The 72,089-nt window shown below is 45.0% G+C and overlaps 1 non-coding gene across 1 annotated transcript; it reads right to left on the reverse strand.

Annotated features, from left to right (window-relative positions):
* Positions 1-21,996: 21,996 nt before the first annotated feature.
* On the reverse strand, positions 21,997-22,068 carry TRNAA-UGC (transfer RNA alanine (anticodon UGC)). The gene has a single exon. It is a non-coding gene; the product is annotated as a tRNA-Ala (tRNA).
* Between the last annotated feature and the right edge of the window lie 50,021 nt (positions 22,069-72,089).

Below are 72,089 nucleotides of genomic sequence, written 5' to 3' on the forward strand. Positions count from 1 at the left end.
GGAGCTAGTATGAGCCACTGTCGGTGGTCCGCCGCGAGAAGGGAAATATGCCGCCGTGGGGGAAGTGGTGGTGCCCCATGGGATACGCTGATGCAGAGGACAAAGTCGGGCACTCTCCAAAGCAAGGGCAATCCACAGTGGCGCTATCTTCAGTAGGCTGAGGGTCCTGAAAGCGGGAGTGCGCTGAGTGGGGTGAGACGCTGCTTCAGAAGCCGGTAGGAGGGCCAAATTGCCTAGGAAAATAGCTTCACATTATTATGGCATCAGGCAGGAGAAGCGCGGGTTCGTGGGCTGCACGGTTGCGCAGTCCCCATCTAACCACAGTAGTGGAGCAAGTGGTGTTGAGGGTCGCAGAGTCACTCACCAGGTTTTGAATGCGCCGCCATTATCTCTACCAGGAGGAATCAGCCGCCATATTGGAGTCAGGCAGACGTGGCTGGCCGCTGCAGTGCAAGGCAGAGATCGCTCGGGATAGCACCACCTCCGGGTGTCCAGCGTCTGGTCCAGTCTCATAAGGGGTCTCAATGGTGCCTGTGAGGCCGCCGAGACTCGGGGGGAGAGTTGCCGCTATCACCGCCCGTCCGCCATTTCAGGATCCGCCGCCGGCAGGCTCAGCAAGGCAGAGACCTGTTCCGGACAGGAACCACCAGGTGAGTGCCCACGGAATGCACCTACTTTATCAGCGCGTCATCCGGTATGTCAGAGCCCAACTCCAAAGGGCCGCGGGCCGCTGAAGCTGCCAAAAATTGTCGCAGGAGCCACGCGTGGACTGGGAGCCGATACAGATCACGTCTGTTCGGCCATCTTGCCCGGCCACGCCCCTCCGGCCTCAATATTTTTACAGCATTGTTCTTTGTTCTCTGGTGGCAGAGAGTTCCTGTGCTTAGTCCAAGCCAGTTTTGTCCTCTTTGGTCCAGCTTCCCGGCAGGACGTGGAGACAGCAGTGTGCAAGGCAGACCAGGCCCATTCAGGTGCAAGGAAATATACTCCCTCTACTCTAAAGGCAGTCCAGGTCTATTGAGCCCAGCCTTGACCCATCCAGGAAAGGCAGGAGACAGCTCAATCCCCCCAGTGGCTGTCTACAGTGAATGCACATCTCCAGCCCCTGTCCCTCCAGAGCCAGTTAATCCACAAACCAGCAGAGGCGCACAGGATGGCTAAGCAAGAAAATACACACTTTCTAAAGGTGGTATTTTCAAACATACAATATAAAAACCATCTTTAAGGCATACTAAACTCTGGTTTCTATCTTGTCCCAATGGAAAGTTATACTTATAAGATGTTATAAATAAACTATCATTATATCCTATGGGACAGACAGCCCTTCAATAGTGAAAAACGAAATACACTGTATTTGACTATTAGGACATGTCCTACCTTTCACATACACTACACCCTGCCCACAGGGCTACATTGGGCCTACCTTAGGGGTGACTCACATGTAATAAAAGGGGAGTTTAGGGCCTGGCAAGAGGGTGCACTTGCCAGGTCGACATGGCAGTAGAGACTGTGCTCAGACACTGAAGTGGCAGGTTTGAGACCCTTTCAAAAGGCTGCTTGCGTGGGTGGCACAATCAGTGCTGCAGGGCCCACTAGCAGCATTTGACTTACAGGCCCTTGGCACACACAGTGGACTGTACTAGAAGCTTAGTAGTAAGTCAAAAAAACAATCATGGAAACACCATTCCATAAACACAACCTACATGGAGAACATATGCGCTTTAGCTGTGATCAGCAATGATAAAGTGCCCAGAGTCATAAAACCAACAAAAACAGGTGAGAAACAGGAGGCCAATAAGTAAAAGGTCTGGGGATAAAGCCCGCTGAAAAAGCCATGTCTAACAAGAACATGTTGTCCATCCTGCCCACTGAGGGCTTGGTAGGAATAGAGAGGGAGTTGGACTCAAGTAAGTTGCATATCAAGAACTGCCAAAATATCACAATGGCATGTATATTTGGACCTCTACATTAGAATACCCTGCATGCTGCACAGAGAAGGGAATTAAACATCTTTCAGCAATAGAATGAAAATGCCACTCTGCCAGGGTTTTCTCACCTCACTGCCAAACAAACTATGTCCATGGGATTCCCTTTCTTTTACGACTCCAAGCACAAACATTTTTTTGTAGTGACTCTGTCCAATCATGTTGATTTACCTTAGGCACTCCAGCTCAGCCATTCCAGTGGCAAGACGATCATTAACCCCTAAAGTAGTCTGCTTGCTTCCTAAAAGCACCACACATGCAGTGGTCCAAGTGAGCTGGATCGGCAGGGTATGGCGTGCCCCTATTTCTTTAATTTAATAGATTCTGTTCCCCTGCTTTTTTATTTTAAACATGCATCCCAGGACGGCAGAACTAGCCAAGGTTCACAGATAATCTCAGCGTTCATGGCAATTCGAGGCTGGGCAGATAGAGAAGGAAAAGGACTCTGTCTCTTCCTTCTTGCCCTGAAAAGACAAGGACAGTGTCAACTTCTGATTTGCCGTTGGCAAAAGCACTCACTGATTTCTGAATAATGATCTTTACAGTGTTAAGGTAACAATGTTGTTCCTGCTTACATTTCACATGCTTTACTTAAACTTGCATTCCCTATGAGTGTTTGCTTTTTCCAGGATGTGGTTACTTTTTTTTTTTAGGTGGCATATTATTCTCGTGGCCGTTTGTTTTAAGTATTCATGTTAATTGAAGCTTGTGACGGGTGCTGCAATTAACATGCATACTTAAACAAAAGCCGCAGCCACACTCTAGAAAAAAAATGAAGTGCTCCTTCCTTGAGCCCAAAAATTGCCTCTTCCTCTGAAACCAGAAAATGCAATGCAGGTTTTTCACGCCGCTCGCCTTTTAAAAGCGGCTGCACATCGCTCTCAGGAATGTGTGTGCGCGCCACACACATGGCACTGCGCGCTTGGGGGCACAGAGGTGCGTGAGCGCGCAAGCGCGCAGCTTAAATGGAACAGTGTCGCCAACACATAGTGTACTCCCAATATCTATCATAGTTCTGTAATACCCCATAATCTGCATCTAATTCAATACACTTCATGGTTGTCACCCCTTACTGAGAGGACATGGCTTCACCGGTTACACAAATCCCACAGGCAGCTGATGCCTCACTTCCGTCTCTCCGACTTCTCTCATGGAATGTCAATGGCCTGGGACACAAGCTAAAGACGGCAATTGTCCTTCAATTTATCAAAGACATGCACCAGACATAGGGTTACTACAAGAGACCTACCTCATAGTCAACAAATTCAAAGCACTTGGTAGATGGGGATATACACTTGCAATGCATGCAGGCTTCACAACTGGGTCCAGAGGGGCAGGAATATTTACACATAAAATTCTCCCTTTATAATAGAACACACATAATCAGATCCCCTGGGCAGAATCGCGGCCATCTCTGGAATATGGGAGGGTAAGCCACTAAACGTTCTTTCCGTCTACATCCCACCAGGGCTACAGAAGTCTACCCTACCTGAACTAAGTAAATTTATCCTAGAACTCCCAGACGGCGACTTGATACTGGGTGGCAATCTAAATATAGTACTTTGTGGACAAAAAGATTGTAACCCACCACGACGCACTCCAGGCAATAAATCCACCCTAGCAGGCTACCTAGCATGAATGTGCCTCACAGACATATGAGGGCACATAATCCAGGAACCTCCCAATACACCTTCCACTCCGGCGCTCATAATGGCCAGTCATGCATAGACCATTTCCTAACAGCTACTGACCGCGTACCCGACTTTACAGAGGTCCACCGCCTAGCACGGGGCATATCGGAACACTCTCCATTATTAGCCACTTACACAAGTGGCACAAGCCCGATCCATAAAACGATAACCCTACAGTCCAGATGCCTTAAAATTCCCCTCATACACGATGATTTAATCCATACTACAGAACATTACTTCAATTACAATCTGTACAATCTCCACAGATTTTAGGGGAAGAGTATTAGACCATTATCAAAGGACAGGCAGTGTTCTTAACAGCCAGGCATAAAAAAGACACACAGGCCAACCTCATGAAATTAGAAAGAGAGATCCTGGAGTTGGAAAAAGGGCAAAATGGGGAAGAGATGGAGGTATCAAATCATACTCTTAGTCTCAAGTACCAAGAAAACAAAAACTTCAGTACTGAAGAAGCCAAGAGCAACCGCCTTGCTCCACTTTATGACACCAGAGACAAAGCTGGGAAACTGCTAGAATGGCTCGATAGACATGAAAAAGCAAATAGGTGGGGGGCCCAGCTCAGGTCCGAAAATGGAGAGACAGCCTGTTAAAGATTGCAGGAATCGCTGTTAGCATGAGCTAAAAGCCATTTTGTTCTTGGCTGCCATTTTAGTTAGCCATGTGCTCACCATGTGCTTTCTCCCTCTTCCAGAGCCTTGCACATGCTCAGAAAGGCCTAGCTGGTAGAATGTGCCTGCTCCTAGTGTAGAACTCTTAGGCTATTCTTGCTAATGTAAGGAGAAATTACGCTCCTCCCACTTTGTTGAGCAAGCAAATTTTGCATACCCGTATTAGTCAATAACCATGCTTGTATATGCCAGGACCTCCCCTTGGTTTTATGCTGACTATGTAACAAATGCATATATGAGGCCCCTGTTCTCTGTACTCCTTAGACTGTCTCCTACAGTGACCTGAGGGTACTGTATGACGCAGTCTCCCTCATGTGAGGTGATTAAATATGATTTATTTGATATTGAAGCTTCCGTGCTAATCTATTCTTTGTTGGTTTAAGGACCGGATGTATCAGTGAACCCCTTAAAAGGTTTTTATTTCTACTAGCCACAGACCCGCAAACCATAGCGAGACATTTGCCCATTACTATAAGCAGCTGTACTCTCCCTCGACCAGAGCGATGGCTAACGACTCAAAAGACTTACTGAAAGATATACCTATCCCATCACTAACTAGCCCAGAAGTATCCACGCTTGATAGTGAAATCACAAAGGACGAAATCATTATTGCCATGAATAGTATCAATCAGGGAAAAGGATGGGACACTCTGGTCTACCAATAGAGTTATTTACACTGACTGCTTCCAAGGTAGCATCCTGAGACAAATGTTTGAGAATAGTAGACAATGCAGGAGGCTTCTTCTAGACCACAGACTGACTACTATTGTAGTGATCCATAAGCAAGGGAAGCCGGAAGATCTCTGCAACTCATATCGTTCCATCTCACTCCTCAGCCCAGAGGTTAAGATATTGGCCAAACTATTATCAAACAAACTCCTATAGATTATAACGAAATTAGTTCATCCTGACCAATCAGCTTTATGCCAGGGAGGAATACGGCCTCTAATCCATGACGCATCCATGGGGTACTGGGTAGAAGGGATACTATCAAAGAAGATGCAGCGATCCAATCCCTGGAAGCAAGCATGGCTTTCGATACTATTGAGTGGCCATATCTATATGCTGTATTGGAACGGCTTGGCTTTAGCCCAAAATACACCAAATGGGTCAAATTGCTTTATAAATACCCATTAGCACATCTCACACACTTTCTCTCCTATAAGAGGTATGCGGCAAGGATGTCTCCTGTCTCCCTTAATCTTTGCACTCGTGTTGGAACCACTGACCACGTGGATAAAAGGGGACCACATGGTCCGAGGACTCCGCTGCACACGGGAGTGGTAAGACAGGATCTCAATGTGTGTGGATGGCATCCTACTGTACTTTGTATCACCAACCGCAACCCTTAACAGAATCATGCAGATATTTACTAACTTCAGGAAATATGCAGGCTGCACCATCAACTGATCTAAATCAATCCTGTTCATACTTCAAGGACCGACACCCAAACTACCACCTGGATGCACACTAGCAACAACCTCAGATGGCTTTTGCTACCTGGACATATATGTCAGATGTAACCCCACCCTTTTTAAAACACACAATTTACTTGGTCCCCTAGAAATACTATGGAAATACATCCAATACTGGAAGAACCTGCCACTAACTCTACTAGGGAGGGTCGCTCTCTTTACGCAAACAAATGATGGACGGAATTCTGAATGAATCATACATACATCCCCCAGTCAAGAGATCTGGGTTAAATCCATTGTTATTTTACTCACCATGCCACCCCAGTTTAGACCCAGTCATATGCAAATCAGTCTTGACCCTGTGCCTCATGGGAACAGTTCAGACCGAACTGCCAAGCCAGGTCGTCCCTGGACCAGAAACAAGAATCCTAGGACCGGTTTCAGGGTATGTCACCATTCTACAGCCAGGCTAGCTTGAACCTAGTGGCACAGTGAGCAACGGACCCACGTCTGGGCATACCCATCCCACATAGGGCAAAAAGTGCTAAGCAAACAAATGATGGATGGAATGCTGAATGATCATACATTCATCCCCAGTCAAGAGATCTGGATTAAATGCATTGTTCTTTTGCTCACCATGCCACCACAGTTTAGACCCAGTCATATGCAAATCAGTCTTGACCCTGTGCCTCATGGGAACAGTTCAGACCGAACAGCCAAGCCAGGTCCTCCCTGGACCGGAAACAAGCATCCTAGGACCGGTTTCAGGGTATGTCACACTTCTTCAGCCAGGCTAGCCCTTTTGTACCACAGCGTAAAACGAGTGGCACAGTGAGCAAGCAAGGTACCCACGTCTGGGCACTCCCAAGATTTTTATACATCTTACAAAACACCCTCCACCCGATCACTGACACATATTTCACAGAGGTCAACAATGAGATACGGTTTCTACTGTGGGTGGTAGGAACCTCCACGAATTGCCACACCCAAACTGGAATGACAGGGTTTGCCCTCCCAAACATAAACTGGGCCAGCCAATTGGCAGTCATTAACCAATGTGTTTATGGCTCGCAGACTGACCCCACCATAAAGACGGACAAGATATTCATGGGAGCGAGAGGTTATAAGCATGCATTGTACACAAATCCAACAAAACAGCCTCTAACTGACCCAACACAACTAACAGTTAAACTATGGCACACAGTAACAAATAAGCTAGGATGGCGAAACAAGGTGACACAAGCCACGCCATTATGGGACACTGAACAACTCGGTAACCTGATTAAATGCCCAGGATTTGACAAATGGGATAGGATTGGCATTTCTAAAGTCGGAGACCTTTGGTCAAAGGGCACTGTGCTTCCGTTTACTGACTTGCATAAATAATACGACATGAAATACCACAAAAAATATAGGTACTTACAAATCAGACACACCCTGGGGGCAGCTATTCCCCAGAGTACAGACCTCCCAGAGTCAACACCCCTGGAGGACAGGTTACTAATTGAACGCCTAGGCAGTAAGGTGATCTCCCTGACTTACAGGAAGCTATTTAACAATACGCCAGACCCCCTACAGAAACTGCGCAAGTAATGACAGAACAATATAGGTCAACTTGAGGAAAAGGATTGGCAAGAAGCATTAGGCTCACCCCATAAAGGTAGCTATCTCTTCCAAGTTAAGATTAATTTGACTAAAAATTCTTCATATAGCATACCTCTCCTGCACCACATTAGAGAAAATTAAAAGAAAGGAAGATTCCAGGTGTCACAGACACTGCAAACAGCAAAGAACCTTCTTTTATATAATATGGGAATGGCCGTACATCCAGAAATACTGAGGGGAGGTGGCAACACAAATACATAAAGTCACAGAGAAAAAACTTCAGCACACACCCCAACTTTGTCTTCTAAACATATGGGGGCAAACAGACCTAACCAGGAAAGGACAAATATGGGTAACACTGTGTTTTGTCAGAGCTAAACAAAATATAGCCCGGAAATTGGGCACAGAAGATCCACCCACAGTGTTGGAATAGGAAAAAGACTTAGATTGGTTGATGCTCACAGAAAAAAAGATCTATGAGAATAGAGGCTGCCCTAAAAAATGGGAACAAATCTGGAATGGATGGAATACACACAGGTGAAAAATTTGAACTCATCAGTACAGGTGAACAGATCATTTTGTGGGAGACGGGTTGGAGGGAGAGAGGGGGTGAAATAAGGGGCGCAAGCCTGGGACACGCGTATGTAAAGCACAAATTGAAGATACATTGTAAATTAAATGCTAACTTGTGGAACTTGAACTGTGTAAGGCGATTGTGTATAGATGTAACCAATAAAAAGAGTTATAAAAAAAGGAACTCAAACTATATTATCTGCCATTTGTAGGGGACCTTGTCCAATTAGTGTTGTGTTCTCCTGCGATGTTGATATATTTGATATGTTATATTACATTGCATTTATGCAGTTGCCTTTCAAAAATTTGCATTGTCTTTTCAGCATCGAACAAGGCAAGCAGAGGAGACGTTGCTGGCGAAGTGGGGCTTGCAGCTGGCCAGAGTGGCTCCAGTCATGATGATGATGACAGCGATGGAGTCACTACCACCGAAGATGAGGAGCATGCCCTGGAGGATCCAGATTTTTTTTCATCATCTTTGTCAACGTCCAGTGGCAGCTTTGGACACCACACGACCTGTGACTACACCATCTTTGTCCTCCACTGCACCTCCCATCCCCACCCTCCCTGCTACTCCCCACCAAGTTGTCTGACTCCGCTCCCATAGAATGCAGATTGTCTCCTTTGGTACAGGCAGCTCACCCCCTGTCCATGTGCCTTTAGATGCCCTGAGTGAGGAGGTTATTGGCTTCCCGAGACCTATCTTGTTGGGCAGGATGCACTGTTGAGTGTCCTCTAAGGGCAGTTCAGCATGATGGTCCAGACAGCGTAGTTCCGGAAGGGTATTTACAGTTGTATGTCTGCCTCACAGAGATCGTTTTAGGCTCTGGCCTCATTACTGATGGTGGCCTTTCGCCATCCCAGTATTCTACCACACCTCCTGTGTCTTCCCAAAGCCAAATCCCTTTACCGATACCTGTCCCAGAGCTACACAGACGCAAGCATGAACACGCCAAATCCACCAGCACCACACACCACTGCAAACGCAGGAAGGCATTCATGCAAGCACTCACTGAACAGACCCTACCAACTAGCACCAGCAGCACACACATACCCACAGAGCATGCAGCAAGAGGCACAGCCCAGACACAACCAACACGAGACCCACAAACACTTGCACCAACAACATGCACAACCATGACACAGCCAGACACTCCCTCCACCTTCAATACCCCCCTTGTCATTCCACCTGCCCTGACTTCCATGGATATCCCTCTGGTTCCCCTTGACGTAGCCTCTAACCCAACCACTGCCCTCTCTTCCATAGTCGACCCACGCCCTCCCAATACCAGCCCCACCACTCGCTAGCTTATTATTTGCTGAGGTACCTGGCCTGCCCACTAGATGTCCCTTCCTGTAGAGGTATACCTGGCAGTGTCATGTTGGCAAGTGTCATGGTACAACAATCTGCTGTGCCACATCTGGACTTTGGACTGGCCATTGGCCTTCTTGATTTTCTTTCTTTAATAAATCTAACATTTGAGGATCATTTGTTCCATTAATTTCATTTCATGGTACAAGTGAAACAGGGTTGCTTCAGTACATGCTGCTACATTTGAACAAATTTGAATTAACTTGGAGTTCCTTTCAAACTCTTTATTGTCATGTTCATTGATATGAGATGTTGGAAGTGTACCTAATGTATGTGATCTGGTATTGTGCTGGTTTACAAGACCTAAGTATTTTGGCTTAACCACTGTCTCTCATCATTCGTACCTTGCCCTTCTCCGACTGATGTATTTTTGATTTTTGTTTAGTGAGTAGCTAGGTCATATTTATGTTGCATCAGCTTGTCATTCCTTTGTGTGTTTCTGCACGGAGATGTATCCATTGAGCAGTGTGTATATTGCAAGTTCCTGTAGCTGTTGTCAGGATGGTGTGTGTGCAGTTTGCTTTCCTAAATGGAACATGACCATTGCATACTCATGTGTAATACTTTGTAATTCTATTGGTTGTCCCTGAGTACTAATAACACAAAAAGGCCACCCTGGGGCAAGACAACAGAAGAAAAGGTGAAAGGAGTCTAAGGGGGTTTCCCTTTTATAGGACGAATTCACTCACTCACCCATGGGTGATATGCTTCATCATCGGGAACCTCCTCACACTGCGAGCCTAGTCGAAGTGCGGGCTACAACCCCCTCACAGAGAGCCAGGAGCTCAGGGATGTTTTGGTAGTATGTAACAAGAGGTATACGAAAACCTGTGGTTAGCCGGGTGTGGAGGGAGAGTGTGAAAAAGAAAGTGTTAGTGAAAGTGTTAGTGAGGATAAATCTAACTACCTGTTGTGTTGATAAACAATTTTTCTGCTATACTCAGGGGTCAGGGTTAAAACTAATTAAAATACCATGCACAGAGAATTCAACCTAGCATAGTTGTTTTTGATCATAGGGTCTAGATATGAGAAAAAGTGACACTGGACCAAACTCAGGTTGGTGTTCGAAGGATGCAACGACTGCGGAAGTCAGTCATGGTTAGCTGGTGTTCAGCGGTGTTCCTGTCATTTGAGGGGAGCTAGTGGCAACTTATCCTCAGCGCACTCGAAGAGCGTTCCATCAAACCTCAGCTCAGGTAGCAGCTGTGCTCAATAGCGCGTCTGGGGAGAGCTGGTCCCTGAGTACTGTCAATTCACGTGACCAGTGTAATTGTAGTTTTTCATGCAGGAGCTAGTTAATGTGTGGTCCACTGTCCCAGAGTGTAATGATTCCTACGATGGTGTAATGGGTATTGTGAAGGATGTGTTTAGATTTTGTTCTCTATCCATTTTGACACTACTTCCATGTGATCTCATGGAGTGCGATTTTCTTTTGATGTGGGATATGTGTGAGTCTCCTACAACTGTGAATCGGAATATTTGGCTGGTCAATACTGACATATTTTTTGTCTACCAACAGGTGAAGGATGTGTACATGGTGTGATATCTAGTGAGGCATCTTGTTCAGAGTTTGGATGGCAAGGCATCATGGAAGTTGTAGTATTTTCAATAGGGCTTTGCCTATATTTGGACGATGATGAGCTGCACACCTGGTGACATACTGTTGTGTCGTTGCTGAGACATGAGATGTTATGTGTGTGTTAGATTAAACAGTGTGCTGTGGTGGTGGTGTTGGTATATCCAAATTGAATGAGACGTCACTTTCAGTTTCATTTTGATACTGTAAAATGTCCATTGGTGTACGCTATTGGTTGTGTTGTACAGACGTATGGCACAATGAGGGGACCTGCATATTTAATTGGTCACCTCATGTTGTTACATTGACATGGCAGCCCCTGTATGCCAGTTTTGTACTTACATACCCCACCTCCTTTGCCTGAGCTACAGCGTTACTTCGTTGAAATGTGTGTACAATGATAATTTGCATTTGTGTGACTCACCGACGATGTCGTCTGCGACTTGGTCTATTTTTGAGGTGGTCAATATGGTAGAGGAGCGGCACGACAGGTAGGAAGGGCTCCACGGCGACAGAGGACTTAGGGGCATAATAACAAGCCCAATTTTGCCGCTTTATTAGCCGTTTTTGGCCGAATAGCAGCAAATTCAACATCGCCCTATCGCGTGTTTCCGTGTGACATTCGACTTTTTTAATACGCTTCGCATCGCATATCTAATGAGATGCAAAGTAGGCGTTCCTCAACTAAATACATGTGAATTCCTCCCCTAATCGGTTTCTCCATATTTACAAGAAAGCCACAGACCCGCATTGCGATAATGGGAATCGCGGTAAACTCCCATTATCACCTAATCTAAAGTCTGCTGAAATCCGGAATTAGCAGTATTCCCTATGGGAGGTGGAGTGTATGTTTACACCCACACTCCCATAGCAGCGAGCTGAACAGTTAACGCTGCCCTCTTATGTGGTGATAAGGGGCTTTTCCGCCGCTATCGCTGAATTATCTATCGCCCTTGAGTTATGCCTTGATGATAACGCGCTAACTTAGCGATTTAATTTAGCGATAGCCGGCGTTAAGGAAATCAGCGCTAGGCACGCTGGGCGATAATTATCGCCACTCGTTGTTGATATGCCCCTAGTTGAGGTAGTGAAGGGGAGTTTTGTCCTTATATACCTACCTTTCTGCTGCATCTTTTGTGAGGTTGGCCCACCTCAATTTTGCCATCTGAAATTTAACAGGAGGTTTGAGTGGTGGTCCGTCGCTCGCAGAGCCAACTGCTGTGTTGTGTGGGTGGTGGCAGTGCAGATGGTGCAGCGACGGTGCTCAAGTTGCCAGACATTACAGCTCATAATAGGGCAGGCGAAACCACCGCTAGCACCTCCATTGCACCACCACTGCGGCACAGCAGAATACGGACCACCAAACTCGTAACCGGGCCCTTAGTACATTGGTTTTAGCAACAGATGCTACCTGAACTGAATGAATGACTAATGTAGTCGTTTATTTAAGACCTTTCCCAGCTCTTTACACTACTGATTAAACCATGCCTTCTGAATGTCTCTGGTCCTAATACCTCTTCTAGAGTTTAATTTATAATTCACTTTCAGTTGAGACAATACTCTCCTAATCAACTGTTTATACCACTCAATAACAGTCAATCTTATTGAACAAATTCTTATCAATTTTGTCATGATCCTTCCACCATGTCATGTTTACTGTGCATGTTGCCGCATGTCCGGCGAGCAAGGTGGCTTTTCTCCAGCAGGAAGCAAGCTTTCCTCTGACAGCTGTTCTCTCTACACGCTGCTTTTTAATGTAAATTTGTACAATTGTAAAGCGTGGGCAAGAGGGTGATTAAGTGATTTGCCCAGATTCACAAGATATCGAGGGACGCTATGGCTCGAACACTGATCCAGAGGTCTGGAGTCGGCAGCTCTGATATAGCCGTTCATTGGAGGAGGGGGCGGTGTAGAGCCGAGGCCACTCTGTGTGCTTGTTTTCTTTCCTGTCCGTTCTTCCATTTTTCCCTTGCACTTTAACCCTTTCCTTTTTTCTTTCCTCTGTCTTTTCTTTTCTTACATGCAGTGCCAACCTTTTCCTATGACTTTGGTTCTGTTCTTTCCTCCGCGCCTCTTTGTTTCTTCTCTCCCATGCCTTGGTTTCCCGTTGGTTTCTTTATACAATTTCTTCATTTTATTTGTCCATGCTCTCCCTTCCCTTGTCATACACCATATGTTCTATTATCTCCCATGTGTTTCTTGCTTTCATTCACGTGCATATTTGTATTGGTTTATATCTCTTGCAGTTTTCTGTTCTTCCATGCAGTCTCTTTTATTTGTTGCCCTTGGTTTGATTTTTTTCTCCTTCTCTGTGCTGTGCCTGCCTTGTCCCTCCCTTACCCTGCCCATGCCTCGGGTCTTCTCCTTTTCTCCCTTTATGTGTATTTATGCACCCTGGAAATTACATAGAGGTGCTAGAGCACTACATGGAAGTTATAGATCCCTTAGTAGTTCATAGAGGCTTTACTAGACATGCCCCGTACAGGCTCCTGTATCTGTGAGCACCTAAAGCACCCCTCTTACACCTGCAAATCGATGGGGCCCCCATGCAGAATGAAGTAGGGTCCACTGAGTCTTGCACATCTCAGGAATATTAATTGACCCTGAGCCTAACGTAGGTGTTATGTGGCTCTCTGGAAGGGTTGGAGGTCCCCTGATATGCAGATCTGAAGCACGCATTATCACCTGGGAGGGTATCAGGGCACAGAGCAGGTGTGAGTTTAGGCACACCTAGGGGAGTGTTGGAGTAATGGGGAGGCAGCTGGGCTGCTCCAATGGCTGCATGGGTCTGCGTGAGGTCATCAGCAGAGAGGCTTTGGCAGTCTCTGCTCTCATGCTCCCACCTCCCCCGCAAGAGAGCATCACCATGGGAGGGACTAGCAGTCTGGGTCCTCAAGCCCCTCCAACTTCTGAAAGTTTCAGTTGGTAGACCTCACCAATCCAACCAGGACCGCCCTACCCTCCCCAGACAGTGTAAGCAGATCCCCCCTCCCTGCCCACCCCTCCCCTCCCATAGTCGAAAAACTGACAAATAAACCCCCTGTGGATCAAGAACCGTAGATATGTGGGATCAGCAGGGCTCCAACAAGGTGTCACTTATCAGCTTGTGTTTACAAGGAATATATTAATGTAGAAACAAAAACAAGTGTATTGGGACTGCAAATGGGGTGCAAAGTATCAAAGTCCGCCAATGCCCATTGGTGGGGTGCTCAGTGCTGGATTATATGTAGAGTACGTCTTTGGGGCCGTGTGTGCCAAGCATCAGTGTGCACCAAGAAGCACTTGTTCAAACGAGGCGCTGTTGTGACAACAGGTAAAGACACAGTCAGAATACACCATGTTCTGTTTCCGACACTGCATTACATGTGAAGAATTTAGAAGAAGAAGAAGTTAAAAACATTTATAGAGTGCGCTAACACCAGGTGGTTTCATGGCGCTATGACCAGATTTAGACAGAAAAGGATAAACGTAGAGGGAGAGCTCGGACAGTTATTGAGGAGGGAAAGCTAAAGAAAAAAGATGAGTTTTGAGAGCTTTCCGGAAATCCATGTAGTCAGTTAGGGACCGGATAGAAAAAGGGAGAGCGTTCCAGAAGGTAGGGGCAAGGGTGGAGAACCGGAGGCCACCGTGTTTTTTCCTCTTAAAACGAGGGACTACCAAAAGAGCTTGGGTAGAGGAGCGGAGGTTTCTATTAGGGAGATAGGGACACATTTTTGAATTGACAAACCCAGGAGCAGTACCTGCAAGGGCCATGAAGGTGAGGCAGTCCAACTTGAAAAGGGAACGCTGAGAGATGGGGAGCCAGTGAAGAGATTTGAGAAGAGGAGTGACACGATGATACTTAGGGAGCTGGTATATCAGGCGAGCCGCCTGATTCTGGATGAGTTGGAGGCGCTGGAGCTCATACGTCCGAAATCCCTACAAAAAGTCCATTGCCATAGTCCAGGCGGGAGACAATCATGGCCATGACAATGAGCTTAAGGGCCTCAGCAGAAAAAAAACGGGAAATTTTGCGGATGATGCGTAGGGATAAGAAGCAGGATGAGACAACGGCGCTGATCTGAGGACGCATAGTCAGATCTTGGCTGACTAAGATACCCAGAGTTTTTGCTTTAGCGGAAGGGGAAGGAGGGGGACCAAGGGCAGGGGGCCAGAATGCAGGAGACCAAGGACTAGGGAGGCTACCAGTAAGTATCAGCTCTGTTTTGTCCGGATTTAGCTTTAACTGGTTAGAATTCATCCAGTCAAATATAAAGGTGAGGACAGAAAGGAGGTTAGATCTGGAGTCGTGGGAGGGGGAGAGATTAAAAATGAGCTGGAGGTCATCTGCGTAGTTGTAGACTGACACCTACATATTTTGTAACGCCAAAATAAGGGGGTAGATATAAAGATTAAAAAGAAGAGGGGAAAGAGCAGAACCCTGGGGGACCCCACAGGTGACCGGGCAGGGGGAGGCCGAAAAGCCATCCAAGTGGAGTGAGGCGATAACACACATATCTGACATGGAAAGCAGCAGAGAAATTACACCTTGTTGCACAAAGTTGTTTCCAACCTCCCCTCAGACAGCGTGAGCATAGTGCCAATATCGGCCCACTCACCAGCCCTCTTGCAGCAACATACATGAAGCATAAATAATCAGACAAGACAACTTATTTGTTGGAGAAAAGTCGCTGCAGGTTTATTAGCATACACATATGCCAACATGGTGGGTTATCTTACAGGCGATCCAAAGGTAAGCCGCCTCTCGCGGCCTACCACCTGAAGGGCCAAATTGCATCGTGCCCTTAGCCAATCGTTGCTTAGCGGTTGTGGTGAGGGCTAGCCACTCCCACTTCCGGTGAACCATTGGTCCACCCTCTTGCTCACGCCCCCCCTACGAGGGGCAGAGCGTTCAAGCGACCCCCAGTTGTACAGGTTTCCAACCGCCCTCAGGATAGCGGGGTGCCGTCGCCCCCCAGGGTCCACCGCACCGACTTCCTGGGGATATTAGGCCTCAGCACCCTTTGTGCTCCTGAAGAGGGTACCCCTGAGTACCTTTCACCTCTGGATCGCCCTGTAACTCCACCACAGCCCTGGGTGTGGCGACCGTCGCAGCCAGGGCCCCCCACCAAGGCCGGCATTCCTACTTACATCCTGCTAAATCTAGGGCCTCTTCCCTAACCAGCAAGAATCAGTCCATGCTTATACTGGGCAGATGAACCCCTTCGTCACAACACACCCTGTGAATTTGGCGTGTAGCACCCAGGTCTAATGGGTCAAGTCTCCTCTGACCAATGAATTTACGCATAGCTCAGACTTCCTGCGTGCAGGCTCCAACGCCTCCCCTGCCAAGCTCCCTGCCACCGGAGCCAGGGGGGATTATACGACCACTGGCGTTTACCTGTCCCCCCACTGGTTTCTAATTGCCCCGTGTGGTCCTTGTGGTCTTCATCCCTGGTTCATACTTTGCCACATACACCGGACAACTTCAGCTATTTACCAAATAACCCTGGTGCCCAAAGCAATGGTGTCACACAGGTTTGAGGGAATAAGTGTGTGGTGTCCATATTCGACACTGCACCAAGTCATGGAGTGCCAACCTACAGGTGACCGGACCCTGAATCCACCTGTGACCCTTGATACATATACCAGTAATGATGACAAAGTACAAGATGGTGAGTCACATGTTTAGCTATAATCCTGTTTGGTGGATTCGCTGGGACCCTTCTGTGTCTCTACCAATGCTGTGTCACCCACTTCAGCCCTATAATGCACTAACTCGTCCCTCAAAGACACCTACAGCCTGAGACCCCCCGCTGCGTTGTGAGGGGTTTTTGAGCCCAGCGTTCCCCGTCAAAGTTTCTAACCTTTCTCTCCCTTGCAGGCTCCAGCTCATGTGAGCGGCTATCCCTGTCCTGGCGAGGCTTATCAAAGGCCATTTCCCACCTTAGGGACTAACCTGCCCTGGGAGAAGAGACATAGAGCGGGTGTCCATGTGTCTTTGTCGTATAAAAGAGGGACACACATGAACGCAACACACTTGACCCTTTTTGGGCAGTCGGACCGCCAAAACAAACTTCTTCCATCATTGTAGCCCGTTTATGTTGACCCCACTGTCTCCTCAGGTTCTTGCACCGCAACCCACAATTTAGCTGGCAGCTACCACCACTGCCTAGCTCCCTGGCCTTTGTGCAGGTGATAATGTCTGCCTTGAATGGACTTGAAAATCCATCACTTGTTGCGTGCTTGCTCCTAATGTAATCACCTTGGTTGTGCAAGCTCCTGCCTGGCCGCAAGCTTAGCTAAGCCCCCTGCGGAAATCACCTGCCTGTGTAGGCCGACCAAGCTACCTCCCTTGGCATCCCGTCCCTACAACACAAGGCTTACCTCTAGGCATGTCACTAATTGTCTCCATCATGCGTATAAAGTAAATTAGGACCTTCTTACGCAAACTCCCTTCTAGTACACCGTGCCGGGAAATAGTAATGTCTGTTTCTTGGCCAGTCACCCCGAATAGGCACTCGTTTGACCCAAGGCGGCTATTGACGAATGTATATATCAAGTTGGGAAACTTGGGCCATACTATTTTGTCACTGTGTACTTCCCGGCGTGGAGATACTGCCTAGGATCTCCCCACCTTAGATCATGAATAACGACTAACTAAATGTGACTCAGGCCGAACTATTACTAGTGCACCTAGCCAAGGGCCCCTCCACTGCCTGTGAAACCCAGCAGTTCATTTTAAGACTGTGGTCATACCTGCCCACATCCGGGCCCTACCAGTGAAACCCAGCAAGCTCGATCGCAGGCACTCTTGCTAAGACACAACCCTATCTGGCCGAGGTGCCACAAGTGTCTAGCTATTCTGGGCACCAGAATTTACGCAAACCAATAAAACCAAGGCAATAGTCACCGAAGATCTTGACTTACCCCGTGGCTGTAGAAGCGGTCTTCTCTGAAAGCCAGACAGTGCTCTGTAGTGACAATTGAGGGACGGTGCCACGCACCAGAACCAACCACCCTGTGAAATAGAACGCCGGTGAACTTGCTGCTGATAATAGCAGTGGTGGGCCCTAGCCGCACTCACGGAAGTCCAGGCAGACTCTCTCACCTTGTGGGGTTAGAAGTTACCAGGTGACAAGTGTGTACCCCGCAACACTAGGCGGGCAAAAGGTAAGGGCCCCTCCCCCTTGTGTGACACAGGTGGATTGCTATGACAGGAAAGATGTACTTTTGTATTATATTGTGTCCAGGTATATTTTCGCACAGCAACAACAGGGTTCAGCAATAGCTGATTGGAGCAATCCAAAGCTTGTTAACACAACTCTGCCAGCTGTACTCCGTAGCGTAACTGCACCCCTATGAGGACTATCAAGTGTATGCAAAGCATCGCCTGCTAGTAACATATGCTTGAGAAAATTAGCCAACTGTCTACATGTACTAACCTCTAGTACATGTCAAATGGACATGCCCCATAATACTATAGAGCGATAATCTCTTGTCCAGCCAACGTTGTGAGGCTCCCAGGTGCATCTGGGCCAAGGTAATTAAATAAATTGCTATCCCGGAGGCAGTAACTACCTGGCCTGAACGCATAACAAAATTGTGTAAATGCTGGGTCTTATTAAGTCAGGAGAAAGTGGGATTGAGCCTCTCCTCTGCAGTATACAAATTCATGTTGAGGACACGCCATTTGTTTAAAAGAAAAGCATTTCAATTTTGACACAGGGGATGCAAGATTTGTCCACAGTCTGCCATTGCTTACCGAGCGAACCCCCAATTACTTTCCTAGTAAATACAAATTGCCCAGACTCATCAGTTGTTTTAAAAGAGAAAACATCCCTTTATTGCACAGGAACTACCTGCTCTGGTCAGCTTCAACAGTTGACTACCAATGTTGTCCTTCCATGGGGTGTAACCTGCGTGCCCCACAATAGGGACAGTCCTGACTCCTGGGGAGGACCTGGGTGTCCCAGACACCAGCTCACTGCCCCCCCAGTGTGCCTTACCCTTATACCTGTAGATAGTTCAGGTGGCCCCCTATGTGGGTCATGCGGTTCTACAGCGCGGTTCCTGCATATGAGACATTAAACATCCATTAGCAGCCCTGCCCCCCCTCACATACCAATATATATTCTCTGCAATGAGGCAGGGGCCAACAATGCCCCCCATGTTACCAAGGTCAAGCCTGTTTGTAAGTTTACGAGAACTAGTTTGTCCATATTACATTCTTGGAAGGAGTAGGGAGGGACCAACCCTTGCGTAGCGACAGAGGCAGTAGTGTATTATCGTGTCTTGAAACTAAGTCAATTATTCATATGCTAAGTCAGATGATGACCGTAGCACTAATGTGTATGATATAGAATCACATCTAACTCGTCCCCTAACCATTCTACCCAGGAACCTTCCTCATCCCAGGCCTTCAGGCTGACCTCAAAGTTCTCCTCCCTTAAAGACACTTCCAAAATCAATTTGTGCCTTCTCAGATGAGAAGGGAGACCCCAATATAGGAGAGTTCTAATCACCTTGACTATGGAAGTATCTTCCCAGTGACTTTTGGTTTGGGTGTTTGCCATTGCCTGCAGTAATATCCTTCTACCTATATTTGATACTCTTTTGTAACATGCACACGTCACCTTTATCTTGTGTCACACTGTTTGCTACCTCTTACATCGTGCTTGTTTCCTGTACTTGCACCAGTGCCACCATTGCTTACGTAACTTTTGTTCTTGTGTTAGACTTCTGCCATGTAATGCAGCCTATACATCTACTTGAACAATATACGCTTAAGAAACTCGCACTCATGTCACTTTTTCCTCCTGCAAAGCGCCGATAGCTACTTCTTGTATTCTTTGCCCACGTATGTCACTTTGCTCCATGTAACTAGTTTAAGATGTTGTAAGGTGCTTACTTAAAGTGCTCCCATGTACCAGTTCTGTCCCTAATGTGGAGCCCCTGACACCTTCTGTTAACGTCCGTGCTAAATAAAGGCATAATAAAACTCAAGAGGACAGGCCAAGCCAAACCTTCCGTCGCATAGTGATATTACAACTTGCCCCCGAAGAAAGAGTGATGCATCAAGGCAACAGACCGTAGACTTCTAGGAGTAGGCACTAGAATAATACAATGTGCACTGAAAACAACGACCTTGCGCTCAATTTCTCGAATCATGCAAAGAAATAGAACAAACCACACCACCATGAGGCCACATTCATAAGTGCCTGCGACCGTGCCTAGCGCTAGAAAACCATCTGCTCCAATTAAGTGCTGCAAAACTACCGGCGAGGCAAATGGAACTCAAACTAAATGTGCACAGAAAGCTAGTCCCACTTAATTACGGAAAACCCAAATGTGAAAACTCCAAACATCATCACATTACACATGAACACAAGCATAAAAGTGAACATTGTGAAAGGTTACACCGGGAGAAAGCTGAGATGTTTGTTGCACTTATTAGCCATGCCCTACGTGGTGTGTGGCCGATCGTTGCGCCATTAAGGTACAATGCGTGCTCGCCTGCAAGTCGACCACCCTCTGTCCCGGCACGGACATGCCTAACCTGATTCTGCTCGTAACGATGCCGAAATGCTTTTACCACTCAATGGTGAACCCGCCATAATGAACACGCGCGTGCAGCAGGAAAAGATAACGTGCCTTTAACTCGACTGCTCTGCCCGCAAGATCTATCGGCCGAAAACAAGTCAGCATGCTTCATGAAGTGAATTAGAAACCCAATTCCCCGCGAGATAGCAGGGGCACAAACCACGGTGCTACCCGGACATAGCAGCAAATAAAACCATAAAAGCGACGACCGAGGACGGATATGCTCCTGTAAATGAAAGCGGGCCAAAAAGCCCTTTTGTGAGCCTCCAATGGAAACGGGGTGTGCTGCTCCCTTCTCCGGGTCGTGACCCTGCCGGGGCGGGGGGTGTGGGGGGGTTATGGGGGATGTATGACCCCCTTGCGTGGGCGCCATTTTAAAAGAATCCGGGCCCCATGTGCTGTGCTAGGGAAATACAGCGTCGTTGCCAGATCTCCAGAGCCAAATCCAGAAAAGCCTACGTGAAACACAGTCGACCGCAAAGCCAAGCAATACTAGAGCCGCATGTTGGTCAAGCCCTTAGACCCAACATAAAACAGCTTAACCGGCACCTCGCTGCACTATCTGCGGGTACCACCAAAAATTTTACTCCTCCTCGTGTCCTACTAATAGCCTCCTGACCATCACACCCACTCGTCAATGAAAACGTGGGCTTACACGTACCCGACACAGCCCATCTGTGTGCCTCCTTGGAACTCGGGCCTCTAATCAGCTTCGAAAATGAGAGATATATAGCACGAGCACGACCAATAGTCTTGGCGCGCTTACATGTGTAACGGTTGTTAATACCAACAGGCACAGGAGAATACCGACATTTACAAACCGTTGACTCCTAGTTCGGAAGGCGCGAACTAAACCGAAAGACCTTGGGACACTTACCTGAGCATAAGTAGACACTCTCTGCACTGACCTAAAAGGGGACATGTACAGCATCCCAAGATGGTGTAAATCGCGAACTCGCCCCAAGGATAGGAGTGGCAAGCGCCTCTGTTGAACTACATTCATCTCTCACGGTATGCCAGCCGCTATCAGCGGTGCTCATTACCCCGATTCTCTTCCTCGTACAACCCAAGACCTCAACCGCCCTGTCCCTTAAACGCATGCCAATATCCAAGAGCTACTGGTGGTTGGGGCCCAGGGCCCCCCAAACGCTATGTGCCTCAACCGGCATACCCCCCAAGTTAGCCAAACCGCTTGTTCCATTTGGGGGGGGAGGGGGTTAGATGTGTTCCTTCCCTTACATGTTACCCAACTTCAAGCACTAACACACAATGTAGCTTCACAACATAAATAAATAAGGGCCCCTAAACATAATACATGGCGAACAACAATGCTTGCACTTAACGTAGCAGTTCTCGTAATATGTTTGCTATTAAAGGCAAATTAGGCAGACCATTTAGTGCTGTTTCTGTCAGCTTAATGGTTTAGTTGGTCACCGTTGCTCTGAACATAATTAAATTAGCCTTCGATTTGTTGCCGTTGAAAAGACAAGATACAGAACAGAGTCTCCTGCAGATGCCAGGGATCGAACCCGGGGTCTCCTACATGCAAAGTATGCGCTCTACCACTGAGCTACATCCGCTCTTATTAGTCAAACGTGAACTTTACAAGCAGGCATCTAGCGACTCTTAAATTTGTACCTCCCAAATGTTTACATATTTCATTTCGCGAGGAACAAAAGCGTCCCAAGAATTCACGTCCAAAACCACAGGAACCGCCTGCCTCTGCTCCTCACGCACGTGGAGCCGACACAAGGGCAGATGTCCCGCGACGGCCCTCCCCCCCCGAACTCTGCCAGAAGCAGAAAATCATTTTCACCTCCAGCGGTCCCACGGCCTCTCCAAGGAGCGAAAACCACAATGCAAAGAGCGTGGATCTACTCGTGCGACCCCCACATGCCCCAAACATTACCAAGGCCGTGGCAGGGTCATAGCGCACGCGACTATGCCTCTGCACCCCCACAGTCCTCTCGCCCGAAAACAAAGCAATCAGAACCCATCCCTGAAAGGGGATGACTCACCGCAAGCGAGACCACCCGAAGACCGGAGAAAAACAACACACTGACGCCAGACCAGGTCTCTGGACGGAGAGACCAGAGGGCACCCAACGGCGACAGGACAAAGAGGCCGGCAGGTGGGCGGGGGAGGATTTATACCTCTCCCCCACCCCAACACGGCCGGAAGTGACGACGGGACCCGGAAGGGGTCGCGGAACACTGGGCTGCCCCGTGTGCCATCTTGTGGTACTAAGGGGGCCGCCCACTTATGAGGATCCCCTGCGGGGACGTGTCAGTCGGCCCACAGAGAGGCCACAACAGTCCGGAGCAAGCCTCCCACTCCCAGATGGCATCAGCCGAGAGGCCGTAGTAGCCCGGCCCATCCTGTCTCTCCACAGAAAGTATCAGCATACAGACCTCAATAGCCCAGCCCTCTTCTACCCACCACCCCGCCTTTGGAGAGCATCAGCAGAGAGGCCTCGCTGCCCAGCCCTCTTCTACCCCCTACCCCGCCTTCGGAGAGCATCAGCAGAGAGGCCTCGCTGCCCAGCCCTCTTCTACCCCTACCCCGCCTTCGGAGAGCATCAGCAGAGAGGCCTCGCTGCCCAGTCCTCTTCTACCCCCCACCCCGCCTTCGGAGAGCATCAGAAGAGAGGCCTCGCTGACCAGCCCTCTTCTACCCCCCACCCCACCTTCGGAAAGCATCAGCAGAGAGGCCTTGCAGCTCATCCCTCATCTGCCCCTCACCTCCGGACAGCATCAACAGAGAGGCCTCAACAGCCCACCCCTTTTCTGCCCCCACCCCGCCTTCAGACAGCATCTGCAGAGAGGCCTCGACAGCCCAACCCTCTCCTGCACCCCGCTCCTATGCCGCCTTCAGACAATATCAGCAGAGAGGCCGCGACAGCCCAGTCCTCTCATGCACCCCCCACACCAGTTCAAAGAGCATCAGCAGAGATGCTACAACCCTCCTGGCCCAGCCCCCCCCACTCTCCCCATGACGGCATTAACAGAGAGGCCTCGCAGCCGACCTGGTGCTATTTGCGGGTCCAGCTCTGATGCTGTGATCCCTTCTTGTCTGTGCTCAGCATGACCCCGTAACCTCTGCTGGCTGTACACCCCCACCCCATCAGCAGACAGACTTCGGCAGCCCAGGCCCTAGCCAGTAAATAACCAAGTTTTAAGGGATTTCCTGACTGCCTAAGGACAGGTGATTTCAGCAGTGCCCTTAGTACGGGATGGCACAGGCTTCTGTACTGAAAATGCTCTGTGTCCGAATCGGGATGGTTTACATTTTTCCTGCACCAGGAAACCTGCTGCAGGTCATCCACTACTCTCTATGTAAATCCGTGGCACTCCTCTCTTAACTTCACTCCACACCACTCACTCTATGCTACATCATTCTAGGCCACTCCACGACTCTCTACGCCACTCCATGCCACCCCACTTCACTTCACTCCACAACACTCACTCTATGCTACATCACTCAATGCCAATCCACGACTCTCTATGCCACTCCATGACACCCCACTTCATTTCACTCCACTCCACAGCACTCACTCAATGCTACAGCACTCTATGCTCCTCCGTTCTATGCCACTCCATGACACTCCACTTCACTTCACTTCACTCCACAGCACTCACTCCATACTACACCACTCTACGCCACTCCACGACTCTCTTTGCCACTCCATGACACTGCACTTCACTTCACTCCACACCACTCACTCTATGCTACATCATTCTAGGCCACTCCACGACTCTCTATGCCATTCCATGCCACCCCACTTCACTTCACTCCACAGCACTCACTCTATGCTACAGCACTCTATGCTCCTCCGTTCTATGCCACTCCATGACACTCCACTTCACTTCACTTCACTCCACAGCACTCACTCCATACTACACCACTCTACGCCACTCCACGACTCTCTTTGCCACTCCATGACACTGCACTTCACTTCACTCCACACCACTCACTCTATGCTACATCATTCTAGGCCACTCCACGACTCTCTATGCCATTCCATGCCACCCCACTTCACTTCACTCCACAACACTCACTCTATGCTACACTGCTCTACGCCACTCCCCAACTCTCAACGCCACTCCATAACACTTAACTCTGCTCTATTTTATGACACTCCACTCTCTTCCACGCCCCTAACTTTTATCCATCGTGAACAGCAGCTACTCTGGTGTATAACACGGCTAAAACATATTGACAAAGCCAATAGGTCTGACAAAGCCAATAGTTCTTGCATAGGCCAGACCTATTGACTTTGCCAATGCTTGTTAAGTTTTAGCACGTTCCAGACCACGTGGTAAACGCATGTCCTGCTTACGTGCCATTCCTTTAAATACAGCCACACCCTCAGCCGCATGTGGATTATTGCAGGTTCATCTGCACGCTGAGGAGTTCCGGTTTGGCGTCCTGCAGACCCGAGCCGAGATCAGAAAAAGACCACCGCAGGTCTTTCTGCATAGCTAAATCATCCGAGCCTTCGCGCAGGCTTCTCCTGGGCAGGCAGCTCTGCCCCTGCGATCACTGAAGGCAGATAAGTGATGGCTTTTGATAGAACACGCTCTTGCACGATGTGTTGACTTGAACTTTCCTGCCAGGAAACATGGTCGTGCTTTATTGATCACTGTAGATGTGTTTCCCACTCCATGGGCGTCCGCAGGGGGGGGCAAGGAGGGGCGCTTGCCCCCCCTTGGAGCGCCTCTCCTTGCCCCCCCTGCGCAAGCCCATCTCTACAAATGCATCCAGGAGTGAGGCCTGACGCCGAGGCTTTTAAGCATTGCAGGGAACAGAGCTGTTCCCCTGCAAAATGCCTCAGCTCCCTGATGGGGCGCCTCGCACTCCTCTGAGCACAAGAGCAGCCCCACCCCGCCTATTATCATTCTGCGTGGGGCTGATTGCCCCATACAGAATGACAATGGGTCAGTCTGGGCTGGCACAGCATGTGGTGGCCTCATCCAGCCTCGGTCCAGGGCAGGGCATTCTGTCACATGAAAGTGCAAAAACGCCCATGCTGCTGCTAGGTGAGAATCCACTTAGCCAAAGGAAGGCGGTGAAAGAAGTTGAAAGGAAAGGATTATAGTTTTAGTACAGCAACCATGGTTGCTGCTTTTTTATTTTTTTCAACTAACAACCATTGACAAAGCCAATAGTTCTGGCTTGTTGTAGGTGTAACGTTACTTGTTCTAAGTGTAACGTTACTTGTATTATATATCTGGATGCAATGACAGAAGCAACAAAAATACCAGTCAGGCGGCACATTATGTTAAGCACAGAATTTTAGCTTATGTGTTTTAAGGCACGCATTTTTTTACATCAAACACCCTTTTGAAGAGACCCCCTAGTTTTCTCATCCCACTTAAAGCTCTGGAAACAACACCATGTCACAGTCGCCCCACGTCAAGGCCCTGCGCATCATGCATGACTCATGCCTTCCACTTTTTCAGATTGCCTATGTGCAGGGGCATAGTGAACCCTGCTCCACCCCACCCCTTACTTTAGGAACTACAGCGAGGGTGGAGTCCTTGATGGGTCTCATAATTAATGTGAAAAGGTGAGTGAGTAAGTAAGTTAAGGGATGACTGGATGGATGGATGGCTGGATAGATGAGTGAAATGATGGATGGATGGATGGATGAGTGAAAGGGTGGATGACGGGCGAGTGAATGGGTGGATGGATGAGTGAAATGATGGATGGATTGATGAATTGATAAGTGAAAGGGTGGATTAATGAATTGATAAGTGAAAGGGTGAATGGATGGACGGATGAGTGAAAGGGTGGATGTAAGGCTGGATGAGTGAGTGAAAGGGCGGGTAGATGGACAAAAGGATGGATAGATGAGTGAAGGAGTGAAAGGGTGGATGGATGAGAGAAAGAATAGATGAATGATAGGTTCAATGGATGGATTCATGAGTGGATGAGTAGATGGATGGATGGGTGGATGGAAGGATGGATGGCTAAGTGAAAGGGGAATTGAAAGAGGAAGGGGATGTGTAAATGGATGACTGAACAGGTGAATGGCTGGATGGATGAGTTAATGGATGGATGTGTAGAAGAGTGGATGGATGAGTGTACAGATGGATGGAAGGAAACGTGATAGATAGGTTTGTAAATAGATGAATATGGACATGGATCGGTACACATATGGAAGGACAGAATGAATCGTGAAAGACTGAATGATGGATGAAAGTATGATTACACATTGTAAGCCCCATTATCTTAAGCAACATTTCCTATATATTGACTTTCTCATTTATATGAGTGATTGTCTCTATATGATATGTGTGTTGTAACGCACTCCAAAACTCTGCCCCACATATTTGGGATGAGTAGCACTATACAATAAATGAAATACACATGAGAGAGGGTCTATGTGAAGATGAGGGGAGCCATTGGAGGGTGGTATCAAGGCCAGACTGGCCGGAACAGGCATCAGGCGTTTTCTCTGGGAGCTGGAAAGGTGGGGCCGGTTTTGTTACCATAAAAAGACCTGCACATTTGCTTAAAGCTGCGCGTATACTGACCAACCATGAAGTGCACAATTGTCTCAATCTAATATAAACCTTATTTTCACTTTTACTTTAGTGGTTGTCTATTTACTTACTTATATACTATTGCGCAACCTTCTCTGATGTGTCTTTAAACCTTACCTTTTGTCCTGAATTTTGACCTCCTGTCTTGAATTTTTGTCCTGAATTTTGACCCTTTGTCCTGAATTTTTACACTCACTCTCCTGAATTTGCACCCATGCCAGTTGGTCACTCTAGGCATCACAGCGACCCCTTCAGGTGCCGGTGGTTGGGGGGGTGGTGATCCTTGGCGTTCAGATGGAGGGGGCTACCAATGACAGAGGCGACAAGTGCAGGCGCCCTGCAACCCACTCATCACCACCACATGAAGGAAGAAAATAACCCGATCAGCTCGTCGACCCAACTTCCTGAAAAAAACTTTCAGACACCATGGAAAGGCAACTGCATTAAATGTCTGCCCCATCACGGTCACCACTCAGTGTCTTCAATCCCTTGTTCACCCCTCTTTTAAACCTCACGTCAACTCCTCTCCCTCAAATTTCGGGAGGGGGGCTAATTCATCCAGCCAAAGCCATGTGCAGAGTGGAGATGCAGGGTCTCTAAGTAGGGGTGAAAACACAACAAAGCCTCATTACCAAGTAAATGGTCTTTTAAAGACCTGTGTGAAGTACTTGGGTGCGGCTGTGTGTGTGTGGTGTGCCGGGAAGCTGTCTCAGCAGGGCACACACATTCTTATAACATTCACACCCCTCGGAATGACAAATCACCACTTCTAGCTGCCTGGTCATGGCGTGGGAGTGGGAAGATGTGCACAGCAAAGGGGAAAGGGATGGTGACGCTTTTCTTTTGTATAGGAATTTCTGCTGGCATCATAGCACAGGGTTTGCTGTCTGTGCACTTGTATAGGTGTGTATCTATACAAGTGCACAGACAGCAAACCATGGGCTATGACGCCAGCAGGAAGGACTTTACAAAGGAAAGCGTCACCTGCACTGCCATCCCTTTCTCCCTGCTGTCTGTGCACTTGTATGGAATACACATCCATGGCGCTGCTCACCAGATAAATGGGGAACAGGGCCATGGATCTGTCTCTTTTTGCATCCAAGGGCACAGACGAAGAAGCAGAGGAGGCCCAGGCAAGGAGAATCCAGGAGACATTTGACCGACACCTATCTAGAAGGTGAGACCTTCGGGAGGGGCTGGATGCCAGGACAACAGTGCTGCTGATCAGCCCGACACCACCGAATAGTATCACAAGAGAAGGCAGCAGTTTTTAAGTAAGTTCCAGTAACTTTAATGCATTCTGCAGCATCACCAGCATTACCTACTGGCTGCATATCGAGGTTGCAGTGTTTTAGACCTACATGCATGGAAACCTTAAGGAGGACAGTCCCCTCCGAATATGCGAATGTAGTGTAAGCTTGTAGGGGTAGATTTACAAGCCCCTTGGGCCACTTTTGCGACACTTTTCCCATGTCAATAGTGACGCAAAAGTGGCGCAGGGGCTTGTAAATCTGCCCCATAGTGTTCAGCTTTTGGCATGCCAGTGGGGTAATTTTAGGGTTTAGGGTAGGTATGGGTTTTGGGGTGGCAGGGATAATTTTAGGGTTCAAGGTGGGTATGAGTTTTGTGGTGCCAGGGATAATTTGAGGGTTCAGGGCGAGTATGGGGTTTGGGGTGCTAGGGGAAATGTTAGGGTTCAGGGTGGATATGGGTTTTGGGGGGGCATGGGTAATTTTAGGGTTCAGGGTGGGCATGGGTTTTGTGGTACCAGGGGATAATTTTAGGGTTCAGGGTGGGTATGGGTTTTGGGTTGCAAGGGGGGACATTTTAGGGTTCAGGGCGGGTATGGGTTTTGGGGTACCAGGGGGACAATTTTAGGGGTCAGGGCGGGTATGGGTTATGGGTTTTGGGGTGCCAGGGGGCTCATTTCGGGGATTAGGGAATGTATGAGTTTTAAGGGGGCAGGGTGTGATATTAGGGTTCATATGTGTGCTCTAATTGTTGTCCAGTTTCAAATGCAGAATTCACCACTTTTTTTCTCAGCTTGGCCTGAGCATTACCCGATCCTGATTGTCTGCCATTTTAGCCCCGCCACTATTGATTAACATTAGCCACGCCCCTTCATTTGCCAGGTTATCACCCCCCCCTGGAAAAATTTCTGCGGATGCCCATGTCCCTCTCTAAGACATCTCTACAACTGCGCGACAAGGAAAAACACGAGTTTGCTTAAGTGATAAGAACATTGATGTGCATTTATTTTTAGCCTTGAACCGGCTTCCTTGAGCATTTAGTCCTAGCCAATAAGTAATTTCCGCTTCTGAGTCTGAATAGGCAATGAGGCTTGCACATTTGTGATCGCAAAGACTGGTGCATTAGTAATTGTAAAGGCTCGTTTATCAGGGAGTGCAATGTCTAATTGGACGATGCGCAAGGAATCATTGTGACTGTTGATAACCTATGTATTTGGATTATTGCTGGTTTCCATTGGGAAGAAACAAGAAGATTTACTATGAAAGCACCCTAGCACGGGAGCACTAATCTAGAGGAGCAATTATATTGTTTAAATAACAAAGGATCCGATTTTCAAAAAACCTGAGAACGTTCTAGAAACCAAAGAACATTCTATTCAGGATAAGTCTGTGATTACGCAATAATAATGATTATACAATAAACCATCATTCCTTTTCATGTAATTATTAGTTGCCCTGGTTATCTCTTATCATATGACTGTGTAGAGAGAAAAACTAAATCTAAGGTCAAGTTCAGGCTTATGCCTGACTGATATCCTTCATTGACGGCAGATTTCGGGTCATGTATCTCCTTTAATTTACATCTACTTCGAAATTACTTGGTTATGGAGTTCCACAAGGCTCAGCCTTGAAGCCTACTCTATTTAATTCATCCCTGGAACTTCTGGCCAAGTTAATCAAATACTGGGTCATTCAAGTAATATCATATGCAGATGACACCCAACTTCTCATATTCTTTCATGAACATAAACATGAGGCTCTCTCAACATTTATGCAATATCATCATGGAAGGCCGGGGTGGATGAGCTCAAATTACCTAAATTAAACTCCTATTAACCAACATTTCTCTTCTTTGGGGCTAAGTGCCTGTCTGAACCATGCAGTTGGTGGCCAGATGTACTCAGCCCTTTTCTGACCCCTGCTTCTTCGGCTAGAAACTTGGGAAAAATATACGAGTCTAATCTTTCCTTCCAACCCAAGTTCAGGTTTTTTCTGCTGTGTGTTTCACGATACTTAAATTGCAAAAAACATGCTGCTTTAGGTTAATGAATATTAAACGATAGTTCACGCGGTTGTAACTTCTAAATTGGAGTATGCTAATAGTCTTTATTTGGGCCTCGGGCATTTTTGATTCAAAGGCTACAGATTGTGCAGAATGCTGCAGCAAGACAGATCTTGAAAATTTCACTTCAGCAATCAATTTCTCCTCATTTGAAATGCCTATACTGGCTGCCAGTAGTCAAACACATCCATTGCTCACTTTTGTGTTTAGAGCCTTAGCCTTCTAAGCACTTGTTTACCTTAGGAAAAGACTTAAACCTTACCCTCAATGTAGGTCACGCTGCTTCAAGTTCAAACAATTCTTCAAGCTAGAATAGGCAACAGATTCTTCACCTTCTTTACTGCTAAACTTTGGAACTCACTTTCTATTAGCTTACATTTAGCCCTCTCTGAGTCCATCTTTAAAGAGAAGCTAAAGTCTTTACTCTTTAAGGAAGTTTAGTGCTAATTGTCCTCCGCTTCCCTACAGAAGTTTTCAGCTTTTCTGCTAGCGCCTGGACACTGCTTTTGAAGCTGCTCTGCGCTGTATAAATGTAATTGATTGATGGATCTATGATTATAGTTAAGTAATAGGCCAAGAGCTGGCTCAGAGCTTTGAGCATGCTTTCCTTTAAGCACAGTTTCCTTGGCCAGGTGAGCACATACTCCTAGGTCGATCACCTTAAAAATTATCAATAGGCACAGAGTGCATAAGGGTTCTGAATACATAGGTCTCGATTTATATATTGGCAAAAGGAGTTTTATCAATTGGCATGGAGGAGTACTTTACGACAACCATGTCAGTAATACTCCACCCGCAATATTTAGATATGTCTGATTCACCAGAGGACATATCTCGCATTTCCAGGATCCATCATCAGAGCAGTTGCTGGAAATGCATTGAAAGTTTGGCGGACACTCAGTCAACAAGAAAGGGCAGTACACCAAACTTTCAGGTTTTTTTTATTTTGCAAAAACAAAAGCCCAAAGTGAGTTATTGTTTTTGAAAATCGAAAGAAACAACGCCCTTCGAAATGGGAGTTACCTGCCAGGGTGAGGGGTGAATTTTGCAATTTTCACTCCCCTTTACTGCCAGGGTTTTCCTCGTGGTGACAGACAATGAAAACCGACCTGTGTGCCCTCCCATCTAAATTAAGTGGGTGAACATAATGTCCATCTCTGACTGCCCTTGCTCCTTTGGGCCATCAGAGGGGTGTAGCCCTGGCGAAGATGGATTAGTCTCCAATGTTGTAACAGCAAAGGTCCATCGTATTTTAAATCAGGCAGGCAGACCATTATGTTGGTGGAAAGGTTACTCCGTGGCCAGTGTGACGGTGTAGACCTTTCCACCAACATGTAAATTAGGCCCACAGTCATTCAGGATCCAAATACTGCCATATTAAATTGTTGCGGCCACTGACTGTAGGAAGCTGGCTCTGTATATGCTATATCAAAATGAGGTATAGTGTGCACAGAGTCCAGTGGAACCCCAAAGGTAGGCAGAGGTAAAAGTAGATAGCACTTTACTCTTTATTTGTGGTAGTGTGGGCGAGGAGAAAGGCTTTTTCAGAGGGTAGTGTTAAGCATTTGTTGTACACACTTAAACAGCAAAGAAGTCACACACTCAAAGACTGAACTCAAACCAAATGTGTTTCTATAAAAATATTATTACGTTATTTTATTTCTAGAACCAAGCCAAGCCTGGCACAGGTAAGCAAAATAAATACTTTGCAAAAACGTATGCAGCGTTTTACAATTGAATGTAGGTTCTAATGCAGTTGATTGAAATACAGGTATGTCAAAATGTCGAAATTACTTTTCAGATTCCTTTTTAGATTACTTTTTAGGTTACTTTTCTACTCATTATGATTTGCCTAGATATTACACTGGGACATCTCCTAGAGAAAAGGTAAGTAAAATCATTTTGCATAGTTGTAATTGTTCAGGTTTTCATACAAATCAACTCCACACTTAGAATATTTTTCAAGGAAAAACAGTCCATGTATTCCTATGGAGAGAAAGGAAGTTATCGGTTAAAAGGTAAGTACTCGGTCTTTGGGGTTAAGTTTCTGGGGTTAGATCGAGGGTTCCCCAAGGGTCAAGGATGCACTTTCAAAGCACCCTCAGCGGCACTAGGGAGGCCGTGTGCAGCGTGCTGAGGTCCAATGTTATCCAACGGGGGATAGAGGGCCTCCGTTGGTAGCTGCTTACAGCAGGCCACAGGGTTGTGGGAGCAAAGCTCCTGGTGTTAGGCTCAGGGCAAAGGGGGATCCGAGTTAGGACCCGAAGTACACCTGCAGTGGCGCATGGGCAGCTGGGTTCAGGGTGCTGTTTTGGCATCAGGTGCCCAGTTGGTTTCAATGGGGATTCTCCAGTTTGGATAAAGACTGCAGGCTCAGGAACGGAGATCTTCTGGAGGTGACCACTGGTTGGAGAGGTAAGTTAGGATGCCTGGGGATGCTGGGACACCATTGGCTGGGCCACCCAATGCTGTGGGACTTCGGGTGCTGTTGTGTAGTTCCTATAAAACTATAAAGGATCTGCATGTTTAGACAACATAGACTGTGGGATTGGTGTCCAGACTGATTCCAGACATCCCCACCGGGTATGTTCGTCGGTATACCAGCTAGCTCACAGTGTCACTGTAAATTCCTCTTACCAAGGAGAAAATAGTACTTGGCAACTATCAAACATGACAACTCTGTCCCATCGGGGATCGTGGAAAAAGTACATTAATTTTCGCTCAGTCACTCGTGCTCACTTAGTCTCAGAGAGATACACAGAATAAACGGTGAGTATGTTTTCAATTAGAATTTAATGACCCAGGATCATTCTAGTGTAAAATAGGTGTGCTGAAACAACCATGAGACTGAAACAAATATAAATGATTATAAGCACCAAAAGAGTAAAAGGATGGTAGATTCCTACCATAGTGCTAAAAGAATTAATACAGGCATGAATATAAACACATGACAGTAATAATGCGTACTCCTACGATACAACCCTAACTAGATGTACCTACATGCACCTAGCATGTATGTAGGTGTCGAGCCATGAATCCCCTAGGTTGAAGCCAGCCCCATTACCTGAAGTGAAAGACTGTGGGACTCCGTCTTGGTCTCGAGATGGACAGCCCGCAAGGGATGTCAGACCACTGCAAGCCTGTATGTTGGTGTCGAGCCATGAATACCCTAGGTTGAAGCCAGCCCCATTACCTGAAGTGAAAGACGGTGGGACTTCGTCTTAGTCTCGAGATGGACAGCCCGCAAGGGATGTCAGACCACTGCAAGCCTGAGTATCTGCATGCAGGAACCTCTGCGACTTGCATCTGTGTGTCAGCATGGAAGTCTTTTTAATCCTCTCCTTGCATCAGGAAATATATGGTGTTTATATACCCAAAGTGGTACCCTCATCAAGACACCAGCGACCCCCTTTGACCCATAGTGGTCCTTTACCATGTTGTGCTACTACTATTGGACATCGACCAGTCCTCAAGCATATCCCCTATCCGGCTCACCCATCAAGACCGCTGAGACCTAGCAGTTTGGCTGATGCCCGGTGGCGCTACCTTGATAGCTATAGAGGAGATGGGCTGTGGGCTTCCCCCTCGGCTATCACCTACCCAGCCGGACTTTAGGAGACTTTCCTTCGTCTCTCCGCCGTATCTTCCTCCTACCCATCTACCTTACTCCCCTACCCTTCCACACTCCTTTTATCTCGTCTTCTAATCTCTTTAAATGTTTTCTTGCAACAAATGTAACTTGTAACTGATGTAACCTTGTAACATTGTGGAACCTCATGTAAAACGCTCTGATACCTCCGGGTCTAGCCAGCGCTATATAAAACTCTTTAAAAAAAAATCATTTAAAAAAAAAAATCTACCTTGCTGTGTAATGTAGTACTAGGATGACAGAAGGAATGACCATTATACATAGTTATTATGCAAGAGATAGTAGTCCTGCTGAGATTCCAAGAATCCTCATGCATAAGGAAAGAGGCTTGTTTTTGGAGAAAACCCCACGTCATTTAAGCAGTACTGTAACTAGGTAAAAGGTTAGTACCAAGAAGCGTTATGCAGCGTAATGGAAGGGGAAATATAGGTGAAATGTTTGGTTACTACCTGAGCCTATATCTGGGTACCTGTATGTAACATAACACCCACTCCTCATCCGACTGGACGACATACCTAAAATACTAAATGTACTTCTCAAATATGCAAACAACTAATAAGTCCATAAAAAATGCATAAAAGTGCTAACATTTCTAGCATAAGCTGCAGAAGTCTATAAAAATATGTTCATATATATGGCTTGAACAACTATGAGTGCCTGAAAGCCATGCTGGTCAGCAAAAACATAAAAAAGAGTACTTTTTGATTTAAAATTCCATATTTGGTTGTTTTTGAAAATGGCAAAATAGCAGTGCAGTGGTGTCTTTAGGCATCAGGTTTTCTTACCAGCTCCAGTCGTGGTAGGAGGGATCCTCCAGAAAGAGACTGCAGGTGTCCTGGAGAGGGTCGAGGCAGGTCAGAGCTCACCAGATCTCAAGTCAGGATCGCTGGCCAGACCTCCTCGTGGTGTTCTGCCACTCGAGCTCGGGCCTGGGGCTTCGGGTGCAGAGTGGTGTAGACTCACAGATTTGGCCAGAGCCAAAGTCTGTGGGTGAGCAAATCCAGTGCTCACAGGAGACAGAGTCTTTTATGTGGACGGCAGGGAAGGTCCTTGGGGGTTTTGAGGTTGCTGACTGCGGGACACACCAGGATTTCGCTTCTGCAGGTTCGAGGTGGGAACAGGCCGGTAGAGCTGGGGCCAAGTCAGTTGGTGTCCTCCTCTTCTTAGCTTTGGCACGGCTTCTTTGGTCCTTCTTCTTTTCTTCTTAGTTGGTTCTTGCCTGAGGAGGCAAGGTTCATGGGTGCCCCTAAATACTAGATTAAGGGGTGTTACAGCTAAGTAAAGGTTGGAACCAATGGGTCTCTTCCTTGGGGTGGGTACACCCCCTATTATGCCACCCTCCAGGGGGAGGGGAGCATATGCCTCACTCTGGTTGGCTGGTCCCACCATCTGCAAGATGTCAGGGATGGAAAGTTGTGTCTCACCTCGCCTTCCCCACCTGAGGGGTGGGGATGGCAAAGGTGGGCACACATTCCTTCCTCACTTGTTTTTCCAGCCGATTCTCCCACCCAAAGTGGGGATCAGAACCGGTGGGGGCAAGTTGCTGGAAGCAGCAAAAGGCCTGGGGAAGCTCACAAAGGCGGCAAGCCTCTGAAGCTTCCCATTCGTGGACCCTGCCCATTCTGGGGGAGGAGGCATGGCACCTTGTCCCAGGATGCGCATTGATTCAGACCCCCGAAAGCAGCAGGCTCTCATCCCAGTGATCCAGAAACATGTCTGGTGGTGCCTGGACACTAGTGTTAGGTAATTTTTCTGGGGGCATCCCTAACATGCCCTCTCTGTACATTTTTCATTAAATCCCAAACTGGCATCAGTGTGGGTTTAATGTCCTGAGAAGTTTGATACCAAACTTCCCAGTTTTCAGTTGAGCCATTATGGTATGTGCAGTTCGTAATGACAAACTCCCAGCACCATATACTCTTAATGGCATTACTGCACTTACAATGTCTAAGAATTGGCTTAGATACCTTAGGGCTACAGGGTTCATGCACCTGTACCCTCACCACTGGTATAGTGCACCCAGCTAGAGGGGCGGCTGATCAATGCCAGAGCAGTGGGTTGTAGGCATGGCATACAGGGATGTGTGCCATGTCGACTCTTCACTGTGCTCTGCACCAAAACACACACTCTGCAAAGGCAGTGTATGTGTGTAAATGTACAGGGCCTCTAAGGGTGGCACAAGAAGTGCTGCAGCCCTTAGAGGCCTTACCTGGCCACAGTGCCCTTGGTACCTGTGATACAATTTACAAGGGCTGACCTGTGGCCAGAGAGTGCCAATTGGGTTTTGTTTTCAATGCAGTTTTGGGGAAAGAACATAGGACCTCCGTACCTGTTTGTCAGGAGCCCAGGGCATACTCAGTCAAAGTACATCAGCAATTTAGCAAAAAGAGGGGGGCACCCATGCAAAAATAGGGCACTTTCTTACACTGACCTATCAGTTTGAAATTACAGTTTAGATTAATTAGGTTATGTTATACTAAGGTTGTTGAAACGTGGCTGTTTCTACCAGAGCTAAGGTCTATCAAAGGCACATATTTGGGTATCTCATAATTTCACCTTTGTTCTTCCAGGAAACCACCAACACTTGAAAGCAACATTTTTAGATTAAAATGACTTGCTATCATAAATAGGACAGATGGAAAATGACAGCACAGTTTCAACACATCACTTTCACATTTTTTAATTAAGCATCAAACATGTTACTATTGAATGAATGATTATTTATATATTATGCACCTACACCAAAAGTGCCCCAGCACTTAAACATCAGCATTCAAGGCCTACCAGAGAACAAACCTATACAAAGTCCTCAATGCATTCTTGAAACTGCCCACCTCAATGATTTAGTCTCAGATGTCTCAGCAGTTGATTCCACAGTCACATGGCCAGGACCATGAAGGAGGAACCCCCTATATGCTGAATTTTAAAGAGGGGTACTGTCAATAGCCCAGCCTCACTGGAGCACAGCTATCTCCCAGGTCTGTAAGCCTTAATACTTTTGTTCAAATACGACGGACTCCTGTTGTGAAGAGCTTGGTGTGTCAGACTTAATGCTTCAACATCACTCTCTTACGCACTGGAAGCCAGTAAAGCTTCTCCCGAAAAAGCGAAACAGGTGAATACTTTCGTAGTTTGAACAATAAGGAGACTGCCATATTTTGAACAACCTGAAAATGCTGGATAAAGTTTTCTGGGACACTCAAACACAGGACATTGACATAATCCAGCTGTGACAATATCAATGCCCTAACCACTGTGACCGGTACATCCTGAGGGATCAGGTGCAAAAATGACCTAAGCAGACTGAGATTCCACAGACATAATTTCACCTTTGATGAGAACTGGTCATTAAAAGATAGGTTTGAGTCGAACTGAACGCCCAGGTTTCTAGCCACCTCCGTGGGGGGCAGAGTCAGCGGAACTTTACTCGGCCAAGCATCTGTCCATCCCGGTACAGCATCTGGCCCAAATAGCAGGATCATGGTCGTATCCGCGTTACACTGAAGTTTACTCCTCATGAGCCTGTCAATTAGCACTTTTTGGCAGAGTACAAAAGTTTATTTGGCTGTGACAGAGTCTCATTCATAGGTTAGTCGGAGCTGTGTATTGTCCATGTAATCTTAACGCCCAGTGATTCCACCAGGTATGCCAGGGGACACATAGGGAAGAGGTGTGGCGTCGAGGCCAGGGCAACTGACACTGGACTATGGGGATGGTTCGATCCCTGGCTCCGACAGCAGGAGTCTCTCCAGCACCATCGACTTTGGGCAATAGCTTGCTTAATCTTCCCAATGGCCCCCAGTGCCGAGATATTCCTTCGGGTGATTTGTGTGCTATGCAATTACTGGATTTACATTTTTTACACAAATAAATGCTGAAAAGGGTGAGGTTCAGGTCAGAACCCTGATGCACACTCCATCTCAGCTGTTTGACTTTAGAAGAGAATTGTTTATCTATACAACCTGCTCTCTGTCCCTCAGAAATGAGCCCAACCAACCAACGGCTGTGTCTGCCACACCTAAATGTTTTAGTCTCTTTAGCAAGATACTGCGGCCCACCATGTCAATTGCTACTGAAAGGTCCAACAGCACCAATGCCACATTGAGACCAGCGTCCAAACTCAACTTAATCGCTTCAGCGATTGATAACAGTGCTGTCTCTGTGCTGTGTGTCAAGTGCAAAAGTAGCAGCTTATTGTCAGCCAAAAATGTATTAAGCTGATGATTTATAAATGTTCTAAACGTTTAGTAGCCACAGGGATTAGTGAAACAGGTCGGACATTAGCAAGCACTCCTGGGTTTCCAATAGCCTTTTTCAGAAGGGCGATCACATTTACTGTCTTCCATTAATCAGGAATAGCACTGTTTGTAGTGAAATGGAGAACTGCTCCTGATAAGTTGGAGCAATATAATCAGCTAATGGTGGGCAATAGTTGCGCCGTCCTGCCTCTATTTAACGTGGGGAGGACTGCGGCCGCATCGTGGAAATAGGTCTGTCGGTGGCAGCGACAGATACTACCTGCTTTAAAAACGAATCAGCTTTTGCCTGTATTAAAGCGGGAGCGCTGGTATAATTTGTGCAAAAATTGCTTTTTAACCCCATAAACTTTTTTTTAACTGTGGCTAGTAATTTTAGCTCTTAGGGGGTGCTTAAGATAGTATACTTGTGTGATTTACATTTGTTGCCCGTCCCGTTCCGCCGCGTCCATTCTGGGATTTTGTTGCGGAGGGTGAGGCTGAGGAGACCATCACTTCCGGGTCCATAGGAAGGAGGGTAGCGGTCTAGTTGCGCCGTCCAGCCTCCATTTAATGCAGAGAGAACAACGGCCGCGCAGCGCGCCAAAGGCAAGCCCGTCTGCGCCCGTCCGCGGCCAGACGGGGCTAGGGGCCCAAACCCCTGCCCAAATTCCCCTCGGGCCTCCCCTAAGAATATTATATTTTAAAGAACAGATGGAGCGGTTGCGCCCACCGGTGGTAGAGGTCTGTAAGCATAACATGTGGGTGGAACAGTTGCCTTTAAAGTGCAAGGTCTGCCTATATAACCCGATGGAAACACTGAGGCAGGAAAATAAGGAGGTGACACTGTCTATGGTAGAGATAAACTGTCGCTCCCTTAACAAAACATAAAATGGAAATCTTTGATCTCCTGATTGACCAACAGCCAGATGTACTGTTTTTAACGGAGACCTGGCTGGATGAGGAGTCAGCCACAGAGATCCTAGAAGCACTTCCCCAGAATTATGGGATATTAAGAGTCGACCGGGGCGCACAACGGGTAGGGGGCATTGCTATGGTGCAAAAACTTGAGGTGATGTGCACCTTAGAGGCAGTGAGTATTAGCAATAGTGAAGCAGGTTTCTTCTGAATCAAACCTGCACCTAGGCTGACCATAAACGGCTTTCCAATTTACCGCCCACCAGGAGGATCACTACAATTTATAGAGAGCCTGACGGAAGTGGTTGTGCAACCTGCCCTCCGTTACAATAGGCTCCTAATTTTAGGGACCTCAATCTGCATTTTGAGAAGGTGGAGAACAAGGAAGCTCAAAGAGTGATTACATCGCTGGAATTACTTAAGCTTAAACTCCAATCTGGGGTACCTACTCACCAAGCGAGTCGTCTTCTGGATCCGATCTTTGCCAATTGGGATGAATTGGTGGTTCAGCCCCCGATTAGGGTTCCATGGTCAGATCACTATCTAATTCAGTTCTCGACACCCGGCATGCCAAAAAGCCCTACGCAATGTAGACCAACGGCGCATAAACGGAGGCAATGGGGGAAATTCAAGCAGGCTGATTTAGAGCTTGCCTTGAAGGAGGGATGCCCCCTGATGGGAGATAACCTGGTTAAGGCATGGAAGGAATACGAAGACTGGCTGACTGGCGCCCTAGATAGGGTCGCTCCGTGGACGAACAACGCCCCGGCAAGGTGTACCAAGACAGCTCGCTGGTTTAATGCAGACTTAAAAGCAGCGAAGTCCGCATGCAAAGGTTTAGAGCGCGTATAGCGTAAAAACTATGGTGAGCTGGCTAAGCAGGAATATAAGGACAGTTTAAAAGGGTATCATCGCCTGATAAGGAGAGCCAAAAGAGAATTCCTAAAGAAAGAAATTGAGCGAGCAGAGAATTCAACAATGGAGCTCTTCTCCATATATAAAGAGCTCACATCACTGAACAGGACTGTGGCCCCAGATACCTATTCCAAAGAGATTTGTGAGACGATCACGGACCACCTTGTACAAAAGGTCGAAACCATATATAGGTCCTTTCCAACGGAAGCGGAGGAGCTATTCCCAGGACAGGCTGGAGAAATGAAGCTAAGGGCCGATAGCTGCCTCAATAAGTTCATAGTCCCGGACCTACAGGAACTGATGAAAATAGCTTACAGCATCCAGTCAGGATCTCCGATGGATCCAGCCCGACCTAAGGTCTTTAGAAGTTCGCTTGAACTTCTGATAGGTCATATTGGTCGATTAGCAGAACTGTCTTTCCAAGCAAGCTATATGCCACAGGACTGGAAAACAGCCCAAGTCATTACGATCAAGAAGAAAGCTAATCTTGATCTGTCCCATCTGGACAACCTCCGCCCCATTTCGCTCCTGCCGTATTGTGCTAAAGTGGTAGAGAAAATTGTGAATGCTCAGATGATCAGACATATGGAGGAGGGTCAGTTGCTCCATCCCTCCCAGTCTGGCTTTAGAGCTAACCACTCCACGGAATTGGCTCTGCTTTTCTCCGCGGAGCTGATGCGTGCGAGAGCAGATGAAGGACGGACGGCCGCTTTGCTGCTACTTGATTTAAGTGCGGCATTTGATACCGTCTCGCACCCTGTCCTCCTGGCCCGCCTAAGGGAGGCAGGGGTGGTAGGGCCAGCGCATGAGTGGTTGCGCTCATTTCTTGCGGACAGAAGGTTCCAAGTCCACTGCCCTCCCTTTAAATCAGAGGTATGCTCACTAAAGCAAGGGGTTCCGCAGGGCTCTATTTTGAGCCCTACCTTATTTAATTTATATATGGAACCCCTGGCAAAGGTAGTAAAAGCCTACGGGGTGGATATTGTGTCCTATGCGATGACACGCAACTGGTGGTAACACTATCCCAGCCCCCGAATGATGCTGCAGCCAATTTCTCCGCCTGCCTAATGGAACTAGCAGGTTGGATGAGTAACAACTACCTGCGCCTCAACGCAAGTAAAACTTAGCTTCTGGTGGTCAGGAAAGCACCATCCATCTGGTCATCTGCATGGTGGCCATCCGAATTGGGGTCCACCCCTACCCCCTCGAAGCAGGTGAAAAACCTGGGGGTCCGACTGGATAGCAATCTATCCTTTGAAGACCACACCAAATGGGTAGCCGGCAAATGCTATGGCATTTTAAAAAGCCTGCGGAAAACTTTGGACTTGCTTCCCGCTACGAGTAGAAAAACGCTTATTCATGCACTTGTCACCCCCATGTAGACTATGGGAACTCATTATACATTAGTTTGAGCAAAAAAGGATTGCTGCGACTTCAATGTGTGCAGAATACGGCCGCCAGGCTGGCACTGAATCTTTCCCGTAAATCTTCTGGGAAGCGTGCACTAGCCTCTTTACACTGGCCTCCTGTCCAGGAACGAATTCTGTTTAAAACAATGTGTATGGCTCAGCGCATTGCTCCGGGAAAGGGGCCTATTTATCTGCAAAAGTTGCTGACCGTGTACCATCCTAAGCGGCTTCTGAGATCGTTAGGGAGTATGCTTTTCCAGGTGCCACGTATCTATAGAGTGCGGATGGGCGGCCGCTCTTTCAGATACCTGGCTAGTAAACAGTGGAACGCGCTCCCGATTGAGCTGCGCATGGAACCATCTTAGAGGAGGTTCTGTCAGAAATTGAAAACTCACCTTTTCCCAAAAAATTGAGGACCTTTTTTTTCCACTCTTGAACCCCCCTTAGCTCTGACTGGATATATATTATTGCCTTTAGGTTTCTGTTTCCACAGCGCGGGGACACACTGTTCTTAGAGTAACCAGGAGATTTAACACATTTTTTTATTATTATTATAATTATATACACATTTAGAAAAATGAATAAAGGTGTCACTCTTTGTGCTTTAAAAGAAGTAAGAGTAGCCCAACAGCCAATTACTGGATGTCTCCTATAATAACACTTTTTTACCAAGAAGAAGAGATACTAATGTCAACTTACCACTTGTTGACTGCCTAATGTTTGAAGGGGTGGATTCCTTTGCAACACAAAGAAATCCATCGATAGAAGGGCACTCCCACAAACACGTTTCATGTAGGATCAATATCGAATACACAAACAAAACTGGTTTATAGGCCAATGATGTGGAAAATGTGTTGAACTCATGAATATTCCACTTTAAGATCTTTGGGAATGTCGAATGCCCATTCACCTAACTAAAATCTGCTACTCTGTTTTTCTAACTCTGAAGACTAGGATAGTCAGAATTAGAGCAGTCGATGCACAGCAACCATTGTTGTTGCCATCAAACAAATTGTTTTGAAACTATATGGTTATTATCCTGTTCTTTTCATTACCGTTACACACCAATTATTCTCATTTTCTATTACCAAGATGACCCTAAATGCACGCATTCAACTTGCATAGACAACAGCCCCCATGATTCCAAATGAAACTAGGATTGTTCACACCATTACTTTTATTATGTTGTTCAGAAGAGTCGGAGACCTTACAAAATCGTATCCTGTGTGATAACAACTGTGCTGTTTTGGACATAACTACTTTAGATTGAAATTGCGCATTTGTAGTTTCACACTCTCTCACCTTGCTACACCCAACTAGGCACATATCTGAAGAGCTAATTTATTTAAACGCTTGGATCTATTTGAAAGTAGCAAGGAGTGTGGAGTGGTTCAAGGGCAGAGTTCAGACTTTCTCTTCAACATAGTTTGGGGTTTAAAGTACAATATTTTAGGGATCGCTGCCTCCCACACTAGGTCAGAGCTAGATCTTCCAGTAAGATCTTGTTCTACCTTTTAGGTTTTATTTTATGAAGCAGATATTTCCTTAGACTTAGATTGCAACATTTTGATGGATTAGACATTTTCTCTACATTTGAGGGAATGAGAACTTCTGTTACGCTTCTACCATTGCCCTTAGATATTTTATCACCAAAACTAACCACAACACCCTGAGTTTTGGAAGGAGGCGGGCCTCAAATTTTAGGTGCCTTGTATACATTAGACTTTGAAAAGGAGCTTCCCTCCTCTTAAATATTCTACAGACTAGACTAAAACTAGAAAGGGTCCCATTTTTTCCATATGTTTGTAAATCAGACTTCGGCAACGTGGTGTACAGTAGTAATTGCAACAAGTCCAATTTCAGCAGCCTTAAAAGTGGAGTTTTGATTTTACTATGATGTGCATGTGCTTCTTCATTCACAACACCTTCTCTTTTATTGAGTAGAAACTTGATATTCCCCAATAGCAAAATCTGTTTAGCATTTTGTGAATTAGCTCAAATAGGGTTTTTAACAATCCCTGAAAAATAGTGAGTATTAAGGAAAGCGAATTTAATGTAGAACATTTAGGATTGCCAGTTAAAAGAAGACACTGTCCGCTGATCCTCAACTTCTTTGATCGCACATGATGTCACACCACCAACAGCACAGCCTGACAATATGCGCCATTTGACTCAATAGAACCCTTTTCCATCCATGGAGACTGTGAGCATTCCTGGCATGAACAGTGTACATGCACTTTAAGGGGCTGTGCATAATAACCACACCAGTGTCCTTTACTGCATTAGAGAGGAGAGCGCCTATACAGGACGCTTTAATTGGGGGTGCATTCTCTTCATATATATTTAAAGGTGGCTGGGAACTAAAATGTAAACTTTTACGTCTACAAAAGCTTGCACACTATGAGCAGTTAGTTGGGGGGAGGAAGCACTCATGGGTCCCCATAGTATAAAAGCTTTTGCCCTCCTCCTATCATCCAATGCATCACCTAATAGTCAAAAACTGCTCCCAATTCTACCTTGAACCTACTCCTAAATTGAGCATGTTTTGATCACAGCTTGATTACATTGCATCATCTGCATTCCTGAAAGCTCCAGACACTTATAAAGTAAGGAGACTTCCCTACTCTGCTGCTCCCTGGTCAACTTGGGGATACCTGAGGGAAAAATGAAAATCCTGGTAGTTGTCTCAGTTTGTCTCTGTTTTATCAGTGACTTTACCCTGCTTAGATCTGATTAAGCTCCACACATAAAGGTACTCATGTCATATATACAACAAGGGTATTATTCATCTCTCCCTGGTAGGTATCTTTCTGGCTGGAAAATATGAAGTTGTCCTAATGAAACGCACACCAGGTCCGTCTGGCGGACGTGAGGTCGCCAAATTGGCACACTCAGAATGTCTGCCTAACACATGTAAGTTACTGTACAGCAAACTAATATAACTGCTTCCTGTGAATAAAGGAGCTGAAACAGATGTTGGCATGTTTTTCTGAGGATTGCCTCAATGTGAAGTTAATTATTAAAAGAAACTGTTTTCATTAACTTCTACTTTGTAATGATACAATTTGCCACATGAAAAACAAGGGACAATTTATGTAGGTTGTTTTCACTTCTCATGGGGTTTGTAGCATGACCATTAAATTTCGAATATTTTTTTCTAGAATAGATCTCAAGGTAGGTTGAAATTCGGCAATGTTCTGCACTCTTGGGCAGCCGTTCATACTATTTACTTCTGGTCTTTTTATTTTGATTTAACATTATTCATGTCAGTGTAACGTGTTTGGCTGAAATGCCTGTAAAATATTGTGATTGTGAGGAAAAGCACTGCATAGGACTAGAGAGTAGAAACTGTCACAAAAAATACAGAGCAGGAGCGGAATTCATGTAAGATTCAGAAACCATGCCATTTTGGACATTTCTGCCTGTTAAGAGTAGCAGAAGGCCCACTGAATGAAAAAAAACGTATGTGAGATGAGGAAGGCTAGCGAGTTACAGAGCAGGCTTGCACTTCTAGGACCCTGGCTCAAATCCTGCTCTTGAGGCCTCCTGATAAGAGACAAGTGGAGCATTCACCTCCAGGAGCTGTTGGCAAGAGAAGGAGAGGTGAATAGTCACTTGTCTAGTAAGTATGATGCATTAATTCCTGCTGAATTAGGAGGTTCTCTAATCCTCCAAGATGCCACATTCTGGCACCTAAAATTGCAGCCACAAGGGTGGCATTTTGAAAACGTGGGGCTCCTTCAGACGGTCCCCAGTGCACTTTTGAGCAGGGTGGATGGGAAGCAGGAGACCTGGAAGTAGCCTAAGTGCATGTACAACTGCTTGTCAGGAAAGTGTGAGCAAAGGAGGGGGTCTAGGCAAAAAGGAGAGCAGTTCTGTTCAATTAAAGCACACTTTAGAGGATGTCTATGTTAACTAACAGTAGATCAGTAGATGCATCTTGGGCAAATTCAAAGGCACCCAGGATTCTGTTGTGAGTAAGTGAATTATTAGTTGGGGTGGATGGTTCACCACAAGTACTAAAGTCACTAACTTGTTAGGTGCAGTCAAAGGTTACAGTAACTGAAACCTGAGCTCAAACCCTGGCAGGTATGGCCAGGGCCACTGGAATTATGCTATTGTGCAGCTGGAGCGGTTGTGCATAATTTGAGATATGCCACATTTGTAGCATAAACCATTATCTTCTGCCTTATCTGCATTGTTTCTAGCTCAAATGGTTCAAAGGTTAGTGAAAAACAGCAACATGCATTGCTGTGCAGTGGAATGCCTTTTGCAAAGCGGGACCGTTCACCTTTCTGTTGCTTTTTGTTATATGTGGGTGTTAAATGGGTACTGATAAGGTGTAACCTAAGCCCAGACAGTGTTTCCAAGTTTAAAAACGATACAATAATGAAGTAATACTCATACAATATGTGCCGCATTATGCCGTATAATTAGTCTTTTCTTGTTGTACAATTTACTCAACCTTGCCGCCAGCAGGGGCCAGCACCGGTAAACAGGGTGAGGCGGTGGGGCGGGGCAGGTTGGGAGGTGGGACTTCGACAGACGACAGAATAGGTATAATTAAATAAATTAATAATTTGGATTCAGTCATCTGTCGGCTTCCCCCCAGCCGTGCCCTACATCGCCCACCGCACTTACCTGTGCCAGCTGCCGCTGCTTTCCGCAGAATTTGGCTCTCTCCTGCTGCACAATAATTCCAGTGACCCTGGCTATGGCACAGTACAGACATCCTTAACTTAAGAAAAATGTGTGAAGCATTTAGAAGTACCAAAAAATTTACAAAGTCAAAAACACAACACAATTAAAAATCCCATTCCAATTTATAAAAGTAGAGTAAAGTTTAATGAACAAATGAAGATCAAAACAGTAAAATGCAATAAGGGGAACTGGAGACATCAATGTTCTAGAGATTTAAGAGAAAATAGCACCATGAAGCACAAAGCACCAACTGTGGTCAATGGTCGCTGTGGACTGGTACCGAGGTGCGATAAGGCCAACTGCAATGGGTGCGGGAGGGATACAATAGGTAGGTTGGCCCTGCTAAGTCTGAAAGTTAGGAAATTGGAAGAAAAATATTAAGCCCCAATCTAAAAAGAAGCTCTGCCATTTTTCTGAAGAAAAACTCTTTTGTTCGTGGGACAAACCTGAAATTCAGTCAGATGCCATGGAGCTGCTGGTAAGATACTTTTCATTGTTGGTCCCCTTGAAGCTCTGGCGGAAAAGTTTCCAAGCATCTTCTGGTGCCCAAATGTCCACAGGAGTACACTTCTAAGGTGACCAAGACATCAGCGGGAGCACTTAAAGACTCTCAGGGTGTCAGGCAGAGGGCACAGTAAAGTCCAGCCCAGGTCTAGTTGCCACTGGTCAGCTGGGATTTTCCCCAAAGATTTCCTCTTAAGCTTTTTTATTTTCTTGGATCCACTCAGTGGATCAGCCTTATGACCCCTGGAGATCTTCCTGTCCTGTCCTGGATTTCAACTTGAAAGGGGTCCAACCCCCATAGGTCCTTCTCACAGGTCAAATATGCTAAGTGCTACAGGTTCAGTTAGTATCCTTTCGCAAGTTCAGGAGTGTTCTGATGTGGTACCACATTTAGGTCTGGCACTAGATAGTGGCTGGGGATGACTCCCCTAACCAATGGGTTATATGTTCTTGAATGCAACCCTACCCACTTTTTCAGTAATTCCTGTTTGGCTTACTGCACAAAAGCTTCAAATGCAATATGACAAGGAAGTTTCAATATGGCAAAAGTCTCTGGCCACACTAAACTTTAGCGTGGGGGATGTGTGTGCGTGTCATAGGGAAATCACTAGTGTCCACCAACATCTAACCCTAAAATCCAGTTTGAAGCAGGCACTGTACCCACAACAACCACAGAGACAGACATCTGATAGGACAAATGTGGGGTCCTTTATCAGACAGAAAGAGGATATGAAAGCATTGTCTTGGCTTCCTGTTCGTTCCCTTTCAAGAGAGCCCCAAGTGTTACATGTGGCTCAACAGACCTGCTAAACAAGATTAAACCCTGTGTTGTCACAGGATGCCCAAAACCCCACCCTTCATATTTTGTAGTATTTAGAGGAGTCATCTCAGCCCATTCAGGACTGCCTATTGTTTACTCATAGGAGGCATTTCACAACCCTTCATGAACTGAGAAAGGTATGCCAAGATGTGTCTGAAATGTCTCCCAGAAGCAAACAATAGGCTGACTTGAATGGGCAGAGTTGAATCCTCTGATGTTGGAGAGTTTATGCAAATTAGCTTCCAGGACATTCAGGTAGGGAAAAGGTAATTTTCTAAAAGTTGTTTTGCCCTAATATTTATTAAAATCCAACTTCATCTTTCAATTGGATTTTTGAAGCTATTAAATGGTAGTTTCATTATTTTTCTAGCTGGTCCCATTCGATAGATACAGTATTAGTATTTTAATCTGTACACTGATTTTCTGCATAGGACAGCTAGGCCTGCCACCGTTAAAATGCCGCTTTGAGTCTTGTCACTGTACGGACATGATAAGATTAATTTTTAATATGTCCCAATTTCAAATACCATGCACCCTTCCTTTTGTGGGCTACAAGGCCTATAAAGGGGAGACTTACAAATATTTAAAGGGAGAGTTTTCTACCTGTCAAAAAGGTTATTTGAACATGTCGCACTGCAGGTTTTACACTGCAGTTAGACTACAATTGTAATCTTGCAGCTGTGTTTTCCTTAGCCACACTAGTAGATGACACAATAAGTGCTGCAGTCCACAGAGTACATTTAACTTTTCTTATGGGAGGGTGGTCAACTCCATTCCGCTAGCGGAGTTTGTGGAGTTTTACCAATCCACGCTCTGCCCAGAGCATGGAATTTGGCAAAAACTCTGCCAACACCAGTGGCGAAGTTTACGGGTGCCCAACCCTAAAGATCACTGACGCGACCAGGGGTCCGCACTCTCCATCCTTGCTTCAGGCACAAGACATTACTTGACATCACAGAACTGCTTTACAACTGCTCTTTTTTTCTTTAAGTTTGATTTATTGAAAGAGTAATGGAAGAAACAAAATATCAATTAAAAAAATGAAAATATCTATCCTATTGAACAATAAAATGGTTAAATAGAGTGAAAAGGCAATATAGGAATTCATCTTTATACCTGAGGGGAGAGGAAAAGGAAGAAGGAGGGAACAAGAGAGGGAAGGAAACATAATTTATCAATACAAAACAGTCAGGAATATCATGTAAATATACAAAGGGTATAACAATGTGAGCATATTATTGAATAAACGAGCAAAAAGAATATTGTAATGAACTTTCATTAAATAAGAGATATCATTAAATAGATATGCATAAAAAGGCAAAACAAGCAAAATTAAGGTGGCTTATGAACTTCATTAGGTACATTTTTAAGAGCAGGAGAGGAGGAGGCAGATTGAGATAAATAAGTTGTTAGGGGAAGCCATAACAGGTCCCTTTTAATTGCTAGAGATATGGGAGAGACATAGTTAGTATCTAATCTGTGATGAAAACAGACAGCGTTCCACCATGCTCGAAAAGTAACTTTATCAGCTTGTTTCCAGTTAGAAGTTATTAAATGGAAGGCAATAGTTTTTAATAAATCTAAGAGTTTAGAGCTTGGTGGTGTTTGAGGCCATTGGGGAGATAGAGTACCTTAAAAAAATATTAGTAAAGGAAAATGGGACTTGGACTTTAAAGAGAATCAAAATTTGGGACCAGACTAATTGCTAAAACATATGTTTCAAGTTTGCAGTGGAACAAGGACAGGACCAGCAAACAGAGGACGAGGCAGAAGCTAAGGACATAGGGGAGAAAAATAATCTATGATAAAGGAAAGGGTTTGTGTGGTATTTGCAGCTCAAGAGGGTTTATGGAGTTTAGACCAAATTTTATCCCAAGTAGCAGTTGGCTATACTTAAGAGAAATCCTTTTCCCAAAGTTTCTCAGTTTTTGATTTAAGTCTTTCTGAAGAGAAAAGTAAAAGTTTATAAATGTTTGATGCTGAAGGAGAACTTGCTAGAATTGAAAGAAGAGACTCAGATGATATAGGAGTGTCAGAAGAAACAGGTAGATTTTGAAGGAAAGGACCGAGGGATGGAAGATTATTATACAGCGATCCTTTACAACTACTCTGACGTGGAGTAGAAGGCTTTGGGTGCTTTCCGTCATGTAATGAGTGCGCTAGAAGAGCAGCAGCACTGATTATAAAAGCTAAGTTTACCTACTGCTAAGACCAGTGCTTCCCTTGGATGTTTTGCCCAGGCAGGTGTGTTCTTGTTCCTGTAGTAGTTTTTTGACATTACTTACATAGGAGGTGAAAGTAAGCCTTTGTTAAAGACAGAAATCGTGAAATTCGCCTTCCTTTGCTGCACCCTTGCCCTTATTAGATTTGTGCTTTGGTGCTTTTTAAACCATAGCAGCTGTCTCTCCATGCAATGCAAGCCACCATTAGGCTATCGCACATTGCATTCTAGGGCAAAGAGTTATGCTTTCACGACCACTGACATGGTCACAAACCCCAGCATGTTTGGTCAGGCTTAACACATTTACATGATGTAGATTGGGTGGTCCCTGACCAAATTGGAATTATTAAAAACAATTTCAATAGAAAAACAATACATGACAAAATTATTTAACAAAACACTATTGTTTATTCACATAGTGTTTGTGAGTTTTTCAGTGCATTCTTACTTTTTTTACTTTTTGTATTGTTAAACACATAAATAACATTTTTAGTGCCCACAGTAGAGGGAAGGGGGGTTTTGTGCAGTGTTCGGGGATAAGTGCAAATGAGGGAAAGTGACAAGTCAATTGTAGATTTCTTTTAACAATAGACAATGGCTTCTCACAGGAGCCATACAGGAGTACATCCAAAATTCTATTGCCATAGTTATCATAACATCATATTATAACGTTTTGACCCTAGTCGTAGGGATGATGTCCCTTACATGGCGGGTCTTCTTCAGGACACGGGGGAAGGGGTGGGCATGTCTTATACGGAAAAATTATTACAATTAATAAAAATCCAGTTAATGGGGAAATGCACACAGAGGTACAAAAAAGTTACATCATTAAGACAGGGCCGATGGAAGTCATGCTAGTACGTTTAGAAATGAGTTTTTATCAGGCTTGGGCTATGGTCCTGTCCCTGAGTTCAATACATACTTCAGTGCGGGGAACTGAATAGGGGAAGAGTGTCAAAAGACCAACTATCGTGAATGAGGCAACATTGTTATAAAAATGACAAAACATCGCCAGTCTTGTGATGGATTGTCAAGAATTACCTTATTTGGGAACAAAGAGCTGTCTCCGAAATTTGTTTCCTGTAAAGTAATATAATGACACTAGTAGTGAAGTCATTTACATGGGTTCTTTTACGGGCAAAGCAACTTACGGGATGTTGCCCCATTCACGATAGTTGGTCTTTTGACACTCTGAACCTATTCAGTACCTCGCACTGAAGTATGTATTGAACTCAGGGACAGGACCATAGCCCAAGCCAGATAAAAACTTGTTTCTAAACGTACTAGCATGACTTCCATCGGCCCTGTCTTAATGATGTAACTTTTTTGTACCTCTGTGTGCATTTCCCCATTAACTGGATTTTTATTAATTTTAATAATTTTTCCGTATAGGACATGCCCACCCATTCCCCCGTGTCCTGAAGAAGACCCGCCATGTAAGGGACATCATCCCTACGACTAGGGTTGAAACGTTGACTGCTAGACTTGACCACATGACTAGAGTGTGATTATGAACACCGGTTATAATATGATGTTATGATAACTATGCCAAAAGAATTTTGGCTGTACTCCTGTATTGCTCCTGTGAGAAGCCATTGTCTATTGTTAAAAGAAATCTACAATTGACTTGTCACTTTCCCTCATTTGCACTTATCCCCGAACACTGCACAACAGACAGCACCTGGTCACCCGGAGAGAGAGAGAGCACTGTGGTGCAAATCAAAAGCGCATTTGTATACTTTGTTTTAAAACCCATTTTTAACTGTTTGTGGTTTTGCCACTTTTACTCTGGGATTACACGGCACCACCTGTCCCATTTTGTGAGATCTTTGTATGCCTAACTGTTCTGTGCACGCATTGTCCAGCCTACCTGCCGCCTATTCTCCCCGGTCCACCGCGACTTTGTCGATTGTTGTGGAGGGAGAATACGCCCACATCCGGTTTACGGAGGTTGCGTTTGAGCGGCCTGACCCCCATAAAACCGGATGTGCTTTCGACCGCGCAGCGGACGCGCGCAGTGGGCGCGCCAAAGGCAAGCCCGTCTGTGCCCGTCCGCGTCCCGGAGGCGGACGGGACGGAAAGCGCTGCAGGATTTTGCCTAGGTCAAAACTACCCTTTAAGGTATGATAGTGCTGCGCTAAGACAATACACCCCCCCTCATAAATGCCATAACCTTGTCGAGTTAGACGGGGACAACCAAATCATATCCTGCAACATGTGTAACTGGACTAACTTCCGCTACTCAGCATTGGCACCCGACCCCGTGTCTAACTCGCCGGACCGAGATAAGAGGAGCCAGGGAAACTTTAAAGTCTACCTGCTCAATGTAAGATCCCTTAACAAAAATGCCCAGCATATCTCTGACCTAATCTCAGAATTAAGTCCTGACATATTTTTCTTAACGGAAACCTGGCTCTCGGACACCTCCAACCCCACCTTGGCAATAGCAGTGCCCATGGGCTAATCCATTCTCAGGAAGGACCGCACCACTGGGAAGGGTGGCGGTGTTGCCATGATTTTTAAAAAGGACATCTCACATAAATAACATTTTTAGTGCCCACAGTACAGGGAAGGGGGGGTTTATTTATTTTAACATATTTATAGAGCGCGCAGCTACTCAGCTGAGTGTCCCGGCGCTAGCGGACAGAACGATTAGAAAGAGGCGTGGGTGCGGGGGGGGAGTCCGAGGTACTGTTGAAACAACCATGTCTTCAGTAGTTTCCTGAAGTGCATGATATCAGGCGCTTGCCTGACTGTTAAAGGAAGTTCATTCCAGAGGTTAGCGACCTGGACTTGGAAGGAACGTCCTCCCAATCGGGCACGGTTGACTTTTGGCACATTCAGCTGATACTGGTGAGAAGATCTGAGTAGCTCACTCTTTTCCTCAGATAGGTGGCCCCTAAACCATGCAGGGCCTTGTAGGCAATGGATAGAGCTTTGAACTTGATTCTGTGTCGTATGGGAAGCCAATGCAGCTTCTTTAGGTGTGGCAAGATATGGACTCTGGGGCCCAGCATAAGGATAGCTCTTGCGGCCGAGTTCTGCACGACCTGGAGTTTTCCAAGGAGGTATTCTGGGAGACCCAAGTAGAGGGCATTGGCGTAGTCCAGCCTAGAGGTGATAAGGGCCTGGACCACGGTCCTTCTGTGGGAGAGGGACAAAAGGGGGAGAAATCTCCTGAGCATTTTCAGGGTTCCGTAACAGGTGCCTACCACAGCTTGAACTTGTGTCTTCATGTTCAATGTGTTGTCCAGTTTGACTCCTAAGTTTTTGGCTACTCCCACCGAAGACTGCGGGGGGGACATGTCAGGTGGCCACCACTGGAAAGAATTACTTCGGATTTAGCGGAGTTGCACTGAAGCTGGTTGTGACCAAACCAGGCAAAGACCTGTTTTAAACAGTTCCAGATTTTGTCGCCATCCAGATCCTCTCCCTTCTTACAGGTGAACAGAAGCTGGGTGTCGTCAGCGTAGGATATAATCAAGGCTCCAGCAGCTTCGACCAGCAGGGCGAGAGGGGCCATGTAAAGATTAAACAGTAATGGGCTCAAGATAGAGCCCTGAGGAACACCCACCTCCGTGGGAGGCATGAAGGAGGAGAATGGTGGGATCCAGACTTCCTGCCTTCGATCTTGAAGGAACGAAAAGAACCACTTCAACACCGTGCCCCCAGCCCCACATTCTCTCAGTCTCTGAAGGAGTCTCACATGGGGCACGGTGTTGAAAGCTGCAGAAAGATCAAGCAAAATCAGAGCTGCTCTCCCCCCTGCGTCAAGGGTCATTTTGATGGATTCAGATATTTCGAGGAGGGCTGATTCGGTGCTAAAGCCCGCTCGGAAGCCTGATTGGCTCGTATGGAGACAGTTGTTCGACTCCATAAATTCGGTGGTAACCGAGTTCACATGGTTTTCGATGGCCTTAGCAATGGATGGCAGGAGAGAGATGGGTCTATAGTTAGACGCTGTTAGAGGATCTGCGGTGGGCTTTTTTAGCAGTGGCAGAATTTTGCCGTGTTTCCAAAGGGCTGGAACCTGGCCACTGCTTAGTGATAGGTTCAGCACAGTGTTGACCTCGGCATTGATCACCTCTGCTACAGATGCCAGTATTTTAGCTGGGCAGGGATCCAATGGAGAGCCGGATTTTAAATTCTTCATAATTTTCAGGGATTGAGCTAATGAGATGGAGGGGAATTGAAGGAAGGTGTCGGTTGGTAATGGTTTGACGTGTGGTGGACAAGGGTCAGTGAGTGTCTTAGTGGAGGGGTTGAGGGAAATCTGTATATCGATTATCTTCCTGTGGAAGAAGTCTGCTATTTGATGTGTCCAGACTTCAGAGACTACGCAGTTAGGAACAGCTGTTGGCGGTGAGGTGAAGTGTTTAACGATTTTAAATATTTCCTTACTTTTATTGACTGATATATGAATTTTAGTTTCAAAGAACTGTTTCTTTTCCACCAGGATTTTCTGGTGGTAGGTTTTTAGTTCCTTTTTATAGAGGGATTTACTATTGTCGCTAAAGTTTTTCCTCCAGGACCTTTCAAGCTGTTTACAGACACATTTGTGTTTGCGTAAGGTTTCATTGAACCAGGGTGCAGAACGGTGTATGGTCCGTTGGGACCGTAGAGTCTCGGGTGCTATGGTCTCCACTCCCTGCTTTATCCATTTTTCCAGATTGGAGGCGTCCAGCTCTAAATCATTACTGCTGGCAAACAAGTGCGTTTGCAGTGCGGAGTTGAGGGCCTCCGGAGTTATCTTATGGAGAGCTCTGTATTTAAAAAGGGGGGGTTTAGTGTTAGTGAGGGCTAGTTTCCTGATTGTAGCCAATGTAAATTTTAGCAGAAAGTGATCCGTCCAGACCAATGGGGTGGGTTCTTCGGAGTGGCACGGGGTGTTAGAGAAGATTTGGTCTAATATGTGTCCTTTCTCGTGAGTGGGTGTATTTATGAGGGGACGCAGGTTCAGAGCGTTAAGGGTCTCACCTAATGAGATGTTCTCAGCACTCTCAGATATGTCCATATGGACATTAAAGTCTCCTAGGACCAGAAATTGATTATATTTGAGGGCAAGTGGTGCTATAGAATTGGTGATGGCTTTTAAAAAAGGACCTGAGTGGCCTGGGGGTCTGTATAATAAAACACCAGCCAGGGATTGATGAGCGGACAATGTACAGTAAAAACAAAAGCTCTCTGCACCCACGATTTCATCCATGGGGAGAAGCTTGGCCGAGATATCCTTTTTAAAAATCATGGCAACACCGCCACCCTTCCCAGTGGTGCGGTCCTTCCTGAGAATGGAGTAGCCCATGGGCACTGCTATTGCCAAGGTGGGGTGGGAGGTGTCCGAGAGCCAGGTTTCCGTTAAGAAAAATATGTCAGGACTTAATTCTGAGATTAGGTCAGAGATATGCTGGGCATTTTTGTTAAGGGATCTTACATTGAGCAGGTAGACTTTAAAGTTTCCCTGGCTCCTCTTATCTCGGTCCGGCGAGTTAGACACGGGGTCGGGTGCCAATGCTGAGTAGCGGAAGTTAGTCCAGTTACACATGTTGCAGGATATGATTTGGTTGGCCCCGTCTAACTCGACAAGGTTATGGCATTTATGAGGGGGGGTGTATTGTCTTAGCGCAGCGCTATCATACCTTAAAGGGCAGTTTTGACCTAGGCAAAATCCTGCAGCGTTTCCCGTCCCGTCCGCCTCCGGGACGCTGACGGGCGCAGACGGGCTTGCCTTTGGCGCGCCCGCTGCGCACGTCCGCTGCGCGGTCGAAAGCACATCCGGTTTTATGGGGGGTCAGGCCGCTCAAACGCAACCTCCGTAAACCGGATGTGGGCGTATTCTCCCTCCACAACAATCGACAAAGTCGCGGTGGACCGGGGAGAATAGGCGGCAGGTAGGCTGAACAATGCGTGCACAGAACAGTTAGGCATACAAAGATCTCACAAAATGGGACAGGTGGTGCCGTGTAATCCCAGAGTAAAAGTGGCAAAACCACAAACAGTTAAAAATGGGTTTTAAAACAAAGTATACAAATGCGCTTTTGATTTGCACCGCAGTGCTCTCTCTCTCTCCGTGTGACCAGGTGCTGTCTGTTGTGCAGTGTTCGGGGATAAGTGCAAATGAGGGAAAGTGACAAGTCAATTGTAGATTTCTTTTAACAATAGACAATGGCTTCTCACAGGCGCAATACAGGAGTACATCCAAAATTCTATTGGCATAGTTATCATAACATCATATTATAACCGGTGTTCATAATCACACTCTAGTCATGTGTTCAAGTCTAACAGTCAATGTTTCAACCCTAGTCGTAGGGATGATGTCCCTTACATGGCGGGTCTTCTTCAGGACACGGGGGAATGGGTGGGCATGTCCTACACGGAAAAATTATTAAAATTAATAAAAATCCAGTTAATGGGGAAATGCACACAGAGGTACAAAAAAGTTACATCATTAAGACAGGGCCGATGGAAGTCATGCTAGTACGTTTAAAAACAAGTTTTTATCAGGCTTGGGCTATGGTCCTGTCCCTGAGTTCAATACATACTTCAGTGCGAGGTACTGAATAGGTTCAGAGTGTCAAAAGACCAACTATCGTGAATGGGGCAACATCCCGTAAGTTGCTTTGCCCGTAAAAGAACCCATGTAAATGACTTCACTACTAGTGTCATTATATTACTTTACAGGAAACAAAATTCGGAGACAGCTCTTTGTTCCCAAATAAGGTAATTCTTGACAATCCATCACAAGACTGGCGATGTTTTGTCATTTTTATAACAATGTTGCCTCATTCACGATAGTTGGTCTTTTGACACTCTTCCCCTATTCAGTTCCCCGCACTGAAGTATGTATTGAACTCAGGGACAGGACCATAGCCCAAGCCTGATAAAAACTTGTTTCTAAACGTACTAGCATGACTTCCATCGGCCCTGTCTTAATGATGTAACTTTTTTGTACCTCTGTGTGCATTTCCCCATTAACTGGATTTTTATTAATTGTAATAATTTTTCCGTATAAGACATGCCCACCCCTTCCCCCGTGTCCTGAAGAAGACCCGCCATGTAAGGGACATCATCCCTACGACTAGGGTCAAAACGTTATAATATGATGTTATGATAACTATGGCAATAGAATTTTGGATGTACTCCTGTATGGCTCCTGTGAGAAGCCATTGTCTATTGTTAAAAGAAATCTACAATTGACTTGTCACTTTCCCTCATTTGCACTTATCCCCGAACACTGCACAAAACCCCCCCTTCCCTCTACTGTGGGCACTAAAAATGTTATTTATGTGTTTAACAATACAAAAAGTAAAAAAAGTAAGAATGCACTGAAAAACTCACAAACACTATGTGAATAAACAATAGTGTTTTGTTAAATAATTCTGTCATTTATTGTTTTTCTATTGAAATTGTTTTTAATAATTCCAATTTGGTCAGGGACCACCCAATCTACATCACTTAACTACCCAGGTCCCTCTGACCCTCTGGGTTGACCCCTCATTTTGTAACATAACACATTTACCTGGCAGGCATGCTTCCCCCACCCTGGCATGGATGGCAGCACGCTGTGACCATTGGCACACACAGCTCTGGTGCTTACTTTAAACTCTTTCGGAGTAGGTCTTTGGCTTTTGCACAGGGCAGTGATGTCACCTGGATGTGTTCCAGATGCTGATTTAAAAAAAGAGCTCTGGGAGCCATTGGGTTATGTCATCTTCCAGACTCCTAAGGCACCAAGCCAGACTAGAGGTATGCCAAGTGCCTCTAACATTCCAACCCAGCCTGTGCGGTGCTGTATGCTGTGTGCACACTCTATAGGCTTTCAAGCACTGCATGTCTAGTTGGTCAATTATATACCCAATGCGTGATAATGTACGCCCATTGCACCACAAAGAACAAAGCACACACTTCACAGATCTTTCTTAGCACCTAGATCAAGTCTGTGCACAAAAATCCATTTCTGATTCACAGGATCAGGCAATCCTGGTTCTATCATGCTGGCTTCTGAATATTAGTAATACAGAGTTTTATAGAGCGCGAACAGTTACCTCAGTCGGAGGTGTCCCGGCGCTATATGAGCAGCTCAGTGGAACAGTAAATAGCACCAGTGGCTCAGAGCTTTTGAGTAAAGAGCAAGGTTTTTAATAGCTTCCTAAACCCAACTTCTGATGCTGCTGACTGAATCGCCGGTGGTAGGGCATTCCACAACTTCACCGTGCTTGCCGAAAAAGTCCTGCCTCCGAGACGCGCCTTTCTAACTCGCGGGGCGTGTAACTGAAAACGGGAGTTAGACCGCAAAAGTCTCGCCTGTACATACCTAGAGAGTCTCGCTTTAAGATAATTGGGGCAGGTCCCGCGGAGAGCTATAAAAGCCAGGGTTAGAGCCTTAAATTTGATTCTGCTTGCCACCGGGAGCCAGTGCAGATCGCGCAAATGCGGAGAGACATGCTATTTAAAAGGGATATGTTTTATCAGCCTCGCAGCCGCATTTTGTACGGTCTGCAAGCGTTGAATCAAATATTTAGGTAGGCCCAAATAGAGGCCGTTAGCATAATCCAGCCTTAAAGTAACAGTCGTATGGATTACCATTTTTCGACAGTCTTCCGGTAGAAGCAGGAGGAACTTACGCAAATTCCTCAATTTGCTTAGGCACCCTGCTACGACCTGCTGGATGTAAGTTACAATTAAGTAGATTGACTTGCACACTGGCCAGTGACTTTTACAATCAAGATGTTTTGTTCTGTGGATTTGGATTAGGGTGTCTAATGTATGTTTGAATTCTTTCAAAACTCTTGCATCTTTCTCTCACCTATTTGGTTCATTAAAATAATCATAAATGTTGTGATAGAGTGCAGATGTGCTCTTTAATTTGTAGGGGCGCATTATAATCATGTGCAGGTTGCACCTGCATTTATTCTTTTGTTGTATTAAAATAATGGTGTTAAAAAATGTACCATAATAACATAAAGGTGTTGTGTTATGGTTGTATTTACATGGATGTGAAAGATGTTCGCATTATAGGACAGTTGTGCTCAGGCCATTAGCCTAATGTGCAACAAATTGTGTATACCTACTTACAGTTATTCACTTATTGGATGATCTCATGTAACGTGGTAAATTAGAAGTGCTTAGCAAGCACTCATTTATATGTAATTTCATGAGGCTTGTATAGCATTTTCTTATGTTGGCCGATTTCTGTAGGCCTGCACATGTATTTTACCCTGGAAATCTATCTAGTGGGATTTAACATGTAGGTTTGAATTTTATGTGCATATTGAGTTGTCTTTCTCACCATTTTCTGTTGCAGTGGTGAATTCATCATTGTTAGTTAGAATAACGCCTTTGTTATAGGAGTTAGGTTCGGAGAGCAGTGGATACAATGAGCGTATGAGAAGCTGATATCGGGAGACGGTGTTCTTTTCGCTGGACCAGGCCTGGGAAGCACGGTTGTCACGCCAGGAGCTGAGAGAGCAGAGGTGGAGTGGAAATTCACCTATGAGAAGATGCCCAGTGAGACAGTCGAAGAGGAGAAGAGCGGGAGACACTAGACGAAGAGGAGCATCCTAGAGCGAGCTCTGTAGCCTATGCTACTTGACCCATACAACATGAGTGTACTTCTTAGGAAGTCTTCACGTGCTGACACCTTTGCCTTTTTCCTAACTTACCTGGGAAAATGTTAAGTAGGGAAGTCACCTAAGTGATATAGGGATAGAATAATACTTTTCACTTATGAACCTGTGATGAAGTCTGACATAGACGTTGGGGCACTTATTGCCTGTGTTCTGTTTCTGGAAGTTGTCATTCTGTTCATTCTTCATCGAGTCAACTTCGCCTGTAGTTTTGGCTTTGTATTAGTTCCGATGTATTTCTACAACCTCGTCTTGAGGTGTCAATATGTCCAACTATTTTTGGCTCTGTAATAAATAATTTAACTTAAAAATTGCATCTATGATCTTTAGGTAACATGAATTATTGGTCTCGCAATTTGTGTTCTATGTAGTGGTTATGGTATATCTCTTCCCTCTACACTGCCAAACAGGAACCAACGGTCCATCCGCCAGAGAGTGTTCCAGAGTAAATTATAGGTGGAACCTCAGCCTCATCAGTTGAAAATGTTCATGTCACTCTTTTTAGCATCAACTACTCCCTTTATTAGCATACTATTCACTCTTTACTCAAGCTTACATGAACTTTAGTTTTGTGCCAATTGGAGACTTCTTGCAGCGCGCACAGCATCTCGTTCGAGAGTTTTTTTGTTGTTGTTTTGTATTTTTTAAGCACACATGGTTAAAAAGGGCGGCCTGCGAGCAGAGAGAGGGTGGTGCAGCTGCTGCTGTGCACTTCGGAGCTTGTGAGGGATTTATTCTCCTTCGCTCCCAAGCTCTTGTCCGCCCCCCCAATCCAGTTAGGGTTCGCTGTCTCTCACTGGGAGGGTTGAAAGCATTTTCCTGTCAGGTTCTCACAAACACAAGACCGCCAATCATCTCCGTCTTCTCCTCGTGAGAAACGGGGCACAATATTATTTATTATGCATGCACTCTGCCCCTTCTCCTGTTTATAAATCCACTTCTATCTCCATACCTGGATGTGATATCGGTAGTCCACATAGAACAATTTTAGAAATAGAAGAAATTCCTCATGGAACTCACATAAGAATATAGCATGTCACAATGCATGCTATTACATTGCGTGCTTTTACAAGGTCGTTACAATGACCGCTTTGTTAGTACACAATACCTTTTCATCGGAAGTCATTAGAACGACTTGGTCTAGGGGGCACGCTGGGCTTAGGAATAGTATTATTTACTATTCCTACTCCAGTTTGCGCAACATTAGGGAAGGTGTTGAAATTAATTTCCAATACTTTAGCGCCCCCTACAGCAAGTCGTCTAATGACTTGCAATGTAAAAGTATTGCATCCTAATAACGCGGTCGTTGTCACGACCGCCTTGTAATAGCACTGCAATGTAATCACAGCATTGTAAACGCTGTTTTCCTTCACATAATCACTATAAGTATTTCCACTTGCTAACATTCACCCAGTACTACTTTCTAAATTTCTAATCTGAAGAGAGTGTATGGATCACCCCACTATAGGAAATCACCCTTCACCAATTTGATGAGCATTTTTTGCTGAAAGATCATCAGATATTACTATTGTCTGCTTCCAAGTATTGGTTTGGATCATCCTAATATATGAGTGCACTCGTCACAAATGTAACAACCTTGTTTCCCTGAAAGTGTTGTGCTACTGGTGATTTTGCATTCTTATTATCTATTTAGTTATTCTTTTATTCAATGATATTACTGAAATTCCATCTGTGATGTATACTAAAATCAACAAAATGTATGAAAAAAGGAGAGGCATAGCACTAAAGTGAAAGGTACTAAACGATTTAGGCTTTCACAAGAACAATATTTTAATAGCCTAATGTAAGACCTGAGATTCTAGTGGAAATCTTCTATCATTACTGACTGGGTGTATTTGTCAAGAACACTGTTTCTGACTTAGAATTCTTCTAGTCCACCTAGAATCAAAGATACCACTTCCCACAGAAGGCGTTTGCCATTTCTCACTACTTTAACTATTTTATTGTTTCTCTTGCACCGATTGTACAGTTACACATAAATATCAATGGCATTGAGCCGTTCAGTATCATTGAGTTGGGTAACATTAAGCATCTGCTATTCAGCGCCAGGACACCTTCGGGTAATTTTGCGCTTTACAAATACTCCTGTTATGTTATGTTGTTCAAAAAGGCCTTATCCCAGTATGCTGAACACTGTAGATTCTGCTTTATTCAAGCTTTGCTCGATTGATTTGCCATAGTTCTGCCCAGGAAGACCATAATTATCTTAGTCCTGAGCCAGCACCAACAAATGTGATCTCATGACCCTGTAGTCTAGAATTATTACTATGTACTTGTTAGAACTGGGGGTCTCTAGTTGGCAATGGTTTGCACCTTTGTCCAAATAGGGACCCTTGCTTCTAGTCATGACAAGGGAGTTACACTCCTGGATAACCCCTGCTCAATCTGTGGTAACGTAGCACGAGCAGACAGGTTTATCTCAGAGGCAGAGTGTAAAGCATTTGTGAACACACACAGTAGCACAGTGAAAACGCTACAGATGGACACCACACCGGTTGTATGAAAAATAAATATTTTATATAAATGTATCACAAGACCAACAACAAAAATTACACATACACAAATCCAAGGAGGGAAGAAATGAAATGCCAGCTACTGGGACGGGCCGTGGTGCTTACTTTGGCGGGATGCTGGCACGATCAGAGGCTGAACCACAATTAAAACTAGGGGGCCTCACACTCACTGCGTATACAAGCTCCCCCTTGGTAGGCGCGGCAACTTCCACCCCGCTAAGGCAATACAAGGCGGCAACGTGGGTGGAGGTTCATTACCTGGGGAACAGTTCTGGTCCTGCGGCCCCGCCGGGGCGATTGGCTGACGGGATTCCTCCTCCCTTGACGGCGTCTCACGGAGGGGTCGGGACAGCCTGTTCCACCTCTCCACGCAGCTTCTCTTCTGGCTGCTGACGTCCTGCTGGGTGGTGTGTAACGCTGCTGGTGCTCCCTCACAGATGTGTCCTCAGTCACTAGGCAACTGCACAGCTTCCTTATGACACGCTCTTCCTCTTCCTGGAATTCAGACCAGAGCAGTGATCGGCAATCAGTAATCAGAGCCGACACACTGCAGACCTCACGGCAGCTAACAGCTGTGCAATGACACGCGCACTGAACCAGATGGGGCAGGAATTAATCAGAGCCCCCACGCTGCAGACCTCACGGCAGCCAACAGCTGTGCACCGACTTGCGCACCGAACCAGAGGGTCAACAATTAATCCGAGCACACACTCTGCAGTCGGGCCGGCTTCACAGTGGCTTGAAAGATGTTGCAAGGTAACTTTTGTAGCCCTGAGTATCCAATAACAGGAGGCCAGCTCTCTTCAGGCTCTTGGAGATTCTTCTTCAAGCAGTATGAAAGTATACAAAACGTTCCTTTAATCCTCTCCTTGGCAATCAGTAACCACTGCAGGACCACCCCATAAAATAGCACACTGGCTCAGGGCAGTCAAGTTCCTTCAGCTACTCGCCGCGACAGAGGTTCGTCTTGAAATTCCAGAAGTGATCTAACGTTCTTGGGTCTGGGTCCCAATATTTATACTACTTTTCTCTTTGTTCTCTAAAGGCAGAGAGGCCTCTGCCTAGTCCAAACCAGTTCTTGTCAGCAGTCCTGGAGTACTTTGTTGACATGATTCCTTCTTTCCTTTCACAGTGCAGGGCAGAGACATCAGGCGCACCACAGGAAGTGGAGCCAGCATTTTGGAGGGAAGTCACAGCCCTATTCAGGTCCCAGGTGCAACTCCTTCCACCCATCTAGATGCAGATCTCTCTATTCAGCACTGGGCTGACTCACCCTGTCTCCTGGAATCCCCCAGCCGCTGTCACTCAAATTCAAGACAAGGTATACACAACCTAGCAGAGGCAGGCTTGGATAGTTAGGCAAGAAAATACCTACTTTCTAAAAGTGTTATTTTCAAACACAGAATGTTAAAACTAACTTCACTAAAAGATGTATTTTATCATTCTGAGTTCAGGCATACTAAACTCGAATTTCTACCATGTTCCCTGAGTCAGTTAGGATTATAAGATGTAATAATCAAACTGCCCATTCTGGCCTATGGAGAACAGGTAGCCTTGCAATAGTCAAAAACGAAAATGGCTGTAATTCACTATTAGGACATGCCACACACATCAGGGCTTGTTCTATCTTAGACTTACAATGCACCCTGCCCGTGGGCCTAGCATAGGGGTGACTGATATGAAGATATGGGAAGGTTTAGGGACTGGCAAGTGGGTGCACTTGCCCAGTCAGAATGGCAGTACCAGACTGCACACAGGCTATGCAATGGCAGACCTAAGACACACCTTACAAGACTTCTTCTGTGGGTGGCACAACCAGTGCTGCAAGCGCAAGAGCAGCATTTGGATTTACAAGCCCTGGGCACACTCAGTGCACTGTACTAGGCTCTGACAATTAAACCAAACAAGCCAATCATGGAATCACTAATCCATACATTAATTTACGATAGGGAGAGCATATGAACTTTAGCACTGATCAGCAGTGGTAAAGTGCCCAGAGTCATAAAACAGCCAACAACAGGTCAGAAAAAATACAGGAGATAGGCAAAAAGTTCAGGGATGACCCTGCAAAAAGGGCCAAATCCAACAGTACTCATTTCCTGTAATGTCATATTACATCACCACTTCTCCAGACCATGTTGGTCAGTGTTTCCGAAACAGTGAGTCATGACCCACTAGTGGATTATGAGCTGATTGTTGGTAGATTGTGAAAATCCATGCAACAAATAACTGTACCTTTAAATTCTGCATTTATCTTGTCAAATGTGCTGTACTTCAATGAAAGAGGTCAAATATTAGACTATGTCTTATGACAAATTGCTGTTTTTTAACACGGGAACTGGTGTTTACAGACTCCTCTCACTTTGCAGTCGGAGAAAGAAAAGTAAAGTGAATTATGTGACAATCACTCTGGGCTACAGGGAGTATGAAAGAAAAGGCTATAGGATGTTATATTGTGTTTGATGACACTGTGATATAACCTAGTATCAGTTAACGGCTCAGCATGGGTGGAAGCTAATTTTCAAACAATGCAGTGGATGATTTTCTCATGAATGCATGAAAAGAGTAGAATAACATGTTACTTATATTGGGATGGATGACATTACAACGCATGCTTTTACCACGCATGCCTTTGCAACGCGTTTTTTACAACGCATGCCTTTACAACGCATAGTGCTTTGGGGCGCTGGATAGTGAATAGTTTAATTTACTATTCCAACTCCAGTCCCCGTGGATAGTAGGGAAGGTGTTGGATAGTAAATTAAACGTATTCCCTATCCTAGCGCGCCCCCCAGCGCAATGCGTTGTAATGGTTTGCTTTTTAAAAGTTGCGTCGTAAAGGCACTGCGTGGTAAAAGTTGCGTTGTAAAGGATGTTTCCCGTTATATTGTCCTGTAGGGTTTTCAGTGGAAATGTATTCAATGGAATACAACAAAATATTGAGTTGCCTTTCTTCTTGTTCAATTGTGAATTGCCAATGCACTAAACAGAAAATGTGGAGTCTTCTATTTCTATGTTCTAGGCTGTGCCAGAAGCCTATAGGATACAAATAAGGCCAAGATATCTAAAGCAACATCAGTAGTACCTTCCATAAAGAGTTGCGCGGTGTTATTACTGTGTCACAGAAGAACCATGGGCCAGATATACAACTCTGAGAAATAACGATTCCTAAATATAGAATTTTAAGAAATCTGTATTTAGAAATCACTGCTTCATATATGGATACATGCCAATTCAAAATAGCGATTCAGTGTTCTTTGCACTTCACACCCATATCAGATGTGGAGCATGACTTCAGGGACAATACCCCTTATCAAGGGGGGTTTCCTTACATTGCCCATACACCTACTACATCAAACATTTTAATTGCCGTGGACTTTTTAACCGCTACATATTCTTCATCACCAGTGATATGTTCTATTACCAATCTCTTTGACTCTTCATAATTTATGTCTACCAATCTCAATCTGGGAAAGAATTACATGTTACTAACTCTTTGAGTACGACACATCAGTGGCCCTGGTTATGTCTTTTTTAGATGAAACATGTGTTGTCTGTGCTGGTTTGTTCCAGGATACTCTCTGGAGTAGCTGTGTGCATTATAAAATGCAATCATCATCATCATCCATTTCAACAAAACTGCACTTGGCTAGGAATGTGTTTCATACACATATTATATGGTTTTACTGTAAATGTATTGCTCACAAATTGCTGTGTATTGTGTTTCGGGATGATAAAACTGTTATGATTCAACATATTGTAACACTATTATCAATAAAGACGTTTTCTTTTTCATCAAATTGGATTATGATTGTACCGAACTGTTAGCCGCTCTGTGCTCAAGACATCAGTAGGAAGTTCTAGAAGTCTGGAGATCACTGCTGCGGCAGTGCACTTGTTCCCACCTCTTGGCAGCAGAGGCATGATATGTGGTATCACATTGTATGATTGTTCTTATTACTGACCACACCTGTATCTGTGTGGGTTGTAATTTCTCCAATGCTGCCGCTTTTGTAATAGAACTGGAGACCATATGGAGAGTATGGCTGGTGCTGTGACAGCCTTATGTGGAGCCCTACAGGAAGAGAATTAATCTGTGAAACACAGACATGGACAACTTTGTGGCCATCTGCAAGGTTTTGAGGGATTTGTGGACAGACTAGCCTCTTCCACAGGAGTTATGTCACATAGAACATTCTGCTGGTTGAAATGGGCCATTGTAGTGCTGAGGAATCTAAAATGCTAGTGCATGTAACATCAACACTGGAGGAGCTACAGTAAACCGCTATAACTTTTGGCACCCCACCATCACAGACTATTGAACTTGAGGAAGTATGAAGCTTAAGTAGACTCTGTGCACCAGAAGCATGACAGAGAATTCGTACTAGAAGTCATAGTACTGAGTAGGAGGACTATTTTTGGGAGTTTGAGAGATCTTTACTTAAAAAAATTCTTTATTTTTTCATTAAAATATTTTTGTATTTATGAACATTTATTGTTCCGTTTTATATCCAGGTAACGTTTTAATTTATTTTATCTGTGAATAAACTGAAATTGAGTTTTGTATAATGAGGCAATTTTACTTTTTAAATTATATATGTTTATACATACCTAAAAGTAGACATTGGTAATTTCTATTTGAAGTGTCAATCTCTCTTTTGCTTAATTTGCATTCCAGGTTGAGTTAGATTGGAAAAGTGGTATGTCATCCGAATTATCCTTACCTGCTTGAATGGTTCGCCTGGATGCATTGTTAAGTAGAATAGCTCAACATGCAGTAGTTTTACAACAAGGATCCAGTACTTATTGAAGAGTTCCACCACCTGTGTGCAGTCACTAGAACCAACTCTTCAGTAAACCAAAGGTGTGTTCTACTACAGATCTGCTTTTTTGAGTGATATGTTGTTTCCATGCTCCCTGTCAGAGGTAGGATGCGATTATGGTGTATACAGCCATGTCCTTACGGCATGTACACTGTCTCCCAGTTTTCATAAAAGAAATATAATAAATATATATTAATAAATTCAAATTAAAAAAATAGCTTAATTCGATTTAAAATTAAATCATCAAAGCACAAGTATAATACACATATTCAATAAAATACATAGACAGCCACATACACAAAGACCTTAAATAAATACATCCCATCTACATATTTAAAAGCCATAGTTCCAGTTACACAGTTTTCCTACACCTAATAACACGTTTTCTAAAACATTAGTACAAAAAAAAATTGTAGACATTTCCTTGCATAGACTTTGAGTGAATACATCGTATTCCGAGTTTCACATAGATTTCCAAAACCTAATAACACTTTTTAAACATAGAGCAACTGACTTCGTGAACAATTTATTTTCCAAAGTTTGTAATGTCAGGAATGCTGTACGGATACGCGACACTGGGTATGGGCTCCCAGGCAGCAAGGCCAAACCCTGCCTAATGTATACTCTAGAACAACTGCCAATGCTGCCAGTATGAATCACAAGATTTTTATTTTTATTTCCATCATACGAATTAAACACTATGAGGACGAGGTTGATTTTTTGAATTAATCTTGAAGTTTTAATTTCTATGTAGTTTATCATTTTTTCATTTGTTTCAGCGGATTTTTTTGTACATTACAAACAAGGAAAACATATCTACAAAAACATTGAATCAACATATAAACCTCTAGTCAATAATATACCCCTTGGTATCAGTCATACACAATTACTCTCTATAGATTCTTACATTCCACACATTCACACTCAAATATTTAACTCGCAATAACCATTTTTATGTACATTTCATATATAATTTGTACAGGAACCATAGTATACTTTGTACACGAAATCAACTCAAATACAAGTATTATTTATATTTCCTTATGGTTCACAAAGAAATAAGGTCTACGCCTTTCAAACTCCCTTTTGTTAAGAGGTTCTCATCAGGACCGTAAACTGTAAATGAAAAAAAAGAGAGAAGGGACTCTTATTAATTCTTTCAGATATTTGCACCTAAAAGCTGTTTTGTGGTTCAACAACCACCTTTCCCCGTCTTACCTCTCTAGTGAATCTTCTAATTATGGGGTCTTTTAATTCAACACGACGCAGAACCACCTAGATGGTAAATATATAGTTTAGCATGCATGATCAAACAATGGAACGGTTTCTCTCAAGAGGGAATAATAAATCCAACCACTCACTTGAACTGTGTAGGTGGCTTTCTCTTCCGCTATGAAAATAACACAAAAAAGGTATTTTAGCTCGAATGTTGGCTGTGTGTTTTACCCCCTGTTGTTTGCTCTGGTCAGCTTCTTACCTAGTTTAAAATCATGCGCACCTCTGGAGTAGACGTTTTTTGTTTTTAGGAAAACTTCTCCGGACACTTCCGCCGAGTGCCTGTTGGAAAAGACGAGAACGTGTCACTCTGACTCATTCTCTTTTCACGATTTGAAAAAAGGGCATAAGGGTTGCTTCTAACTTGAGGCCATTCACGGCGTCTTACCTTTTTTAGTCCTGCTTCGCGGCTATCGTCTGATCCGATCTCTCAGTCCCGGTCGGTCTGTGCTCTTCCCCGGCACACTTCCGTTTTATTCAAATCACGTGGTGCTGACCCTGATTGTGAGCGCCATCTTTAAGTGGAGTATTTTGTTCCTTCGAACATATTTTTCAAAATCTGTCTACAGGACCCATCCAAAATAAATGTTGTCGGGGGGTCATTGTTTAGTCCATAGATACGATGGCAGAATGTTTAGTATTTGGCGCTTTTTGTCCGATCGTAATGGTCTTTTTAGCAAAGATTTAAAGACTTCATTGCAACATTAAGAGGGCAGCAGTTCTATATTCACAGTGAAGATGGACTAATTTGTATGTTGGTAATCATTGTTTATTCCATCGAAACGATAGCGGGGTATTTAATATTTGGCAGTCTACCTGATCATAAAGATTTTTCAAGCAGGGTGTTGCATTGATTTTTTAGTGTTACAGAGGTGGGGAATTCATAGCACCATTGAGAGCAGCGGTTCTATTTTCCAGTGGGAAGGAACTTTCCTATAATTTATATATTTCTGAGAATTCATTAAGTCCTTCAATGGCCGAATTGAATTTCAAAATCATCATGGCCTCTTTCTGTGCAAGTTTAGCCTCCAGATCTCCTCCTCTTGGATCTGTCTCTACTTTCATGATAACCGTCCATCGTAAATCATTGTCTTAATGATCTTTCAATTGCCAGTGATTCACCAAGGGTGCATTAGGGACATTTCTTTTTATCCTGGATCTATGTTGTTGGATTCTCAGGCGAATCTCCTGATTGGTTTTGCCTATGTATAAGGCATTACACGGGCATGTGATCCCATAAATCACATTACGTGATTTGCAGTTTGTAAAATAGTCATGTCTCCACATTTTTCCATCATGCTTAAACACTGACCCTTCCTCCGTTAAAGCACAGCAATTGCAACCACCACACTTGTGGTGGCCTGTTATGGGGGGCAGTCCGACCATAGTTCTTAATGTTGGTTGCATTTTTGTTGGCAAAGCTGCTCTCACCAATCTATTTGCAATGCTTGAATCTTTCTTGAACGCGAATAATGGAGGCTTTTTCAGTTCTTCGCATAAGTTCTTAACCAAATGCCAGTTGCTGTTGATCAACTTTTTCAATTTGTTGGAGTTGGGGCAATATGTGGTGACTAGTACTATTCTATCCAATTTTTGTCTTGATCTTTTCTCTAATAGACATTCTCGCGGGGTCCACCAGGCTCTTTTTTGGGAGCGTTTCAATAGTTTTTTGGGGTATCCCCGGTCAATCAGATTTCTAGTTAATTTTTCCGCATGTTGAATATATTCCTCTTTGTCTTGACAATTTCTGCGAATCCTTAAGTACTGCCCAAAGGGCAAGTTTTCTTTTAGGCTCCGGGGGTGATTACTGCTGAAATGCAATGCTCGATTTCTGTCTGGTTCTTTTTTGTATAAGGTAGTCTTAAGGCCTCCTTCTTCCAAAGGGTAAATTTCAACGTCTAGGAAAGGCATTTTACTTCTTGAATATGTTAGGCTGAACTTAATCTCCTCTGTTCTATTGTTCAACCAGTCATGGAAGTTTTTTAGCTCATTTTCTGGACCAGACCACACAAAAAATATATCGTCTATAAAACGATTCCAGTTTTTTATCCATGCTCCAAATGGGTTGTTTTGGTACACAAACTTTTCTTCATAGCTTGACATATACAAAATGGCTAATTCAGGAGCAAACGGACATCCCATTGCGACGCCGCCTACTTGAAAATAAAAATCTCCATCAAAACAGAAATAATTCTTTTTTAGTGCAAAACTTGCCAATTGTATAATGAATTCAGTTGGAACCTTTTGTGGCCGTTCTCTTGTTTCCAATGTCGTTTTTAGTACCTGTATACCATCTTCTTGTGGTATCTGTGTATACAGGGATGAGATGTCCATTGTTACCATCCATTCATTCTGTCAAATTCCACTTCGTTTAGCTTATTAATGAAATCCATGGTGTCTCTGATGTATGATTTTACATCTGGTATGAATGGCTTTAGAAAGAAGTCCACAAATTTTGATATAGGCTCCATTAGAGATTCACACCCAGAGACTTTTGGGCGTCCTGGGGGTGGTTCTTTATTTTTGTGTACTTTAGGAAGTACATAGAATAGAGGGATTCTGGGATGTTGAATTTTCAAATACTCAGATTCCTTTTTTCCAAGGAAGCCTTGTTGCAGTGCATCGTCTATGATTGCGTGGAGTTGGCACCTAAGTTCTAGTGTGGGGTCTTTATTAATTTTCCGATAACAATTTACCTCATTAAGTTGTTTTTTCACCTCATTGATGTAAAGGGTCCTGTCCCACAACACAATTGCTCCGCCCTTATCTGCTTGTTTCACAACGATGGTTGCATCATTTTTCAAGTTTGTGAGTGCCATTGATTCAGATTTGGTGATGTTGTGCTTGACCCATCCTTTTTTACATTCCATGTCAGTGATTGCTGATAAAATTGTTCTCTCAAATTTTATTACCTCCTTTGGTATTTTATAATTTGGGGGGCAAAACGTAGATTTTGTATGGAGACCAGTTGTTTCTGTGCTTGATTCCATTGGGTTTTCTGCAAAAAATGTTTTTAATCTAATTTTACGAAAGAATTCCATGGTTTCAATTTTTAATTTAACAAAATCTGTTCTTTTTGTGGGTACAAATGTTAATCCTTTCTCTAGGACACTTTCTTCATCTTTTGTCAGGACTTTGTTGGAGATATTGAAAATTAGTGAAGGTGTTAATTTTTGTAATTTTGACGTCTGGTCGACATCTCCCATGGTTGATTGTACCTTGTTTTTCCTCTGGGTTTTGTCTGGCCTCTCCCTAAAAAAGCTGGACCTTGTTGGTTCTGCTGAAATGATCCTCTTCTATTCTGAGTTCTTCTAGGGTCAGCGTTTTCACCTTCACTGCTACTTCCAGACGACGAGGTATCTGAGAATGTAATATATTTTTGGTACGATCTTCCTTGGTACTCTTGTAAGTGTCTTCGAGACTCAGGTCGAGAGTAGAAATCCGATTGTAAGAATGGATACACCTTTTCTAGATTAAAATTCTTTTGGTCTTTATCGAATTGGTTTGTTTTTTGGTTTATGGTGTAATCCTTGAACTCACTGATTTCCTTTTCTACTTTTTCTAGTAAACTTTTAGCGTCTGTAATCAGTTGGTTTGTAGAAATGCTGGTTTGTAGGTTTTCAATCTCCTCTAGTTGTACTTGGGATAATCTTTGAGCAGTTTCGATGGTCAATACCATTAAATCCCGGCTACACTTTGTTTCAATGTAGCTATAGCCCTTTTTATAGATAGGGTCCTCTGTAAAAATCACAGGTATATTTTTTATTTGTAAACCCCCTGGAATCGTACCCGCTCTTAAATGTTTCAATAAGAAGTGTCCATGTAAATCCGTCCGGATCTGTTTTTTCTTTAGCCTAAGTAATTTTTCCGTTTCGTTTTGGTTTTGTGCTGAAACGCTTAGGGAGGCTGACGCAAAAAGGGGTGGAGCCGCTAACAGCTTTTTTATATGTTCCTCACTGTATGCGAATGCTTCATTTTCAGACATGCTTGACCATACACACTCAATACATTCAAACGAGATCTTGCCAAGAAAACACAACAACACGACGTAGGACCAAGTTCCTAAGTTCCTATCTCGGAACAACAATGTCAACACAACACAAATAACCTCAAA

Source organism: Lissotriton helveticus, chromosome 4_1, assembly GCF_964261635.1.
Source record: "Lissotriton helveticus chromosome 4_1, aLisHel1.1, whole genome shotgun sequence".
Classification (NCBI taxonomy): domain Eukaryota; kingdom Metazoa; phylum Chordata; class Amphibia; order Caudata; family Salamandridae; genus Lissotriton; species Lissotriton helveticus.